Source organism: Haematobia irritans, chromosome 2, assembly GCF_050003625.1.
Source record: "Haematobia irritans isolate KBUSLIRL chromosome 2, ASM5000362v1, whole genome shotgun sequence".
Lineage (NCBI taxonomy): Eukaryota > Metazoa > Arthropoda > Insecta > Diptera > Muscidae > Haematobia > Haematobia irritans.
Genome location: NC_134398.1, coordinates 109,556,870 through 109,617,817, shown reverse-complemented (window position 1 = coordinate 109,617,817; position 60,948 = coordinate 109,556,870). Strand labels below are relative to the sequence as shown.

The window sequence follows — 60,948 nt, the reverse complement described above, 5'->3', positions numbered from 1 at the left end:
CGCAACGTTACGGTGAATGGCGATCGCTATCGTTCGATGCTAACAAACTTTTTGTTGCCAAAAATGGAAGAACTGAACTTGGTTGACATGTGGTTTCAACAAGATGGCGCTACATGCCACACAGCTCGCGATTCTATGGCCATTTTGAGGGAAAACTTCGGAGAACAATTCATCTCAAGAAATGGACCGGTAAGTTGGCCACCAAGATCATGCGATTTGACGCCTTTAGACTATTTTTTGTGGGGCTACGTCAAGTCTAAAGTCTACAGAAATAAGCCAGCAACTATTTCAGCTTTGGAAGACAAAATTTCCGAAGAAATTCGGGCTATTCCAGCCGAAATGCTCGAAAAAGTTGCCCAAAATTGGACTTTCCGAATGGACCACCTAAGACGCAGCCGCGGTCAACATTTAAATGAAATTATCTTCAAAAAGTAAATGTCATGGACCAATCTAACGTTTCAAATAAAGAACCGATGAGATTTTGCAAATTTTAGGCGTTTTAAAAAAAAAAAAAAGTTATCAAGCTCTTAACAAATCACCCTTTATTATTATTACAATATTTTATTGTAGCATATTACAATTATATATAACCCTAACTCACTAGAATTCGCACAAAATGTACCTGATATATTCTCCTTAGCAAGCCATTTACACTTGCATCCGAAACTTTGTTTTTTATCCAATTAGAAACTTTCAACATATAAAAGCTTCACCTTAGCATCCGCTTTATACTTATCAAACATAAATACCACTGTAATATCATTATGCATTACTAAAAGATATTTTATACACTGTTAGTCATTTTTGTAACAGTCTACTTGTTATCTCGTTTTAAGTGTTTTTGTTATTTATTTATTATCGGTAATCGCTCTTGCATTACCATCAATCGATATAGGCCGCGAGCAAGCCTTTTCTTACATTTGTTTTGCTACGTATTATCGTTTTCTTTGCTACGTATTTCTTTATAGTATCTAATGTACTTAACCATCGTGTATTAGAATAAGACAACAAGTATTCTAAGTACTAAAAATATACATTCGCTCCTTACTCATTGTATCACAAACTCAATAAAAAATACTTACTTCATTTTCGTCAAAACAAAATTTATAATAATACACTACGCTACAAAATACACTACAATACTAATTAAAAAATAATAATCTTATCAACAAATAAAAACAAAACAACAAAACTTTAAATATCTTAAACATTATTTGTAAACACTTTTGCATAGACATTCGATTTCCTTGTTGTTGGTGTCATAAAACAGCATTAAAAATAACTAATACGCGGACAATTTGAAATTAGGACTGTGCTGGACCGCGTGTTAAAATAGATTTCCAGCAGAAGGAATTCACAAAGTATCCATATTACCTCCTTTTTATAGCCGAGTCCGAACGGCGTTCCACATTCCAGTGAAACCACTTAGAGAAGCTTTGAAACCCTCAGAAATGTTACCAGCATTACTGAGGTGGGATAATCCACCGCTGAAAAACTTTTTGGTGTTCGGTCGTAGCAGGAATCGAACCCACGACCTTGTGTATGCATGGCGGGCATGCTAACCATTGCACCACGGTGGCAGTTTTCTTTTTGCACTGGATACCCTAAGCAGTCACGGACTAAAAGAAAACAGAGTACTCGTTTATCCAGGACATCTCCAAAAAATATGCAACACTGTCATCAGCTGTTTAAAAACAATCACAGAAAACCAGTGAAATCTTAAATGTTTAATGTATGAAATGCTCAAATAGTTATAAATGTGTACTGCTGCGATTATTCATGACACTGTATCACTTTGAATTTCATGATATTCGATAAATTAGTCACAATAAACTGCTATTGTGAATCTAAAAAGCGTCACTTTATCAAAATGCAATCTGGTAACACCGACTCGACTTGCACTGATGGGATGTTCTGGATAGAACACCAGTGCAACGATGTTCTGGATAGCCCATACAAATGCTGCATCCAATGTTAAAAGAAAACAGCCCTAATGATAATAGGATGTAAACTAGTGTTGGGAAAGTAACGAGTATTTGATTACAAGTACTCGTTACTGACTAATTTCTATGACTATTTTCTTTTAGCGGTAAGTAAGTTGGCGGTTTGGAAGTAAAATTCTTGACTTCTTGGAAAATATTAATTGAAGTTTTCGAAAATCGTTTTATCAGTTAAAAAGACACGAAAAGGATATATGGCTTCATCTTTGAAAAAAGTGAAAAATTTATCTGAATTCTTAAAAATGTTTGCATTTGAAAAAAAATTGCATTTGGTGTAGGTGGGAGCTTTAATTTAAAAAATCACATGGATCACGTCTCATGCGAATAGTATGAATAATAATGTCGTTGATTTCAGCTGGTTCAATCCAATTGAATTCAGAGAAGGGCCCAAGCTTATTCAAAAACCCATGGAAGATTTCAACATTGGGTCTCACGATAAAAATGATCGCTAAATATTTGCATCCACTGTCAACGGTGGAAAATTGTGGATTTAAAAAGTTTGAAAATTGCAAGCATCAGTAATACACAATGCCATCTAGATATACCCTGACGAAAAAATACCGAATATTGAATACGAAGTTGGCTCTAAAAATTTGAATGATTGGTGAAAATCTTTTTCTATTATTACCTTTCTCTACTTACTGGATTGCACTTTTACTCTTTTGCCAGTTTTTACTGGATAATTATTGCTAGAAAAGTACGGGAACAGACCTATTGTTGGTGAAATCAGTTTTGACAAATGTCAACGTCGATATGTCAAATGCCAACGCCATCAAAGCATTTTCCAATTTTGTTTTGATTACGGAGACTATATTTGGTAAGTATTGTATTTGGCATTTAAGAAATTTGCCATTCCTTTTATAGTCCTTTTGTTTTAGATTGGAAAATTACTATTATATATTCATATATGGGAGCAACCGCCGTGTAATGGTTCATGCCCGCTTTGAATACAAACGGTTATGGATTCAATCCCAGTTTCGACCGAACACCATAAAGTTTTGCAACGGTGGTTTGGTGCATTACCCCCTTTGTAATGCTGGTGGCATTTTCTAAGTATTTCAAAGCTACTCTAAAATTTTCATCGCAATGGGAAATGATGTTCAATCTCGGCTACAAAAAGACAAAAGAGAAGTTCAACACTGCGGTACCATAATGGACTAAATCATAGACCTTATAATACATAGATGATCCACTATTCTCTTAAAAAAAATGTGTCAGTTCCAAAACTTAATTTTCTGACATTTCGTTTTGATTTTTTCGTAAAGAGTCAGTCCCAAATATAGACCTTATAATACATAGATGAGCCATCTCTTTCGTTTTCCTTTTTGTAGTTTGCCAATTTTACACAAAATTAGAACGTTTATGATGTAACAGAGGATTTATAAATAAATTAATATATTAAAACTTCATATTTGAACAAAAAATTGTGACCAAAACCGCGAAAATACGAAATTTAATTTTGAGCAGCATTGCTCTTTACGAACAACATAAAAGCAAATGCGCGAAAATTAATGTTGCAGTTGCTCCCAATATTTACTACTCCGATATGGCGAATACGATGTAAAAAACAAATTTCGATCAATAAAACTCGATATCGACTGTTGGGTTGTTTTAGTAGAATGGACACTACCTGTTTTTTTTTATCAAGTGAATAAATGTCTAAGCGAATCTGTATGTAGCTTACTCAATTTGACTCATGCGCATATTTCAATATTTAAATTGTGCTTCAAAATGGACCAAGTACATACAATTACTCACTTCGAAAAAGAAGTTTGTTGGCACACAATTATTTCTTAAGAGTTCGTTTAAAAAGATCATGTATTAATAGATTTTGACTTAATATTAATTAAAAATATTCTGCAAGCATCATGCCAATTGGTAGTATTTTGAAAAAGGCATCAAACTTTATTCTTGGCGAGGAGAAGAGAGAAAAAAATGATATTTTGTATGAGGATAATGAAATACTTTTTTGTAAGAATAATGTATGTATACATCCGCCAATCTTTGCCCGACATGAATGTGATATTTTACATCACCCTGGATATCTGACGGTTACAACGAAAACATTTACAGATCAGCATAACAGCGCTAAACGTCCTACATTACTGTTATCTTGGATTCCCAATTCTTCACTCTGCAAATATCCACATAATGATAGTACATTATTACCCTGCTATCATAAGGGGTCGTTCGTTACACAAGGGAATGATTGTTATGCCTTACAACAAACCGGTCAAAACAATTCAATGAGGGATGACGATGTGGCCAGTTGTTCTGATATGCAAGAGCTTAGAAATGAATTACAGCCTCTTCTGGGTGGAAACAAAGCTTCGCTTGAAGATTTAGAAGCTCTAATAAAAAAAAACCCGATTACATCCGTCAATATAACAATATCTAACCCTCAAATTGAAAATGTTAATATACCGCAAACATATAACTGTATAGCTCTTACGGATGGTGAGCCTCACAATCAAGAATCGGAAGAGTCTGTTTCGGATGATAATCCTAACTGGATGACCCCAGAGTTGTTAGCTTTCAAACACAATTTATCATTCCCGGATAGTGCTTGTAGTACCCCTACTATGCGCCGCAAAAGTATACATAAATGTCGACGATTTTCTGTTGATCTAAGTCAGATGCGTTCATTGCGACTATTCTTCAATGACAATAACTGTACGTCAGGACAGTTAGTAATAGCTTCAAGGGAATCTCAATATAAAATATTACATTTTCATTACGGAGGATTGGACCATTTAGCACAGGTAAATCTATATATATTTTTTTTCAAAGTCTACCCTGCATTAATTTCTAAATCTACATTTTCGATACCATCTGAAATCGTTCAAATTTGTAAATTTTTTTTTTAAACTTTTGAAAATATGACATATTCATTATTAAACGAATGAAATTTTCTCGATGGGACACTTAAAAATTGGGAAATATAAAACAAAGGTATCTGGAAATTTATCCATGTTTGCTTCGAAGTGTGGGGAAATATCCCTATCGTCAAATGAGCAGCTGACTACCAAAAACACTAACTTTAAGTTCGCTTGTATAGACCAAGTTTAAGATAACTACTATGCAATGCAGAAATTACATTAACAAAAGTGTATACAACACTTCGCTAACGGCAACCGATGCCTTCCGATTGCAGACAGCGTCGTTTTTTTGTAAACTCATTTGGCATTTCATTAATAAACAATACAGCGTGCTATCGCTTCGATGAAAAATTGTTTCTTAAAATAGAGAATTACTAAAAAATTATAACTATTTTAACATGGCGATGTCATAGGAAGTAGTCAATTGTCCAACTCTGCACTACTTTCAATTAGCTTTAAGTTAGTTACCAATATGTTAATTTAAAGTTAGTTAGTTTTCAGTCAAAGAAAAGTTAGTTAATTAAAAGTTGTCCCTAAATTCAATATTTTTTATCTTACTACAATAAAAGATAGTTCAAAAATTTATATCTTCATAAAACAAAAATTGTTTCATTAACAATTTAATAAGAGACTTCAAAATATAACAATACAGTTTTCTGGAATACCGGACCCTTTCTTTTTTAAAAGGCCTTCTCAAATGTCGTTTGCTAACACCCTTCGTGTTCTTTTGGAAGAAATATTCAAACAGCCAAACACAATAATAATTTTGTTATTAAAACACTTTATACTTTTTTAGTAATTCTCGATTTTAAGAAACCATTTTCAACGAAGCGATAGCACGCGGTATTGTTTACTAATGAAATGCCAAATGAGTTTACAAAAAACGACGCTGTCTGCAATCGGAAGCCATCGGTTGCCGTTAGCGAAGTGTTGTATACACTTTTGTTAATGTAATTTCTGCATTGCATAGTAGTTAGCTTAAACTTTGCCTGTACAAGCGAAGTTAGTGTTTTTGGTAGTCAGTTTGACGGAAGGCATATAAATTCAATCCAAATGTCACCCACTACTACTTGAGAAATAGCTAAGCTTTCATTTAGTTTCAAGTTAACTGCAGGTACGACTGGGATGTTACAGTTCGCAAGAACCCAGTAAACACAAACGTTTAAAAAAATACTAAAATTCAATCATTCTTCAAATATTTTTTCAAATGATTAGAGTAGTATTCAAGTTGAGAAATTGATGAGAAAATCGCGTTCTCAAGAAAAGACATTACCCTCAACAGTAAAATTCAACGCATCAGAATTAATTTCTCAATTGTAATCCTCAAATTGAAATGCATCGCTACTCAATAATTTCTCAAACAGTTTTCCATGTGAGACAAATTAAAAACTAACATTGTTGCGAATATTTTCTAACCACAATTTGTATGAAATTCAATCCCAGTTCTAACTGAAAGTCAATGCTAATTTTCTAGGGATTTAGTATAATTTATTAATTTTTATCGGTAAAATAATATTAAAAATAACATTAATTAAAATAATAATATAATTAAATAATAATTAAAATAATAATATAATACCTATCAAAACATAATTATCTTATTAAACGTATTAATAAATAAAACTATCAATACAACTTTAAAGATCTTAAACATTTTTACATGTATAATTCGATTTCCTCCATAATGTTGGTGTCACAAACCTATTATTTGAAATAATTACTATCGAGGAACTTTCTGGTATGCGTGTTAGAATAGATTCCAGCAAGAGGAATTTACACATGATCATTTTTTTTATCGGCCAAGATCTTCCAAGAATATAGCATCCAATGATTTTAGTTTTCTGCAAAACAATCGAGTTTGGTGATTTCCATTACGTTTTCATTTCACTTTTTATTTTGGCTTATTAATTACAGTTAACTTTTTGGATTAATTTCAGTCTATTGTCAAAAATATTTCATATTTTTGTATGTCTTCCAAATGACCACGTACTTCGTGGCACAAAATGTATTGAAAACCACAAAATTAGATTTCCTCAAGAACGTTGGTGTCACAAAATTGTTAAAAAACTCATTAAAGTTCGGGCAATTTGCAAGGGAAGTGCTGGCCAGAGAGTTAGAATATCGATGTGATGCGAATTATCATCCAGTAGTTGTTGATATGGGAAAGCATAAATACCAATTTTAATTGGTTGCACTTTGATTTATGTAAACTTTCTCTTTTCCATAAGCCACTACAATTTTTCATCGGTCAGCCTCTTAATGTTTCCAAGAATGCATTTGGCGGTTTGGAAGTAATTCGCAAACAATTTGAAAATGTATTGAAGATGATCTGTTTCAAGTCAAGTTGAATTTATGTTGCAAATGATATTTGCCCTCAAACTGAAAAGGTGTTGCAGTTGAAAAACGCTCATCCTGTGTTTATTGCGAATACTTTGAATAATTCTTACCATCAATAATGCGGACCATTTGTTTCGACACTTTTCTATCATTTTAAATCATATTGAATATTTCAAAAGTTTTTGTCTAAAATAATTGTATTTTGAATTTTATCTATCATAATTGCCAATTAAACATTGGAGTAGCTAGCACGTCCTCCTAATGCTTAGTACTAAAATTGTTTCTGCTAAAAACGAATTGAGCTGCAAAACTATCGATAGCATCGATAGTTTAATTTTAAGCGTACTACAATTATATTTATTTTCCGATAGCGATACTATCGAAGAAACCCAGATAAAAAAGTCTGCTAAAAACAACAGTCGATGTCTGCTGTTATATTTTTGTACTTCAGGGCCAAGTGAACTACAATTTATAAAATTTTTAGGTTATAAATTTTTCCCCAAAGCATATTAAAGAACCAAAAGTAGTTTTTGGTATATTTTTGCACTGTAATATACCTACAATCTCCTAAATACGATCAGCAAACATTTTGTTTGCTGTTATGCCTCAATTCGATAAATATTCAGATTTTTGGTCAAATACTATAGATATACATAAAATTGTTTTAATTATGTTAGGATAGCTCCTAAGTTGACATTTTTATTTGTTTTAGCCAAAATAAAACATGTTTTAGTGTAATCGAGCTTAAAAAATAGCAGGAAATGTTTGCTATTTCAGCAAACAGTGACTGCTGTCCCTTTTTCAGCAGACTTTTCTGCTGTCCCTACTAACAAATTTCTTTGGGTGTAGGTAAAAATAAACAAAAAGTCTAATTTATTTTAATGTCTGTCTAATTCCTTTAAAACAGTTATTTCCAAAAACATACGGCTTCGGATAAATGGATTTCCTTTTCTTTTATTCTGTAGCATTTTTTCTTACAATAGCTACCAGTACACTCAAGACTAAAACCTATGAATCAAATCCAAAACGTAAAAATATTCTTGATCGTGTTCTAATTGCAATGATTTTCTTCGGGATGTCGGTGAAAAATCTTGAGATTTACGTTTTTGCATATCAGCAACCACGGAGTATAAAATGATGTTAAGCAAAGCTGGGTCAACAATTTCAAAATGAAGAACTTCTTTGTCAACAACTTTTCAGTAACTCTCAATGGACCTTAATAATTAATACTTCAAGTAGTGTTTTTCGTTTTTTTTTATTCGTTTTAAATTATATAAATTCACTAAAATATGAGTTCCAAACACACAAGAGAAAATAGCAAACTTTTGTTTAATGAAAATATTTAAAATTAATTATTGCACAAAATCCGACAGTATCGATTGTTTGATTTAATACTATCGAATCGTGGACTATCGATAGTTTTGCAGTTCTAAAAACGAATATCTTCATCTATCTCCGTAACCCTGCCAACAGTTTTTTAATTTGACGGCACTTCTGAGAATCCCCACCACGTCGAAAACAATCGTATACGACGTCCAAAACTCGTCGGAAAAGCGCCGTCACTATTGAGAAGTTTTATCACGCCAAGTTAATACAAAAAAGTTCGCATGAGTGCAATTATTAGGTGCCTTTTTAGATAAATTTAGAACGACGCCAATAAGAGCCCCTTCAAACAATCAGAAAAAGTGCATTTTAAGATAGTTGTAAAAGAATCGTTGTGGTCAAGTAAAACACGATTGTTTAGATGTTTATTAATTTGATTAAACATTTATAAATTCTTATAAATATAACATTTATACCACTATCACAACACATTTAACATAATTTTTTGCATTAATAATAGAATGATGTTGTGTTACATGTTACAGCGTCTATCATCCAGTGTTTTTATTCTCGATGGAGGCAGCGTGTCTCGAAAACTATCTGAAAAACAATCACTTTATTCCATTTGGAAAGTCAAGAATTGTTCACCAATAAACCTTTCACAATTTTAAGCAGAGTAACAATGGTTTCAGCAATTCATTTCCCTTTTTATTTAAATAAATTACAATAAGCTAGTTGCGCTTGGCGTTTCACAAAATATAAAATGTCTCTTCTAAGAATAGTTATGGCAAAATACTTTCATGTACATATTGTACTTTTTGATATGCTTCCCTCCATCATAGTTGGCGATTGTTGTAGTGTCATTTACGAGTCTGTGGAAGCGATGAGGATGAAATGGAACTTTGAAATGCAGGCAGGGAAATAGGGTCTCAAACCCACCCTGCCAACATTTTTGAACGGCACTTCTACTCATTTGACGGTAGGGCATATAAATTCAATCCAAATGTCACCCACTTCTACTTGAGAAATAGCTAAGCTTTCATTTAGTTTGAAGTTAACTGCATGTACGACTGGGATGTTACAGTTCGCAAGAACCCAATAAACACAAACGTTTGAAGAAATACTAAAATTCAATCCTTTTTCAAATATTTGGATTTGAGTAATATTCAAGTTGAGAAATTGATGAGAAAATCGCGTACTCAAGAAAAAAAACCGACATTACCATCAACAGCAAAATTCAACACATCAGCAATAATTTCTCAATTGTAATCCTCAAATTGAAATGTATCGCTACTCAATAATTTCTCAAACAGTTTTCAATGTGAGACAAATTAAAAATTAACATTTTTGCGAATAGTTTCTAACCACAATTTGTATGAAATTCAATCCCAGTTCTAACTGAAAGTCAGTGCTAAATTTCTAGGGATTTAATTAATTTATTTAATAATTTATTAATTTTTATCGGTAAAAACATATAATAATATTAAAAATAACAATATTATATAAAAATAATAATAGGGCTGTTTTCTTTTTGCACTGATTACAACTTTTGTATGGGAATCGTTGCACTGGTGTTCTATCCAGAACATCTATCGGTGCAAGTCGCACCAGAGTCACCATGATATGCGAGATTTGTAGTTGTCAAAATATGAGTTGGCAACTAATGTAATACTCGCAAAGGAACACATCGCAAGTGAATGTCAAATACAGAAAAGAAGAAGAAACGAACATGGATAAATGGTAAAAAGTAAATAAACAAATACTAATTTGTTTGGATTTTGCGTTAAGTTGGGTATTAAGTTCAAGTTTAGCCGCTAAATTCGTCGTTTTTTCACGATTACTTTCCTTTAATAATCCATTTTAAGGAATACAAACTTTGTGAAAATTTGTTTTGGGTTATTCTATGTATAATTTTATGCCTTTTTTGCTGATTTAGTTTTCACTTTAAAGGTGAGTATTAAGTTCGAGTTTAGCCGCTAAAATCGCCATTTTTTCACGATTACTTTTCTCTAATAATACTTTTTAAGGAATACAAACTTTTTGAAAACTTGCTTTGGGCTATTCCCCATCAAGTTATAATAAAATCTGCAACAAATATGTATAATTTTAGGCCTTTTTTTACTGTTTTAGTTTTCACTTTAGTGAAAAAAGTCGAACTTAATACCCACCTTAAGGCCGGTATGCACCTCTAGCGAAATTTTCGGTAGCAAAAATTTATTTAAGTCTACAACAAAAAAACAGGGCTGTGTACACAAATTTTAAACCAGCTAATCGCTTTTAAAAATTGTTAATATATGTTCCAAATATTCCTCAAATAAATTGTTTATTATTTACAGACCTTTTAAAACTTTTACGCACACAATGATTGTAATAAATTAAATGTTTACTGCGAAAATATGCTTTTGACAACCCTGTTATTTTCATTAGAGGTGCGTACCAGCTTACGAAATTGAACGCTACCGAAAATTTCGTTAGCATAAATAGCAATACATTTCTTATGGGAATGAAATTTTTCGCTAGAGGTGCATACCGGCCTTTAGCGGCTAAACTCGAACTTAGTACTCACCTTTACTCTCGTGGAATGTGTAATAGTCGAACGAGACGTTCCGGCCCCTGGGTCGATCTAGCAGTGTCTGTGAACAAAATTTGTAATCAAAGGCGAGGTCGCAATTTTAATCCAATCCATCCAAAAAGTTTCATCAATCATGGTGGGGGCAATATTATGGTCTGGGGGTCATTTTCTGGACAAATTATTGACTAGAGTCCTCAAAAACATTTGCCTCATATAGTTTGCAATCGATTCCTGCTTCGACCGAACACCAAAAAGTTTTTCAGCGGTGGATTATCCCACCTCAATAATGCTGGTGACATTTCTGAGGGTTTCAAAGCTTCTCTAAGTGGTTTCACTGCAATGTGGAACGCCGTTCGGACTCGGAGGAGGTCCCTTGTCATTGAGCTTAACATGGAATCGGGAAGCACTCAGTGATAAGAGAAAAGTTCACCAATGTGGTGTCACAATGGACTGAATAGTCTAAGTGAGCCTGATACATCGGGCTGCCATCTAACCTAACCTAACCATGCCAAAATTGGTCGATATCGGTCCATAACTATATATAGCCCCCATATAAACCGATCTCCAGATTTGACCTCCGGAAGCTCTTGGAGGAGCAAAATTCATCCGATTCGTTTGAAATTTGGTACATCGCGTTAGTATATAGCCGCTAACAGTCATTCAAAAATTGGTCCATATCGGTCTTTAGTTATATATAGCCGATGGCCAATCACACAACAATTGGTCCATATCGCCAAAAATAATCTATCAAAACTTTATTTCCATAGAAAATTTCGTCAAAATTTTATTTCTATAGAAAATTTTGTCAAAATTTTATTTCTATAGAAAATTTTGTCAAAATTTTATTTCTATAGAAAATTTTGTCAAAATTTTATTTCTATAGAAAATTTTGTCAAAATTGTAGTTCTATAGAAAATTTTGTCAAAATTAAATTTCTATAGAAAATTTTGTCAAAATTTTATTTCCATAGAAAGTTTTGTCGAAATTTTATTGCTTTAAAAAATTTTCTCAAAATTTTATATCTATAGAAATTTTTCTCAAAATTTTATTATTTTGTAAAAAAAAAAAAAATGTTTATGGAAAATTTTGTCAAAATTTTATTTCTATAGAAAATTTTTATCAAAAAAGAAATAAAGTTTGTCAAAATTTTATCTCTATAGAAAATTTGTCAAACTAAAGTATATACGTATTAAATCGGATTTTTTGTTTAATATATACCCCATATGGACTAACTTACAATTTAGAAGATGAGGTTAACCCATGTAATTATATTGTGGATGACAGTCTTTACTGAAGTTTTTATGCAATCCATGGTGGGGGGTACATAAGATTCGGCCTGGCCGAACTTACGGCCGTATATACTTGTTAATTTTCTTCGGATGAAATATATTTAACTCTTTTTAAACTTTTTTGCCATGTTTCTTCCATTATATTAGCATTTTATTTATTATACATATTTCTTTATATCGATATTTGTACTTAATAAATACATACATACATACACACAAAAAAAAATTTTTCTGATTCAATCACCAAATTAATTGATCCAATTAATTTTTTAATTGAAATGTCTTCAATCACGAAAATGATAGTATCAATCACAGTTTTAATTGGGCATAGAAAAAAATTCTTGAATAAAAAATTAATTGATTTTTTCAGAAAATTTCAATTAATTTTTTAATTGATTCAATTAAAAATTTAATTGATGTTGATTGCAAAACTCAATTAATGTATTATTTAAAAAATGTAACTATTTTTAATTACTTTCTGAATTGGCTTAGAGTTTTTATTTGGATTAACAAATGATTGTTTGAAATACATTTTTAATTAAAAATTTAAAAAAAATAAGCACTTTTTTTAACCCTTTCACTACTGATGTCCGCTTTGAAAAAAGTGTTTTTCCACTTAGTTTTGATTTATTTCTCAATGTTATTTTAAAGTAATCTAAATAACCTATAAATATTTTCCATATTGGTGAGGTCCAAAATACATTTTTGTAAACTTCTTTAGAAATAAACGAAAAATACGAAAATTTGAGACAATTTTTCTAATGTATGTTTCTAGTAAATGGACATTCATACGAAAACTATAGCTGACACTTTTTCGGGTTCTTTTTTGTATTTTTGCTCACACTTTGAAGGACATTATAGGCCAAATAGCGCTTATTTTCGTAAGGCCACTTGGTCACAATTCAAGAATCAAATTTTCAAAACAAGCTCATATAGCTCTAGAAGTATTTGAAATAGGTTTTCACAATGGCAATTTTTGTTCTACATGCTGTTAGTACAAGTAAAAACAGAAGAAAAATTAAAGTTTTTAACATTAGGTTTATTTCGGTAGTGAAAGGGTTAACTGAATTAGTCTTCCGAATTTGAATAAAAAGTGAATTGTATCAATTAATTTTTTAATTAAAAATTTAAAAATTTTCAATCATTGACTTAATTAACTTAATGTTTCTATCATGATTAAAAAGTTAATTGTATCAATTAATTTATTAATTGAAAAAATTTTCAACTTCAATTAACTTTTTAATTGGAAATATTTTGGTGATATTTTTTTCTGTGTATGTTCTCGCATTGCTATAATTATACCACCATTTAAATGAAGCTCCGTTAGCTAAAGAACTTTAAAATCGTACAAGGACATACCTGTCATGCTGCCTATATATAACATACGCAGAGAATGAAGCCGACCCATTTTTGTCGGCGGCGGCGGACACTAAATTTTTGCCTCCGGCGGCGGCGGCTTGACGGCTGAGCCGATATAAATTTGTTCACTCGGCGGCGGACAATTATCCATTATAAAATCAATTTGAAGTTAATCGAATGGTAATGAGATTAGTTGTACAACCTATCTTACAAACAAATTTACTTTTCGTTCAAATTTTCTGAGCTAAATTTTTGCTAAATTATTATAGCAGATTAAATATGATTGGTTGTGTTCAAAATTTTGGAAAAAATACGACAATTTAATAAACATTTTTCTGATTTAAATCGATATTTTTGATTACTTGGCGGCTAAATTTGAGTCGAGATGAGTCGACATATTCGGCGGCGGCGTCGACTGGCAAAAAATGGTCGGCGGCGACTGAAATCGGCGGCGCGACTCGGCGGCTTCATTCTCTGAACATACGCCAGTTAACAACTTAACTGCCGAAATTTTTTCAGTTTAATGGCCAGTTTCTCATCCTCCGATTAATTTTAAGCGGAGGATAGACCTCCGGTTAGTAAAATTTTTGTATGGGATCAGTTGTTTTTTCGACACGATAAATAATAACAAGACATTGAGAAACTGGCCCTTAGTATCCTAGAGGGTTCACTGATTTTGAGAGTGTTTGGCGAAAATAGTATTTTTAATGGTTACTTTTCATTAATAATTGGCTTAGCACCTTCTATACATCAACATCGGTATAAACAACAATCGATCGTTTTTTGAATAATTCCTTGCCCACATCTAGATGTTTTTGCAATTGAATACCATGTGTGTCATCATTCTCCAAAGCAACAAATATGCGACCAGATCAGATAGTTTGGAATGTTGAAGACCACACAAACATCCGAATAGATAGTTTGGAATGTTGAAGAACATCCAAACATGGAACATCCGAAATTATTTTAGCTTTGACGGCGGCAGTCACTGCATTACGTGGAAGTTGGATTCATTTTTGTAATCTGTTTTTTTTTTCAACTTCACTGTTGAGTTGTTCAACGAGTCTGTCAACATCTTTTTGTTTTGCCGCGCAGACAGTTTATCCATTTCAATTGATGGTCCTTCACTAATGTCTCTCTATTTCTCATGCTTGTTGTATTAGCTCCAAATTCATTTGCACTAACTACACTAATTGAGCGATTTCCCATACATCCACCCATGGAACAAACTCGTTTGGCCGTCTCCATATGTCATCGTTGTAGCTCTTTGCCTTTGTTTTGTCACACCACTTGATATAATTTCTTCTCGTGAGTTCACCTCAACAAAGATTTTAATGTGAGCTAAAATTACACTCCTATAACTCAAGGCGACAATTTCTTCTCTTCAAGGGCAACTACAGCTTCTCGATTGGTTGATAAACTTAACGCACTGAATCTATGTACACGTATCATTAGTTGTGGAAAGGTAGCCAGCAAACCTTCAATGAGTTATTATTTTGAGAAATAAGAACTCTTTCGTTTTTGGTTTAAATTAATTTTCTACCGCGTATTTTTACATGTATAATTCGTTTTTACATGTATAATTCGAGTTCCTCCATAATGTTGGTGTCACATACCTATTAGTTAATAGGCTGGCAATTTGAAATAATTACTATCGAGGAACTTGCTGGTCTGCGTGTTAGAATAGATTCCAGAAAGAGGAATTTACACAATAACAAACTGATTACGGGATGTAAATTGATGTAATGCACATTTTCATCCAGATGTTCTTGATATGGGAATTGTTGCACTTTGTTTTAATTGGTTGCACTTTGAAAGTTTTCTGGAAACTTTTCTTTGTTGAATCCTTGGTCATTTTTTATCGGCCAAGATCTTCCAAGAATATAGCATCCAATGATTTTAGTTTTCTGCAAAACAATCGAGTTTGGTGATTTCCATTACGTTTTCATTTCATTTTTTATTTTGGCTTACCAATTATAGTTAACTTTTTTTCTAAAAACGAATATCTTCATCTATCTCCGTAACCCTGCCAACAGTTTTTTAATTTGACGGCACTTCTGAGAATCCCCACCACGTCAAAAACAATCGTATACGACGTCCAAAACTCGTCGGAAAAGCGCCGTCACTATTGAGAAGTTTTATCACGCCAAGTTAATACAAAAAAGTTTGCATGAGTGCAATTATTAGGTGCCTTTTTAGATAAATTTAGAACGACCCTTCAAACAATCAGAAAAAGTGCATTTTAAGATAGTTGTAAAAGAATCGTTGTGGTCAAGTAAAACACGATTGTTTAGATGTTTATTAATTTGATTAAACATTTATAAATTCTTATAAATATAACATTTATACCACTATCACAACACATTTAACATAATTTTTTGCATTAATAATAGAATGATGTTGTGTTACATGTTACAGCGTCTATCATCCAGTGTTTTTATTCTCGATGGAGGCAGCGTGTCTCGAAAACTATCTGAAAAACAATCACTTTATTCCATTTGGAAAGTCAAGAATTGTTCACCAATAAACCTTTCACAATTTTAAGCAGAGTAACAATGGTTTCAGCAATTCATTTCCCTTTTTATTTAAATAAATTACAATAAGCTAGTTGCGCTTGGCGTTTCACAAAATATAAAATGTCTCTTCTAAGAATAGTTATGGCAAAATACTTTCATGTACATATTGTACTTTTTGATATGCTTCCCTCCATCATAGTTGGCGATTGTTGTAGTGTCATTTACGAGTCTGTGGAAGCGATGAGGATGAAATGGAACTTTGAAATGCAGGCAGGGAAATAGGGTCTCAAACCCACCCTGCCAACATTTTTGAACGGCACTTCTACTCATTTGACGGTAGGGCATATAAATTCAATCCAAATGTCACCCACTTCTACTTGAGAAATAGCTAAGCTTTCATTTAGTTTGAAGTTAACTGCATGTACGACTGGGATGTTACAGTTCGCAAGAACCCAATAAACACAAACGTTTGAAGAAATACTAAAATTCAATCCTTTTTCAAATATTTGGATTTGAGTAATATTCAAGTTGAGAAATTGATGAGAAAATCGCGTACTCAAGAAAAAAAACCGACATTACCATCAACAGCAAAATTCAACACATCAGCAATAATTTCTCAATTGTAATCCTCAAATTGAAATGTATCGCTACTCAATAATTTCTCAAACAGTTTTCAATGTGAGACAAATTAAAAATTAACATTTTTGCGAATAGTTTCTAACCACAATTTGTATGAAATTCAATCCCAGTTCTAACTGAAAGTCAGTGCTAAATTTCTAGGGATTTAATTAATTTATTTAATAATTTATTAATTTTTATCGGTAAAAACATATAATAATATTAAAAATAACAATATTATATAAAAATAATAATAGGGCTGTTTTCTTTTTGCACTGATTACAACTTTTGTATGGGAATCGTTGCACTGGTGTTCTATCCAGAACATCTATCGGTGCAAGTCGCACCAGAGTCACCATGATATGCGAGATTTGTAGTTGTCAAAATATGAGTTGGCAACTAATGTAATACTCGCAAAGGAACACATCGCAAGTGAATGTCAAATACAGAAAAGAAGAAGAAACGAACATGGATAAATGGTAAAAAGTAAATAAACAAATACTAATTTGTTTGGATTTTGCGTTAAGTTGGGTATTAAGTTCAAGTTTAGCCGCTAAATTCGTCGTTTTTTCACGATTACTTTCCTTTAATAATCCATTTTAAGGAATACAAACTTTGTGAAAATTTGTTTTGGGTTATTCTATGTATAATTTTATGCCTTTTTTGCTGATTTAGTTTTCACTTTAGCGGCTAAACTCGAACTTAGTACTCACCTTTACTCTCGTGGAATGTGTAATAGTCGAACGAGACGTTCCGGCCCCTGGGTCGATCTAGCAGTGTCTGTGAACAAAATTTGTAATCAAAGGCGAGGTCGCAATTTTAATCCAATCCATCCAAAAAGTTTCATCAATCATGGTGGGGGCAATATTATGGTCTGGGGGTCATTTTCTGGACAAATTATTGACTAGAGTCCTCAAAAACATTTGCCTCATATAATTTGCAATCGATTCCTGCTTCGACCGAACACCAAAAAGTTTTTCAGCGGTGGATTATCCCACCTCAATAATGCTGGTGACATTTCTGAGGGTTTCAAAGCTTCTCTAAGTGGTTTCACTGCAATGTGGAACGCCGTTCGGACTCGGAGGAGGTCCCTTGTCATTGAGCTTAACATGGAATCGGGAAGCACTCAGTGATAAGAGAGAAGTTCACCAATGTGGTGTCACAATGGACTGAATAGTCTATGTGAGCCTGATACATCGGGCTGCCATCTAACCTAACCTAACCATGCCAAAATTGGTCGATATCGGTCCATAACTATATATAGCCCCCATATAAACCGATCTCCAGATTTGACCTCCGGAAGCTCTTGGAGGAGCAAAATTCATCCGATTCGTTTGAAATTTGGTACATCGCGTTAGTATATAGCCGCTAACAGTCATTCAAAAATTGGTCCATATCGGTCTTTAGTTATATATAGCCGATGGCCAATCACACAACAATTGGTCCATATCGCCAAAAATAATCTATCAAAACTTTATTTCCATAGAAAATTTCGTCAAAATTTTATTTCTATAGAAAATTTTGTCAAAATTTTATTTCTATAGAAAATTTTGTCAAAATTGTAGTTCTATAGAAAATTTTGTCAAAATTTAATTTCTATAGAAAATTTTGTCAAAATTTTATTTCCATAGAAAGTTTTGTCGAAATTTTATTGCTTTAAAAAATTTTCTCAAAATTTTATATCTATAGAAATTTTTCTCAAAATTTTATTATTTTGTAAAAAAAAAAAATGTTTATGGAAAATTTTGTCAAAATTTTATTTCTATAGAAAATTTTTATCAAAAAAGAAATAAAGTTTGTCAAAATTTTATCTCTATAGAAAATTTGTCAAACTAAAGTATATACGTATTAAATCGGATTTTTTGTTTAATATATACCCCATATGGACTAACTTACAATTTAGAAGATGAAGTTAACCCATGTAATTATATTGTGGATGACAGTCTTTACTGAAGTTTTTATGCAATCCATGGTGGGGGGTACATAAGATTCGGCCTGGCCGAACTTACGGCCGTATATACTTGTTAATTTTCTTCGGATGAAATATATTTAACTCTTTTTAAACTTTTTTGCCATGTTTCTTCCATTATATTAGCATTTTATTTATTATACATATTTCTTTATATCGATATTTGTACTTAATAAATACATACATACATATGTTCTCGCATTGCTATAATTATACCACCATTTAAATGAAGCTCCGTTAGCTAAAGAACTTTAAAATCGTACAAGGACATACCTGTCATGCTGCCTATATATAACATACGCAGAGAATGAAGCCGACCCATTTTTGTCGGCGGCGGCGGACACTAAATTTTTGCCTCCGGCGGCGGCGGCTTGACGGCTGGCCGATATAAATTTGTTCAGTCGGCGGCGGACAATTATCCATTATAAAATCAATTTGAAGTTAATCGAATGGTAATGAGATTAGTTGTACAACCTATCTTACAAACAAATTTACTTTTCGTTCAAATTTTCTGAGCTAAATTTTTGCTAAATTATTATAGCAGATTAAATATGATTGGTTGTGTTCAAAATTTTGGAAAAAATACGACAATTTAATAAACATTTTTCTAATTTAAATCGATATTTTTGATTACTTGGCGGCTAAATTTGAGTCGAGATGAGTCGACATATTCGGCGGCGGCGTCGACTGGCAAAAAATGGTCGGCGGCGACTGAAATCGGCGGCGCGACTCGGCGGCTTCATTCTCTGAACATACGCCAGTTAACAACTTAACTGCCGAAATTTTTTCAGTTTAATGGCCAGTTTCTCATCCTCCGATTAATTTTAAGCGGAGGATAGACCTCCGGTTAGTAAAATTTTTGTATGGGATCAGTTGTTTTTTCGACACGATAAATAATAACAAGACATTGAGAAACTGGCCCTTAGTATCCTAGAGGGTTCACTGATTTTGAGAGTGTTTGGCGAAAATAGTATTTTTAATGGTTACTTTTCATTAATAATTGGCTTAGCACCTTCTATACATCAACATCGGTATAAACAACAATCGATCGTTTTTTGAATAATTCCTTGCCCACATCTAGATGTTTTTGCAATTGAATACCATGTGTGTCATCATTCTCCAAAGCAACAAATATGCGACCAGATCAGATAGTTTGGAATGTTGAAGACCACACAAAAGACAAATGAGTATTCCATTGGAACATCCGAAATTATTTTAGCTTTGACGGCGGCAGTCACTGCATTACGTGGAAGTTGGATTCATTTTTGTAATCTGTTTTTTTTTTCAACTTCACTGTTGAGTTGTTCAACGAGTCTGTCAACATCTTTTTGTTTTGCCGCGCAGACAGTTTATCCATTTCAATTGATGGTCCTTCACTAATGTCTCTCTATTTCTCATGCTTGTTGTATTAGCTCCAAATTCATTTGCACTAACTACACTAATTGAGCGATTTCCCATACATCCACCCATGGAACAAACTCGTTTGGCCGTCTCCATATGTCATCGTTGTAGCTCTTTGCCTTTGTTTTGTCACACCACTTGATATAATTTCTTCTCGTGAGTTCACCTCAACAAAGATTTTAATGTGAGCTAAAATTACACTCCTATAACTCAAGGCGACAATTTCTTCTCTTCAAGGGCAACTACAGCTTCTCGATTGGTTGATAAACTTAACGCACTGAATCTATGTACACGTATCATTAGTTGTGGAAAGGTAGCCAGCAAACCTTCAATGAGTTATTATTTTGAGAAATAAGAACTCTTTCGTTTTTGGTTTAAATTAATTTTCTACCGCGTATTTTTACATGTATAATTCGTTTTTACATGTATAATTCGAGTTCCTCCATAATGTTGGTGTCACATACCTATTAGTTAATAGGCTGGCAATTTGAAATAATTACTATCGAGGAACTTGCTGGTCTGCGTGTTAGAATAGATTCCAGAAAGAGGAATTTACACAATAACAAACTGATTACGGGATGTAAATTGATGTAATGCACATTTTCATCCAGATGTTCTTGATATGGGAATTGTTGCACTTTGTTTTAATTGGTTGCACTTTGAAAGTTTTCTGGAAACTTTTCTTTGTTGAATCCTTGGTCATTTTTTATCGGCCAAGATCTTCCAAGAATATAGCATCCAATGATTTTAGTTTTCTGCAAAACAATCGAGTTTGGTGATTTCCATTACGTTTTCATTTCATTTTTTATTTTGGCTTACCAATTATAGTTAACTTTTTTTCTAAAAACGAATATCTTCATCTATCTCCGTAACCCTGCCAACAGTTTTTTAATTTGACGGCACTTCTGAGAATCCCCACCACGTCAAAAACAATCGTATACGACGTCCAAAACTCGTCGGAAAAGCGCCGTCACTATTGAGAAGTTTTATCACGCCAAGTTAATACAAAAAAGTTTGCATGAGTGCAATTATTAGGTGCCTTTTTAGATAAATTTAGAACGACCCTTCAAACAATCAGAAAAAGTGCATTTTAAGATAGTTGTAAAAGAATCGTTGTGGTCAAGTAAAACACGATTGTTTAGATGTTTATTAATTTGATTAAACATTTATAAATTCTTATAAATATAACATTTATACCACTATCACAACACATTTAACATAATTTTTTGCATTAATAATAGAATGATGTTGTGTTACATGTTACAGCGTCTATCATCCAGTGTTTTTATTCTCGATGGAGGCAGCGTGTCTCGAAAACTATCTGAAAAACAATCACTTTATTCCATTTGGAAAGTCAAGAATTGTTCACCAATAAACCTTTCACAATTTTAAGCAGAGTAACAATGGTTTCAGCAATTCATTTCCCTTTTTATTTAAATAAATTACAATAAGCTAGTTGCGCTTGGCGTTTCACAAAATATAAAATGTCTCTTCTAAGAATAGTTATGGCAAAATACTTTCATGTACATATTGTACTTTTTGATATGCTTCCCTCCATCATAGTTGGCGATTGTTGTAGTGTCATTTACGAGTCTGTGGAAGCGATGAGGATGAAATGGAACTTTGAAATGCAGGCAGGGAAATAGGGTCTCAAACCCACCCTGCCAACATTTTTGAACGGCACTTCTACTCATTTGACGGTAGGGCATATAAATTCAATCCAAATGTCACCCACTTCTACTTGAGAAATAGCTAAGCTTTCATTTAGTTTGAAGTTAACTGCATGTACGACTGGGATGTTACAGTTCGCAAGAACCCAATAAACACAAACGTTTGAAGAAATACTAAAATTCAATCCTTTTTCAAATATTTGGATTTGAGTAATATTCAAGTTGAGAAATTGATGAGAAAATCGCGTACTCAAGAAAAAAAACCGACATTACCATCAACAGCAAAATTCAACACATCAGCAATAATTTCTCAATTGTAATCCTCAAATTGAAATGTATCGCTACTCAATAATTTCTCAAACAGTTTTCAATGTGAGACAAATTAAAAATTAACATTTTTGCGAATAGTTTCTAACCACAATTTGTATGAAATTCAATCCCAGTTCTAACTGAAAGTCAGTGCTAAATTTCTAGGGATTTAATTAATTTATTTAATAATTTATTAATTTTTATCGGTAAAAACATATAATAATATTAAAAATAACAATATTATATAAAAATAATAATAGGGCTGTTTTCTTTTTGCACTGATTACAACTTTTGTATGGGAATCGTTGCACTGGTGTTCTATCCAGAACATCTATCGGTGCAAGTCGCACCAGAGTCACCATGATATGCGAGATTTGTAGTTGTCAAAATATGAGTTGGCAACTAATGTAATACTCGCAAAGGAACACATCGCAAGTGAATGTCAAATACAGAAAAGAAGAAGAAACGAACATGGATAAATGGTAAAAAGTAAATAAACAAATACTAATTTGTTTGGATTTTGCGTTAAGTTGGGTATTAAGTTCAAGTTTAGTCGCTAAATTCGTCGTTTTTTCACGATTACTTTCCTTTAATAATCCATTTTAAGGAATACAAACTTTGTGAAAATTTGTTTTGGGTTATTCTATGTATAATTTTATGCCTTTTTTGCTGATTTAGTTTTCACTTTAGCGGCTAAACTCGAACTTAGTACTCACCTTTACTCTCGTGGAATGTGTAATAGTCGAACGAGACGTTCCGGCCCCTGGGTCGATCTAGCAGTGTCTGTGAACAAAATTTGTAATCAAAGGCGAGGTCGCAATTTTAATCCAATCCATCCAAAAAGTTTCATCAATCATGGTGGGGGCAATATTATGGTCTGGGGGTCATTTTCTGGACAAATTATTGACTAGAGTCCTCAAAAACATTTGCCTCATATAATTTGCAATCGATTCCTGCTTCGACCGAACACCAAAAAGTTTTTCAGCGGTGGATTATCCCACCTCAATAATGCTGGTGACATTTCTGAGGGTTTCAAAGCTTCTCTAAGTGGTTTCACTGCAATGTGGAACGCCGTTCGGACTCGGAGGAGGTCCCTTGTCATTGAGCTTAACATGAAATCGGGAAGCACTCAGTGATAAGAGAGAAGTTCACCAATGTGGTGTCACAATGGACTGAATAGTCTAAGTGAGCCTGATACATCGGGCTGCCATCTAACCTAACCTAACCATGCCAAAATTGGTCGATATCGGTCCATAACTATATATAGCCCCCATATAAACCGATCTCCAGATTTGACCTCCGGAAGCTCTTGGAGGAGCAAAATTCATCCGATTCGTTTGAAATTTGGTACATCGCGTTAGTATATAGCCGCTAACAGTCATTCAAAAATTGGTCCATATCGGTCTTTAGTTATATATAGCCGATGGCCAATCACACAACAATTGGTCCATATCGCCAAAAATAATCTATCAAAACTTTATTTCCATAGAAAATTTCGTCAAAATTTTATTTCTATAGAAAATTTTGTCAAAATTTTATTTCTATAGAAAATTTTGTCAAAATTGTAGTTCTATAGAAAATTTTGTCAAAATTAAATTTCTATAGAAAATTTTGTCAAAATTTTATTTCCATAGAAAGTTTTGTCGAAATTTTATTGCTTTAAAAAATTTTCTCAAAATTTTATATCTATAGAAATTTTTCTCAAAATTTTATTATTTTGTAAAAAAAAAAAATGTTTATGGAAAATTTTGTCAAAATTTTATTTCTATAGAAAATTTTTATCAAAAAAGAAATAAAGTTTGTCAAAATTTTATCTCTATAGAAAATTTGTCAAACTAAAGTATATACGTATTAAATCGGATTTTTTGTTTAATATATACCCCATATGGACTAACTTACAATTTAGAAGATGAAGTTAACCCATGTAATTATATTGTGGATGACAGTCTTTACTGAAGTTTTTATGCAATCCATGGTGGGGGGTACATAAGATTCGGCCTGGCCGAACTTACGGCCGTATATACTTGTTAATTTTCTTCGGATGAAATATATTTAACTCTTTTTAAACTTGTTTGCCATGTTTCTTCCATTATATTAGCATTTTATTTATTATACATATTTCTTTATATCGATATTTGTACTTAATAAATACATACATACATATGTTCTCGCATTGCTATAATTATACCACCATTTAAATGAAGCTCCGTTAGCTAAAGAACTTTAAAATCGTACAAGGACATACCTGTCATGCTGCCTATATATAACATACGCAGAGAATGAAGCCGACCCATTTTTGTCGGCGGCGGCGGACACTAAATTTTTGCCTCCGGCGGCGGCGGCTTGACGGCTGAGCCGATATAAATTTGTTCACTCGGCGGCGGACAATTATCCATTATAAAATCAATTTGAAGTTAATCGAATGGTAATGAGATTAGTTGTACAACCTATCTTACAAACAAATTTACTTTTCGTTCAAATTTTCTGAGCTAAATTTTTGCTAAATTATTATAGCAGATTAAATATGATTGGTTGTGTTCAAAATTTTGGAAAAAATACGACAATTTAATAAACATTTTTCTGATTTAAATCGATATTTTTGATTACTTGGCGGCTAAATTTGAGTCGAGATGAGTCGACATATTCGGCGGCGGCGTCGACTGGCAAAAAATGGTCGGCGGCGACTGAAATCGGCGGCGCGACTCGGCGGCTTCATTCTCTGAACATACGCCAGTTAACAACTTAACTGCCGAAATTTTTTCAGTTTAATGGCCAGTTTCTCATCCTCCGATTAATTTTAAGCGGAGGATAGACCTCCGGTTAGTAAAATTTTTGTATGGGATCAGTTGTTTTTTCGACACGATAAATAATAACAAGACATTGAGAAACTGGCCCTTAGTATCCTAGAGGGTTCACTGATTTTGAGAGTGTTTGGCGAAAATAGTATTTTTAATGGTTACTTTTCATTAATAATTGGCTTAGCACCTTCTATACATCAACATCGGTATAAACAACAATCGATCGTTTTTTGAATAATTCCTTGCCCACATCTAGATGTTTTTGCAATTGAATACCATGTGTGTCATCATTCTCCAAAGCAACAAATATGCGACCAGATCAGATAGTTTGGAATGTTGAAGACCACACAAAAGACAAATGAGTATTCCATTGGAACATCCGAAATTATTTTAGCTTTGACGGCGGCAGTCACTGCATTACGTGGAAGTTGGATTCATTTTTGTAATCTGTTTTTTTTTTCAACTTCACTGTTGAGTTGTTCAACGAGTCTGTCAACATCTTTTTGTTTTGCCGCGCAGACAGTTTATCCATTTCAATTGATGGTCCTTCACTAATGTCTCTCTATTTCTCATGCTTGTTGTATTAGCTCCAAATTCATTTGCACTAACTACACTAATTGAGCGATTTCCCATACATCCACCCATGGAACAAACTCGTTTGGCCGTCTCCATATGTCATCGTTGTAGCTCTTTGGCTTTGTTTTGTCACACCACTTGATATAATTTCTTCTCGTGAGTTCACCTCAACAAAGATTTTAATGTGAGCTAAAATTACACTCCTATAACTCAAGGCGACAATTTCTTCTCTTCAAGGGCAACTACAGCTTCTCGATTGGTTGATAAACTTAACGCACTGAATCTATGTACACGTATCATTAGTTGTGGAAAGGTAGCCAGCAAACCTTCAATGAGTTATTATTTTGAGAAATAAGAACTCTTTCGTTTTTGGTTTAAATTAATTTTCTACCGCGTATTTTTACATGTGTAATTCGTTTTTACATGTATAATTCGAGTTCCTCCATAATGTTGGTGTCACATACCTATTAGTGACAATTTGAAATAATTACTATCGAGGAACTTGCTGGTCTGCGTGTTAGAATAGATTCCAGAAAGAGGAATTTACACAATAATAAACTGATTACGGGATGTAAATTGATGTAATGCACATTTTCATCCAGATGTTCTTGATATGGGAATTGTTGCACTTTGTTTTAATTGGTTGCACTTTGAAAGTTTTCTGGAAACTTTTCTTTGTTGAATCCTTGGTCATTTTTTATCGGCCAAGATCTTCCAAGAATATAGCATCCAATGATTTTAGTTTTCTGCAAAACAATCGAGTTTGGTGATTTCCATTACGTTTTCATTTCATTTTTTATTTTGGCTTACCAATTATAGTTAACTTTTTTTCTAAAAACGAATATCTTCATCTATCTCCGTAACCCTGCCAACAGTTTTTTAATTTGACGGCACTTCTGAGAATCCCCACCACGTCAAAAACAATCGTATACGACGTCCAAAACTCGTCGGAAAAGCGCCGTCACTATTGAGAAGTTTTATCACGCCAAGTTAATACAAAAAAGTTCGCATGAGTGCAATTATTAGGTGCCTTTTTAGATAAATTTAGAACGACGCCAATAAGAGCCCCTTCAAACAATCAGAAAAAGTGCATTTTAAGATAGTTGTAAAAGAATCGTTGTGGTCAAGTAAAACACGATTGTTTAGATGTTTATTAATTTGATTAAACATTTATAAATTCTTATAAATATAACATTTATACCACTATCACAACACATTTAACATAATTTTTTGCATTAATAATAGAATGATGTTGTGTTACATGTTACAGCGTCTATCATCCAGTGTTTTTATTCTCGATGGAGGCAGCGTGTCTCGAAAACTATCTGAAAAACAATCACTTTATTCCATTTGGAAAGTCAAGAATTGTTCACCAATAAACCTTTCACAATTTTAAGCAGAGTAACAATGGTTTCAGCAATTCATTTCCCTTTTTATTTAAATAAATTACAATAAGCTAGTTGCGCTTGGCGTTTCACAAAATATAAAATGTCTCTTCTAAGAATAGTTATGGCAAAATACTTTCATGTACATATTGTACTTTTTGATATGCTTCCCTCCATCATAGTTGGCGATTGTTGTAGTGTCATTTACGAGTCTGTGGAAGCGATGAGGATGAAATGGAACTTTGAAATGCAGGCAGGGAAATAGGGTCTCAAACCCACCCTGCCAACATTTTTGAACGGCACTTCTACTCATTTGACGGTAGGGCATATAAATTCAATCCAAATGTCACCCACTTCTACTTGAGAAATAGCTAAGCTTTCATTTAGTTTGAAGTTAACTGCATGTACGACTGGGATGTTACAGTTCGCAAGAACCCAATAAACACAAACGTTTGAAGAAATACTAAAATTCAATCCTTTTTCAAATATTTGGATTTGAGTAATATTCAAGTTGAGAAATTGATGAGAAAATCGCGTACTCAAGAAAAAAAACCGACATTACCATCAACAGCAAAATTCAACACATTAGCAATAATTTCTCAATTGTAATCCTCAAATTGAAATGTATCGCTACTCAATAATTTCTCAAACAGTTTTCAATGTGAGACAAATTAAAAATTAACATTTTTGCGAATAGTTTCTAACCACAATTTGTATGAAATTCAATCCCAGTTCTAACTGAAGGTTAGGTTAGGTTAAAGTGGCAGCCCGATTAAATTTCAGGCTCACTTAGACTATTCAGTCCATTGTGATACCACATTTAACTAAAAGTACCTATTACATATGGGCACTTCTAGTCTTAACCACTGAACCTTCTCTATTATTTACTTTTGTGGAACCAACCAGATTGCTCCAAAAACATTAACAAACTGCTTAAGTTAACGTTTTCCAGGTCAGCCAGTAATCTAAAGCTATATGCTCCTAAAATTCGCTTACGCCTTACACAAAAAGCAGGACACTCACACAAGAGGTGTTTAATTGATTCCTTTTCCTCCACGTCATGACAGCTTATACAATAGTCATTATACTTCGCACCTATAGTTTTTGCAAATTCGCCTATCAGGCAGCGACCCGTTATAGCAGATATTAGGAGTGCTATCTGACGCCTGGAGAACACTAGCATATCTAGTGTGCGGTTTAAGTTTAAATGGGGCCATATTTGCTTGGTGTCGTTACAACCCTTGCAATTTTCCCATCGAATATTGGCCATCATAACAGCCTTCTCACGCAGTAAGAGCTTGCAGGTGGCCAGAGGCATACCAACAGATTCTAGTTCCCCTGGAATATGTAAGGTAGTTCCTAGCCTTGCTAACACATCTGCTTCACAGTTCCCCGGTATGTTCCTATGACCAGGCACCCATATTAGGTGAATATTGTACTGCTCAGCCATCTCGTTGAGAGATTTGCGGCAGTCTATGGCCGTTTTTGAGTTAAGGAACACAGAGTCCAAGGATTTTATTGCAGGTTGACTGTCTGAGTATATATTAATGCCAATATTTGTTGGAACATTACTTCTCAGCCAATTCACCACCTCTCTTATTGCCAATATTTCAGCCTGAAAAACACTACAGTGATTAGGTAATCTTTTCGCTATTCGAATTTCCAGATCTTTAGAATATACTCCGAACCCCACTTGTCCATTCAATTTGGAGCCATCAGTATAGAAATCTATATATCTTTTATTCCCCGGGGTCTGTGTACACCACGCCTCACTGTTGGGAATTAGAGTTTCAAACTTTTTGTCGAAAAGTGGTTTTGCCAGGGTGTAATCCACTACGTTAGGCACATCTGGCATTACTTTGATGACCGAACTATGACCGTACATTTTTTCTGACCACAGCGATAGCTCGCGCAACCGCACAGCCGTTGTTGCAGCTGACTGTTTGGCCAAAATGTCTAAAGGCAATAGATGTAGCATGACATTAAGGGAGTCTGTTCCTGTCTTACTAAATGCGCCTGAGATACATAAGCTCGCCATACGCTGAACTTTATCTAAACAAGTCGGTTTCTGAAGTGCCGGCCACCAGACTACAACACCATATAGCATTATAGGTCTAACCACTGCCATGTATAGCCAATGCACAATTTTTGGTCTTAGTCCCCACTTTTTCCCTATTGCCTTTTTGCACGAGTACAAAGCTACCGTGGCTTTTCTCGCCCTCTCTTCAATATTAAGCCTAAAATTCAGCTTCCTGTCCAAAATAACGCCAAGGTATTTTGCACACTCACCAAAGGGAATTTCAGTACCCCCTAAGGAAATGGGCCTAACCGTGGGAGTTTTGCGATCTTTGCAGTACATGACTATTTCTGTCTTTGCTGGATTTACACCAAGACCATTATCTTTCGCCCATTTCTCAGTCATCCGGAGAGCTCTCTGTATAATATCTCTGATTGTGGATGGGAATTTTCCCCTGACTGCTAGCGCCACATCATCTGCGTATGCCACCACTTTTATCCTTTCTTTTTCTAGAGAAACCAGAAGGTTGTTTATAGCAACATTCCAAAGAAGAGGTGATAGAACTCCTCCTTGGGGAGTGCCTCTGTTCACATACCTTTGTATGTTTGCTTGCCCTAGTGTGGCTGAAATACGTCTCTTTATTAGAAGTTCGTCTAACAGCCTAAGTATACCTGGATCAACATTGAGAGTTGTCAGTCCATTTAATATCGAGCTCGGATGGACATTATTGAACGCCCCTTCGATGTCTAGAAACGCCACGATTGTGTATTCTTTGACAGATAGTGAGCTTTCAATAAAGCTGACCAGTTCATGCAATGCGGTCTCAGTAGACCTGCCCTTCGAGTATGCATGCTGTCGTTTCGAGAGCAAACTTGAATCCACGCTAGTTCTAAGATACATTTCTATCATCCTCTCCAGGGTCTTAAGTAGGAATGAGGATAAGCTGATTGGTCGGAAATCCTTCGCACTCGAGTGAGAGGCTTTTCCTGCTTTAGGTATGAAGACGACTTTTGTTTCCCTCCACTTTTCTGGAATATATGCTAAGTTTATACATTGTTTATATATCACCGTCAACCAGGGGATAATTCTTTCAGCCACTGCCTGTAACTCCGCCGGAGTAATTCCATCAGGTCCGGGGGATTTGAATGGTCCAAAGCTATTTAAAGCCCATTTTATTCTAGATTCCGACACAATTTCCTCGATAGGAAGTGATCGCCGAGCCTCTGTTACACCGCCGGAACATGGTTCAACCGTCTGATTTCCAGGAAAGTGTGTGTCCAAAAGTACCTCCAACGTCTCCTCACTGGACGTTGTCCAATTTCCAATTTCCGATGTTTTAATGAAACCTGGAGCGGTGTTAGTGGATGCTAGTACCTTCCGTAGTCTGGAAGCCTCGGAAGTATTCTCAATACTGCTACAGTAATCATCCCAAGAGTTTTGTTGAGACCTTCTCAGTTCTCGTTTATATTCTCTCAGATTCATCTTGTAAGTGTCCCAATCCTCCGGAGCTCTTGTGGACTTTGCTTTGTTAAAGAGCTTCCTGCAGGATTTCCTCATATTACTTAACTCCGTAGTCCACCATGGCGGCCGATTTTTTCCCCTTGGCTTTCCCCTAGGGCAAGCAGTTTTCAGTGAAATGTTGAAGGCCTTCGTAATCCGCTCCACTGCGTGTTCGATATCTTGCACAGTGCTCATATTTGTCTCCGGCATTTCCGGTATCATCAAATTGAACGATTCCCTATACCTATTCCAATCAGCTTTCCTAACATTTGGCGGAAATATGGTCTTTGAAGTACGAACAGCCAATCTGAAACTGATGTAGCGATGATCTGAGAAGCTATGTTCCCTCAAAACTTGCCACTCAGATATCTTATCATTCAGTTCCGGAGAGGTCAACGTTATGTCCAAAACCTCTTGTCTGTTCCTGGTGACGAAGGTTGGTGCATCTCCCTTATTGCAAACTACCAGGTTAGTACGCAAAATAAACTCTATTAGCGACTCTCCCCTTGCATTAGTATCACTACTTCCCCAAATACTATGATGTGCATTTGCATCGCATCCCATAATGAGTTTTGTCTTTGTTTTTAGTGACTCCTCAACTAAGGTCTTAACGGCACAGGGTGGCATATCCCTATCATGTCCCATGTAGACCGAAGATACCCAATATTTGCATGTGGATATCTCTAGACTGGCTACGACAGTGTCTGCATTGCTCAATGAAGGAAGCAGAAACAAGTTTAGTTCGTTTTTAGCAATTATACATGCTCGATTTATATCGTTACCGGTATTATGCAAAAGTTTGAAACCCGGAGTGCTTAATTCACAGATCTTGTTTTTATATATGTATGGTTCTTGAATAAGAACCATACAGTGCTAAATTTCTAGGGATTTAATTAATTTATTTAATAATTTATTAATTTTTATCGGTAAAAACATATAATAATATTAAAAATAACAATATTATATAAAAATAATAATAGGGCTGTTTTCTTTTTGCACTGATTACAACTTTTGTATGGGAATCGTTGCACTGGTGTTCTATCCAGAACATCTATCGGTGCAAGTCGCACCAGAGTCACCATGATATGCGAGATTTGTAGTTGTCAAAATATGAGTTGGCAACTAATGTAATACTCGCAAAGGAACACATCGCAAGTGAATGTCAAATACAGAAAAGAAGAAGAAACGAACATGGATAAATGGTAAAAAGTAAATAAACAAATACTAATTTGTTTGGATTTTGCGTTAAGTTGGGTATTAAGTTCAAGTTTAGTCGCTAAATTCGTCGTTTTTTCACGATTACTTTCCTTTAATAATCCATTTTAAGGAATACAAACTTTGTGAAAATTTGTTTTGGGTTATTCTATGTATAATTTTATGCCTTTTTTGCTGATTTAGTTTTCACTTTAGCGGCTAAACTCGAACTTAGTACTCACCTTTACTCTCGTGGAATGTGTAATAGTCGAACGAGACGTTCCGGCCCCTGGGTCGATCTAGCAGTGTCTGTGAACAAAATTTGTAATCAAAGGCGAGGTCGCAATTTTAATCCAATCCATCCAAAAAGTTTCATCAATCATGGTGGGGGCAATATTATGGTCTGGGGGTCATTTTCTGGACAAATTATTGACTAGAGTCCTCAAAAACATTTGCCTCATATAATTTGCAATCGATTCCTGCTTCGACCGAACACCAAAAAGTTTTTCAGCGGTGGATTATCCCACCTCAATAATGCTGGTGACATTTCTGAGGGTTTCAAAGCTTCTCTAAGTGGTTTCACTGCAATGTGGAACGCCGTTCGGACTCGGAGGAGGTCCCTTGTCATTGAGCTTAACATGAAATCGGGAAGCACTCAGTGATAAGAGAGAAGTTCACCAATGTGGTGTCACAATGGACTGAATAGTCTAAGTGAGCCTGATACATCGGGCTGCCATCTAACCTAACCTAACCATGCCAAAATTGGTCGATATCGGTCCATAACTATATATAGCCCCCATATAAACCGATCTCCAGATTTGACCTCCGGAAGCTCTTGGAGGAGCAAAATTCATCCGATTCGTTTGAAATTTGGTACATCGCGTTAGTATATAGCCGCTAACAGTCATTCAAAAATTGGTCCATATCGGTCTTTAGTTATATATAGCCGATGGCCAATCACACAACAATTGGTCCATATCGCCAAAAATAATCTATCAAAACTTTATTTCCATAGAAAATTTCGTCAAAATTTTATTTCTATAGAAAATTTTGTCAAAATTTTATTTCTATAGAAAATTTTGTCAAAATTGTAGTTCTATAGAAAATTTTGTCAAAATTAAATTTCTATAGAAAATTTTGTCAAAATTTTATTTCCATAGAAAGTTTTGTCGAAATTTTATTGCTTTAAAAAATTTTCTCAAAATTTTATATCTATAGAAATTTTTCTCAAAATTTTATTATTTTGTAAAAAAAAAAAAATGTTTATGGAAAATTTTGTCAAAATTTTATTTCTATAGAAAATTTTTATCAAAAAAGAAATAAAGTTTGTCAAAATTTTATCTCTATAGAAAATTTGTCAAACTAAAGTATATACGTATTAAATCGGATTTTTTGTTTAATATATACCCCATATGGACTAACTTACAATTTAGAAGATGAAGTTAACCCATGTAATTATATTGTGGATGACAGTCTTTACTGAAGTTTTTATGCAATCCATGGTGGGGGGTACATAAGATTCGGCCTGGCCGAACTTACGGCCGTATATACTTGTTAATTTTCTTCGGATGAAATATATTTAACTCTTTTTAAACTTTTTTGCCATGTTTCTTCCATTATATTAGCATTTTATTTATTATACATATTTCTTTATATCGATATTTGTACTTAATAAATACATACATACATATGTTCTCGCATTGCTATAATTATACCACCATTTAAATGAAGCTCCGTTAGCTAAAGAACTTTAAAATCGTACAAGGACATACCTGTCATGCTGCCTATATATAACATACGCAGAGAATGAAGCCAACCCATTTTTGTCGGCGGCGGCGGACACTAAATTTTTGCCTCCGGCGGCGGCGGCTTGACGGCTGAGCCGATATAAATTTGTTCAGTCGGCGGCGGACAATTATCCATTATAAAATCAATTTGAAGTTAATCGAATGGTAATGAGATTAGTTGTACAACCTATCTTACAAACTAATTTACTTTTCGTTCAAATTTTCTGAGCTAAATTTTTGCTAAATTATTATAGCAGATTAAATATGATTGGTTGTGTTCAAAATTTTGGAAAAAATACGACAATTTAATAAACATTTTTCTGATTTAAATCGATATTTTTGATTACTTGGCGGCTAAATTTGAGTCGAGATGAGTCGACATATTCGGCGGCGGCGTCGACTGGCAAAAAATGGTCGGCGGCGACTGAAATCGGCGGCGCGACTCGGCGGCTTCATTCTCTGAACATACGCCAGTTAACAACTTAACTGCCGAAATTTTTTCAGTTTAATGGCCAGTTTCTCATCCTCCGATTAATTTTAAGCGGAGGATAGACCTCCGGTTAGTAAAATTTTTGTATGGGATCAGTTGTTTTTTCGACACGATAAATAATAACAAGACATTGAGAAACTGGCCCTTAGTATCCTAGAGGGTTCACTGATTTTGAGAGTGTTTGGCGAAAATAGTATTTTTAATGGTTACTTTTCATTAATAATTGGCTTAGCACCTTCTATACATCAACATCGGTATAAACAACAATCGATCGTTTTTTGAATAATTCCTTGCCCACATCTAGATGTTTTTGCAATTGAATACCATGTGTGTCATCATTCTCCAAAGCAACAAATATGCGACCAGATCAGATAGTTTGGAATGTTGAAGACCACACAAAAGGCAAATGAGTATTCCATTGGAACATCCGAAATTATTTTAGCTTTGACGGCGGCAGTCACTGCATTACGTGGAAGTTGGATTCATTTTTGTAATCTGTTTTTTTTTTTCAACTTCACTGTTGAGTTGTTCAACGAGTCTGTCAACATCTTTTTGTTTTGCCGCGCAGACAGTTTATCCATTTCAATTGATGGTCCTTCACTAATGTCTCTCTATTTCTCATGCTTGTTGTATTAGCTCCAAATTCATTTGCACTAACTACACTAATTGAGCGATTTCCCATACATCCACTCATGGAACAAACTCGTTTGGCCGTCTCCATATGTCATCGTTGTAGCTCTTTGGCTTTGTTTTGTCACACCACTTGATATAATTTCTTCTCGTGAGTTCACCTCAACAAAGATTTTAATGTGAGCTAAAATTACACTCCTATAACTCAAGGCGACAATTTCTTCTCTTCAAGGGCAACTACAGCTTCTCGATTGGTTGATAAACTTAACGCACTGAATCTATGTACACGTATCATTAGTTGTGGAAAGGTAGCCAGCAAACCTTCAATGAGTTATTATTTTGAGAAATAAGAACTCTTTCGTTTTTGGTTTAAATTAATTTTTTACATGTATAATTCGTTTTTACATGTATAATTCGATTTCCTCCATAATGTTGGTGTCACATACCTATTAGTTAATAGGCTGGCAATTTGAAATAATTACTATCGAGGAACTTGCTGGTCTGCGTGTTAGAATAGATTCCAGAAAGAGGAATTTACACAATAACAAACTGATTACGGGATGTAAATTGATGTAATGCACATTTTCATCCAGATGTTCTTGATATGGGAATTGTTGCACTTTGTTTTAATTGGTTGCACTTTGAAAGTTTTCTGGAAACTTTTCTTTGTTGAATCCTTGGTCATTTTTTATCGGCCAAGATCTTCCAAGAATATAGCATCCAATGATTTTAGTTTTCTGCAAAACAATTGAGTTTGGTGATTTCCATTACGTTTTCATTTCATTTTTTATTTTGGCTTACCAATTATAGTTAACTTTTTGGGTTAATTTCAGTCTATTGTAAAAAATATTTCATATTTTTGTATTTCTTCCAACTGACCACGTACTTCGTGGCACAAAATGTATTGAAAACCACAAAATTCGATTTCCTCAAGAACGTTGGTGTCACAAAATTGTTACAAAACTCATTAAAATTCGGGCAATTTGTGCTGACCAGAGAGTTAGAATAAATTTCCAGCTATGTAAATTAAAATATCGATGTGATGCGAATTATCATCCAGTAGTTGTTGATATGGGAAAGCATAAATACCAATTTTAATTGGTTGCACTTTGATTTATGTAAACTTTCTCTTTTCGATAAGCCACTATCATTTTTCATCGGTTAGCCTCTTAATGTTTCCAAGAATGCAGCATCCATAGCACTAAAAATTTTAATTGTCTGCAAAGAGATTTGACTTTAGTGACTTCCTTAAAGTTTTCATATCGTGTTTTCTTATTACTTACCAATTATTATAAAATATTTTGAGAAATTTCAGTTGGTTATCAGTTGATTCCACATTTTATATTTCTTTCACGAACTTCGTTGCACAAAGTACCCAACAAACACAAGGATGAACATTTTTCTTAGGTAACGCCATATCAATTTGATAGTGAATCCCATCTTCAACATGGCCTTGCACATTGCTTGCCTTCAACAGATTTTCCAATGGGTTTGAAGCATTAAAATTAAATTTAGTTTGAAAATTTGTTGCTACTATGTTGAGAAATTGTTGCTAACGTGTTGAATTCTACTGTTAAGGGTAATGTCTGTTTTTTGTTGAGAACGCGATTTTCTCAACAATTTCTAAAATTGAATTCTAAGCTAATTCTTTGCAAAAATGTTTGAAAGCGTATTGAATATAAGCATTTCTCCAATGCTTGTGTTTATTGGGTAGTATTGAAAACCATGTGGTTTTTTCGTTGCATTTCAAGGTAGTGTTTTGTCAAAGTTTTCTCCAATTATCTTCAACACATTTTCAAAGTTTTCGTCCACATTTTGGCGGATTGGAAGTAATTCAAGTCAAGTTGAATTTATGTTGCAAATGATATTTGCCCTCAAACTGAAAAGGTGTTGCCGTTGAAAAACGCTCATCCAGTGTTTATTGCGCATACGTTAAATAATTCTTACCATCAACAATGCGGACCATTTGTTTCGACACTTTTCTATCATTTTAAATCATATTGAATATTTCAAAAGTTTCTGTCTAAAATAATTGTATTTTGAATTGTATCTATCATAATTGCCACTTAAACATTGGAGTAGCTAGCACGTCCTCCTAATGCTTAGTACTAAATTTGTTTCTGCTAAAAACGAATTGAGCTGCAAAACTATCGATAGTTTAATTTTAAGCGTACTACAATTATATTTATTTTGCGATAGCAATACTATCGAAGAAACCCAGGTGGATATAAAAAAACCGGCAATGCTACATACCAAAGTAGGTAAAAATAAACCAAAAGTCTAATTTATTTTAATGTCTGTCTAATTCCTTTAAAACAGTTTTTTCCCAAAACATACTGCTTCGGATAAATGGATTTCCTTTTCTTTTATTCTGATACATTTTTTTTCTTACAATAGCTACCGGTACACTCAAGACTAAAACCTATGAATCAAATCCAAAACGTAAAAATATTTTTGATCGTGTTCTAATTGCAATGATTTTTTTCGGGATGTCGGTGAAAAATCTTGAGTTTACGTTTTTGCATATCAGCAACCACGGAGTATGGGAGCCACCGTGGTGCAATGGTTAGCATGCCCGCCTTGCATACACAAGGTCGTGGGTTTTTCAGCGGTGGATTATCCCACCTCAGTAATGCTTGTGACATTTCTGAGGATTTCAAAGCTTCTCTAAGTGGTTTCACTGCAATGTGGAACGCCGTTCGGACTCGGCTATAAAAAGGAGGTCCCTTGTCATTGAGCTTAACATGGAATCGGGCAGCACTCAGTGATAAGAGAGAAGTTCACCAATGTGGTATCACAATGGACTGAATAGTCTAAGTGAGCCTGATACATCGGGCTGCCACCTAACCTAACCTAACCACGGAGTATAAAATGATGTTAAGCAAAGCTGGGTCAACCATTTCAAAATGAAGAACTTCTTTGTCAACAAGTTTTCAGTAACTCTAAATGGACCTTAATAATTAACACTTCAAGTAGTGTTTTCGTTGTTTTTTATTCGTTTTAAATGATATAAATTCACTAAAATATGAGTTCCAAACACACAAGAGAAAAGAGCAAACTTTTGTTTAATGAAAATATTTAAAATTAATTATTGCATATTGCACAAAATCCGACAGTATCGATACAATCGACTGTTTGATTTAATACTATCGAATGGTGCGACTATCGATAGTTTTAAAATCGAATATAATAATAGTTCTAAAAACGAATATCTTCATCTATCTCCGTAACCCTGCCAACATTTTTTTAATTTGACGGCACTTCTGAGAATCCCTACCACGTCGAAAACAATCGTATACGACGTCCAAAACTCGTCGGAAAAGCGCCGCATGAGTGCAATTATTACGTGCGTTTTTAGATAAATTTAGAACGACGCCAATAAGAGCCCCTTCAAACAATCAGAAAAAGTGCATTTTAAGATAGTTGTAAAAGAATCGTTGTGGTCAATAAAACACGATTGTTTATATGTTTATTAATTTGATTAAACATTTATAAATTCTTATAAATATAACATTTATACCACTATCACAACACATTTAACATAATTTTTTGCATTAATAATAGAATGATGTTGAGCTACATGTTGGAGCGTCTATCAGCCAGTGTTTTTATTCTCGATGGAGGCAGCGTGTCTCGAAAAATATCTGAAAACAATCACTTTATTCCATTTGGAAAGTCAAGAATTGTTCACCAATAAACCTTTCACAATTTTAAGCAGAGTAACAATGGTTTCAGCAATTCATTTCCCTTTTTATTTAAATAAATTACAATAAGCTAGTTGCGCTTGGCGTTTCACAAAATATAAAATGTCTCTTCTAAGAATAGTTATGGCAAAATACTTTCATGTACATATTGTACTTTTTGATATGCTTCCCCCCATCATAGTTGGCGATTGTTGTAGTGTCATTTACGAGTCTGTGGTAGCGATGAGGATGAAATGGAACTTTGAAATGCTGGCAGGGAAATAGGGTCTCAAACCCACCCTGCCAACATTTTTGAACGCACTTCTACTCATTTGACGGTAGGGCATATAAATTCAATCCAAATGTCACCCACTACTACTTGAGAAATAGCTAAGCTTTCCTTTAGTTTGAAGTTAACTGCATGTACGACTGGGATGTTACAGTTCGCAAGAACCTAATAGACACAAACGTTTAAAAAAATACTAAAATTCAATCCTTTTTCAAATATTTTTTCAAAGGATTTGAGTAATATTCAAGTTGAGAAATTGATGAGAAAACCCGTTCTCAAGAAAAAACAGACATTACCCTCAACAGTAAAATTCAACACATCAGCATTAATTTCTCAATTGTAATCCTCAAATTGTAATGCATCGCTACTCAATAATTTCTCAAACAGTTTTCATTGTGAGACAAATTAAAAATTAACATTGTTGCGAATAGTTTCTAACCACAATTTGTATGAAATTCAATCCCAGTTCTAACTGAAAGTCAATGCTAAATTTCTAGGGATTTGGTATAATTTATTAATTTTTATCGGTAAAAACATATAATAATATTAAAAATAACATTAATATTTGTTATATATGGATAATGGCAACTCTGAAAGGAAAATGAACACACATGGCAACTCTATATATTATTCATTCATTGTGAAATTCATTTTATACTGAATTGTTCGTTTCATCGTTAAAATATTAAATTACTAAATAAAGAGAGTATCCCACTCTATTGAATACTTAACAGTGGTGTCAGAAGTGGGATCCAACACTATGGAAGAGGGACAATTGAATTCAATTGTTGGATCTTTGGCAGAGGCCATTCGCTCTGCAGTGGCACAAGCTGCACAGAATGCTGCGGCACAACCGGGAGGATCCCAAACACAGGGGATGAGACCGCCTCCGTTTTCGATGGGTGAATACAAGGTTTCGGATGGCACATCGGTGTCGGATTACTTTGCAAGATTCGATTGGGCACTGCAACTGAGTAGAATAGCAAGTACCGAGCAGCATATATATGCCCGTGTGCACATGAGTGGTGAATAGAATTCCGCATTGAGAATTTTAGTCAGCCCGAGGACCTGACTTATGAGGAGATCAAGAGGGTGTTATCAGACCATTTCGACGGCAAAAGAAATATGTACGCGGAGAGTTTTAAATTTCGCCAGGTCCGCCAAGAGAGTGGCGAATCATTGTCCTCAATTGCTTTGCAACTGAAACAAGCTGCTGCCTTTTGCGACTATGGATCTTCTTTAGACCGAATGTTAATCGAACAAATGTTTGTGGGGTTGGAGGCGAAGTCCATATGTGATGATGTGATTGCCAGTAAGCCGAAGAGTTTTTCAGAGGCTTATGAGATAGCCTATGCAAAGGAATTGATTCAACGATCAGCTGATGTTGTTAATGCAAATGACAACGTATCGACGGAACCAACGTGTAAATTGGGGTATATGCCGGTGAAAAAGAAGAACGAATCAAAGGCAAGAGCTGATTCGAAGCAAAATAGAGTCGAGTGTAACGGATGTGTTGGTCAACATTTCAGAAGAGATTGCAAGTTTAAAAATGCGAGATGTTTTTCATGTGGTAAGACTGGCCACATAGGAAGAATGTGCAAATCATCTACGAACCAAATGGAAGAATCTACAGCGGTAAGTGACAACGGGTCGATTGAGCAAATAAACCAGATGGGTGTAGTAAGAACTGCAAGGGCAGCCGCTAAGAAGATAATTACGGTGAACGTGAATGGTAAGAACCTCGACATGGAATTGGACACCGGGGCCCCCTGTAGTGTTGTAAGCAGAACACGGTTCATAGATCTCTACAATAAGTTGCCACTCAAGAGAACAACCAGACAATTTTCCAGTTGCAATGGGCAGAAGTTGAATTGTGTGGGAAGAGTAATAGTCGACGTGAGATTTGGGACCACTAGTCGTAGATTGAATTTGCACATTGTGGATGATGCTATAGAAACTTTATGTGGGCGTGAATGGATAGCTCATTTTGCCAAGGAAATATATTTCGCCAGTTTGTTCGATGGATGCATAAATAGAAGCGAGTGTGATAATACAGATGCAATTCACGATGTTAACGCCATCTCAATACACGCACCAGAAGTGACAGTCGAAAAAAAGATGAAATTGCAGCAATTGATATCCAGGTATGAAGACGTGTTCGTCAAAGTAGCGGGAACTTTTAAGGGGCCAGCTATTAAGGTGCATCTAAAGCCAGGTGCAAAACCCATCTTTGCACGGCCGAGGGAAATCCCGTCTGCTTTAAAAGATGCCTACGCGAAGGAGATCGACGCTAAAATTGCTTCGGGGCTGTACAAAAAGGTTGACTTTTCCGAATGGGCGTCAACGACACATGTGATCACAAAAAAGAATGGGGGCATTCGCATCACAGGAAATTACAAGCCGACGGTCAACCCGCAAATAGTGATTGATGAACATCCGATTCCGAAGGCGGAAGATATATTTAATAAAATGAAAGGCGCCAGAATTTTCGCGCATTTAGATGTCACAGATGCGTATAGCCATTTGTTAGTGGACGAGGAGTTCGCTCATGTGTTAACATTGAATACGCCGACTCATGGGTTGATACGGCCGACAAGAGCAGTATATGGAGCGGCCAACATACCCGCCATATGGCAACGCACAATGGGGACGGCTTTGAACGGTATTACCAATATTTTGAATTTTTATGATGACATTCTCATTTACGCAGAAAACGTTGATGACCTGTTTCGAATACTAGAGACGACATTGGAAAGAATGAAGGAGCTTGGATTTAAGTTAAACAAATCCAAATGCGTTTTTGTGGCATCATCGATAGAATTTCTTGGACACAAGATTGATGCGAATGGCATACACAAGGCTAGTAAGCACGTCGATGCGATACGAAATGCACCTAAACCACAATCGGTTGAAGATATTCAGTTATTCTTGGGAAAAGCCTCCTTTTATTCGAATTTCATCCCGGAATTGTCAACGTTGGAAAGACCACTGCGTGATATACTGAAAGCAGCAAAATTTAGCTGGTCAAAAGAGGCAGAGGTTTCCTACCAGAAAATAAAAGGTATGTTAATATCACCACAAATGTTGATTCCCTACGACCCAAGTCTGCCACTGATTTTGGCAACAGACGCAAGCAATACGGGGTTGGGAGCAGTATTGTCCCACCGAATGCCCGATAAGCAAGAAAGGCCAATAGCATATGCGAGCCGCTCTATGACCGTTACTGAACAGAGGTACCCCCAGATAGATAAGGAGGCGTTGGCCATAGTCTGGGCCGTTCAACGATTTTTCAAGTACTTATACGCTCGCCATTGGCTCCTTATCACCGATCTCAAGCCGTTAGTGCAAATCCTGCAACCTGATAAATCACTTCCAGTGCTTTGCATTTCACGTATGGCGAACTACGCAGATTTCCTAGTTAATTTTGATTATGAGGTGAAATATAGATCTTCAAAGGAAAACGCAAATGCAGATTTTCTATCGCGAGCAGCCGTAAAGAACCAAGTTTCAGCAGGAAATGACAACATTCAGAAGCAAGAAAACGATGAGATGGATACGTTCGACGAGTTTGTTATCAGGCAAGTCAACCAATTAGTACTGACGGCGAAGAATGTGGCCATTGAGACGAACATCTGGGCAAGATACTACAATTGCTAGAAAGCGGTAAGTATTTGGCAAATTATGGCTATAAGGCACCAGAGTCAAACTACAAATGTTCATCGGGATGTTTAACTTTTGAGCACCGTATTGTCATCCCTCCCAAGTATCGACAGCAAATTTTGGATGAACTGCACGGTTCGCATTTGGGGGTGGTAAAAATGAAGGGCCTAGCCCGTTCTTTTGTATATTGGCCAGGAGTGGACAAAGATATCGAATTAGCGGCAAAAAGTGCGAGATCTGTGCCGAGAATGAAAATAAGCCAGCCAAGCTCAAGGAGCACCATTGGGAATACCCCAAAGCGCCATGGGAGCGCATTCATATTTACTATGCCGGGCCGATTGAGGATGCGTATTCAAAGTGGCTAGGAGATAAGGTCACGAAGTCTATGACTGCAGCGGCGACGATTATGCTTTTGGACGAGGTGTTTGCGGCGTATGGCGTTCCGTTGATGGTGGTATCCGATAACAGTACCAACTTTGCTTCTGCGGAGTTTAACAAATTTTTGACGCGAGTTGGCGTGAAATACCACAAATACACGGCGCCTTATCATCCAGCCACGAACGGCCAGGCCGAACGCAACGTGCAAACAGTGAGACACGCACTCAAGGCGATGTGTGTAATGAAGGAGACATTAAGAGAGAACTTAAACGAATTCTTACGGCAGTATAGAAATGCACCTCACTATACCACTGGTCAATCACCAGCCCAACTATTCTTAGGCCGACAACTTCGAACCCGGCTGGACTTATTGAGACCAGAGGACATCAGCACGAAAGTGAGCTCGGCGCAATATGTAAAATCCACAACTGCCTTTAGACAATTTGGGATAAATGAACAAGTATATTTCCTTTCGGAAAACCCGCGACAAAGCAAATGGATAGGAGGCAAGATCAAGAAGAAGTTAGGCGACTTGCACTATGAAATATCTTGTGAATAGGATGAGATTAATATAAAATAATACGGCGACAAATAAGGAATAAGAATCATTTATGTAACTACATGGGACGATTTTCGTTATAAAGATTTCTACACTAATGTCTCCAAATTGTATGAACAAGTGGGTTTCGGAGTATATTCTAAAAACATGGAACTTTGAATAGCAAAAATGTTTCCTAATCACTGTAGTAGTTTTCAGGCTGAAATATCAGCAATAAGAGAGGTGGCGACTTGGCTGAGAAGTAATGTTCCAACAAATGTTGGCATTAATATATACTCGGACCGTCAACCTGCAATAAAATCCTTGGATTCTGTGTTCCTTAACTCGAAAGCGGCCATCAACTGCTGCAAATCTCTCAACGAGATAGCTGAGCAGTACTAAAGGGTGATTCTTTTGAGGTTAGGATTTTCATGCATTAGTATTTGACAGATCACGTGGGATTTCAGACATGGTGTCAAAGAGAAAGATGCTCAGTATGCTTTGACATTTCATCATGAATAGCCGAACGATCTGCCACAACGTCGAATTTTCAGTGAATGGGCCCTAGAAAAGTTGGCAGAAAATCCGCTTTTTTATCGACAAATTTTGTTCAGCGATGAGGCTCATTTCTGGTTGAATGGCTACGTAAATAAGCAAAATTGCCGCATTTGGAGTGAAGAGCAACCAGAAGCCGTTCAAGAACTGCCCATGCATCCCGAAAAATGCACTGTTTGGTGTGGTTTGTACGCTGGTGGAATCATTGGACCGTATTTTTTCAAAGATGCTGTTGGACGCAACGTTACGGTGAATGGCGATCGCTATCGTTCGATGCTAACAAACTTTTTGTTGCCAAAAATGGAAGAACTGAACTTGGTTGACATGTGGTTTCAACAAGATGGCGCTACATGCCACACAGCTCGCGATTCTATGGCCATTTTGAGGGAAAACTTCGGAGAACAATTCATCTCAAGAAATGGACCGGTAAGTTGGCCACCAAGATCATGCGATTTGACGCCTTTAGACTATTTTTTGTGGGGCTACGTCAAGTCTAAAGTCTACAGAAATGAGCCAGCAACTATTCCAGCTTTGGAAGACAACATTTCCGAAGAAATTCGGGCTATTCCGGCCGAAATGCTCGAAAAAGTTGCCCAAAATTGGACTTTCCGAATGGACCACCTAAGACGCAGCCGCGGTCAACATTTAAATGAAATTATCTTCAAAAAGTAAATGTCATGGACCAATCTAACGTTTCAAATAAAGAACCGATGAGATTTTGCAAATTTTATGCGTTTTTTTTTTTTTTAAAGTTATCAAGCTCTTAACAAATCACCCTTTATATTCACCTAATACAGGTACCTGGCCATAGGAACATACCGGGGAACTGGGGGATGAGTTAGAAAGGCTAGGAACTACCTTATATTCCAGGTGAACTAGAAACTGTTGTATGCCTCTGGCTACCTGCAAGCTCTTACTGCGTGAGAAGGCTGTTATGATGGCAAATGTTCGATAAGAGGATTGGAAGGGTTGTAATTTTAGATTACTGGCGGACCTTGAAATCGTTAACTTAAGGGTCTGCTAATGGTTTTGGAACAATCGGTTGGTGCACCAGAAGAAAATAATTGAGAAGGTTCAGCGGTAATAGGTACTTTTATTTATTGTGCTATCACAATGTTTGATAGACTTCTACAAAATCTATAGAATTAAAGTTTAAGTCGGCTAATGCTCTAGGGTGGAACACAATGTTTCACAGTGTGGCGCAGGATAATAATGGGAAACATTTAAATCTTAAACAATTTTTAGTCAACTTCGCAAAAGTATATTTATGATTTATCTGTCGATAGATACGTATTAGAAGTATAGAAAAATCTAAGTAATTTTTATAAGTTTTGGACATAGAAGTGGCGATTTTAGAAGGAAAATGTTGATATTTTGGCCATTTTTGCCGAAATCAGAAAAACATATATATGGGAGATACATCTAAATCTGAATCGATTTCAACCAAATTTGCCATGCATAGCTACAAAGTTAATTCTACTGCCTGTGCAAATTTTCACTTAAATCGCTTAACAAATTTGACCTCTGTGGTCATATGAGTGTAAATCGGACGAAAGATATATATGGGACCTAATATATAATGGGACAAAATCTTATTTCAACCAAACATTGGCATGTATATCTACTTCCTGTACAAAATTTAAAGCAAATCAGAGTAAAAATCTGACTTCTGGGGCAACGTAAGTGTATATCGGGCGAAAGATATATGTATATGGGACCTATCTCAAAATCTGAACCGATTTCATCCAAAATCGGCACACTTTACGACACTATCAATTGCACTCCTTGTGCAAAATATAAAGCAAATCGGTCTGAAATTCTGGCTTCTGGGGCCATATTGGTAGATATCGGACAAAAGATATATATGGGAGCTATATCTATCACTGAACCAAAATCAATAGGGTTCTATTCTGACCCAAAATGTGCCAAATTTGAAGTCGATTGGACTAAAATTGTGACCTAGACTTTGATTTCAAAAAAGTGTTTACAGACAGACGGACATGGTTAGATCGACTCATGGGCCGGTCTTGAGCAATAATGCCAATGTCACCATATGTCTATCTCGTCTTCTTCTGGTTGTTGCAAACATATGCACTAACTTATAATACCCTGTTCCACAGTGTGGCGCACGGTATCAAAATAAAAGGGTAGTGGCACGCACCAGGATGGGATGCATCCAACTACCGAATCCTCATCTCATGGTCACAGACCTGTACATATTTTAAAAATTCTTTCATATTTACAAAAATGAGGGCTTTACATTTAAACTATAGTATCCCTTCCTGTTTTAGTATAGCTACTTGTTCCTTAAAAGAGCAATAATGTGGCCATGTGTCCCGCGTGGCGTAAAAAGCTAATGAAAATTTCTTTTTTTTCTTCTTCCGTTTTGATGAAATATATCCACTTCGGGCATAGGTGTTCTTCAAATATGTTTATGACTTCTCAGGCTACACTGGGCCAGATAAGAATCGATCTTTTCCTACACCCTTTTTGGTATTCACCTTCGGCAATGAAGCGTAGCACCAAAAAAAAGCGATGATATCCAGAAGAAATAATAAAAAACTTAATAGAAGTACGTCAAGACGAGTTAAAAAATAGGACTATGAGCTAAATACTAAAATATTTGATTTTAATATATTATGCATTAAGTGCATAAAAATTATATTAATTTAATTAATGCAGTTGTATGGGTATATAATTTATCTGAATGTACAGTTTTGTTTGACAGGAAATAAAGTATAAACGTAATAAAGTTTGTAGCAATTGGACTCAATAAACACTTTTTTATCTTGTAAATAATGAACAAGTTGGAAACATTTACTTGGTTTTGCTCCCCACTGTATATATCTTTTATACTCAACTGTCTCTGAGCTGTATTCCTCAAACGATCAGTTCTGTGGCAAACCTAATTTTCACGATGTTGGATGTGAATAATTCTGTCTCTTTGTCGATATTCCAGTTCGTGTCTGGTCGCATGTGCTATATACTATATTTTGTCGTCGTTGTGCATGAGCCTGAGTATCTCGTGCTACGGTATCTCATTCCCGTTCGTTTGTACGATTACCTTCCTACTCGCAAGGGGAAGGTAAATCCGTACGGAACGATTTGTGTTATTCATGGTTAGTTTTATACATTTACGGTAAATTAAATGTTGCAGATGAATACGCATGCATGGATGCAAAATAATAGGACGAAGAAAAGGCGGTCCGGAAAACTTAACTATGGCTCTTGTTGGTGGAGCCAAGACACTAAGATACAATCTGAGGTCTAAACAAGTATGCAAGCAATTCTTTCTGAAAACACTTAATATATCTGATGGAGCTATTTCGGTTTTCATTAACAAAACTCAATGTCGTGAAGTTATAGATAAACGAGGGCGCCATGGGCATCATAAAAAAAAATGGATGAAGAACCAAGGAGAATAATTAAGGACCATATTGAATCGTTTCCGGCTGTGGAGAGCCACTATACTCGATCGAAATCAAAACCCTTGCTTCTAATTTAAACATTTCAAAAATGTTTCAACTCTTTAATGCAAAGCATGAGACGAATTCCATTAAGGAAAATGTATACAGGCGTATTTTCTGCAATGAATATAACTATAGCTTTCATAAGCCGAAGAAGGATACATGTTCCACGTGCGAACGATATCGTAACTCTGACAACAAGGAGATTATGCAGGAAGCATTTGATGAACATATTCAGAATAAGAAGAGAGCTAGAGAGGAAAAGGAGGCCGATAAAGAAGAGGCAAAAAGTAATAGTAAATTGAGGGTATATACTTTTGACTTATAATCTATTTTAACAAGCTCATGCAGCAATGTAATCTCATTGTATTATTCAAGGAAGTTTGCCAGTTTTAACAATACATTTTTCGATCTTGCCTCGAAGGAGGGCTACTGTTTCTTGTGGGATGAAACGCAGGGACATAGAGGTTCGGACGAGATTGGGACCACAATTATAAAAATGTTGAGCTTATTGACGAAAATGTAGCGGATGTAATTTTGTATTGTGATTGTTGTGGTGGGCAGAATAGGTGTCGCTATATTGCAGCGCTTCTATTTTACGCAATTCGTAACTTTAATCTAAATACTGTCACGATTAAGTATTTAGAAAGCGGCCACATACAAATGGAGGCCGATTGTATGCACTCAACAATTGAACGTGCCAAGCGAAATATATCTATCTACTCTCCCGAGGAATGGTCAACAATTTTGCGAAGAAAACAACCATACATTGTGGAAAGAATGTTCTGGAGCGACATTTATAATATCAAGGAATGGTTCAGCAGATTAGGGCACACTTTCAAAAAGAATAACAGAAATGACTCAGTGAATTGGTTGAAAAATAAGCAAATTAAAGTGGAGAAAGTCAAACCTCATTTGCTGCTCTACAAAGAAAAATGGGACTCCGATTGGCAAACAATTGACTTAATGGAAGGAAAAAGAAAAAAATCAACTAATAATAACTGTTATACTCGAAAATTGTGCTCTAAATTTAAGCAACAGCTTACCATATCCTCTTTACAACGATCTCAAGGGGCTGTGCACCAAAAATATAATTCCCAAAGAATTTCATTCCTTTTATCTTAGTCTTCAGCCTGGAGGAAATCGAAATTGCTTGGATGAGCCTGATGCAGAGTAATATATTCCCGAAGGTGAATATTAATTAATATTGCCTTTCATTCGTGTATTTTTTTTTTAATTTTAATTGAATTGCTCTGTAGTCAACGTGTTATTGAATTTCCAAAAATGACTGAATTATAAATAAAATGGATTATTTAGTACAAATACTTTGTTTTATTGCATGAACATTCGTCCGGCAAATTAAAATACTTCATGATAAATGGCGCAAAAAATTTAAATAAAATAGTGTATACCATACAAAATAAAATAGTGTATACTGATTTTCATATAGATTCTAAAATAAATAAAGTAGCCTATGTGATATCATGGTATTTTGAATGTTATTTAATTGCAATTATAGATTAGTAGAATATCATCTACCAATGGTCTGATTATTCCACCACATAGTTAAGTTACAAGAAGTTGAAAACACCGATAATTTTCTGAAATATGACGGTTTTCCGAAAAGTATATTTTTACAAAACCTTCAAACTTTTTCTCGATTTTCTCGAAACGACCAAAAAATTATACACTATTGTTTCATTGAGGGGACGATATATCCTTTCATTGTTGATTATAATCTGTTTTAATTTTGTTGTTTTTTTTTTTTAATATTTTAGGTACTACATCAATGGCACTGCTTTCTTCATAATATAACTAGTGCGTCCGGACAAGATAAACAACAACACCTACCATATCGACAGTTCATGGTATGTAGGCCTGAAGTTAAAAAGTCGGAAATGCACCCAGATGAAGGAGCTGTCCAAAGGATTACAACAAATTATTTTTATGCTACAATAATTAATGAAAGAGGCCAAATAGATGACGACTTAATGTTACGTAAATGTGTATTTTTCGGAGGCCTCGAAAAAGGGCTAAGAAAAACTGTTTGGCCTTTTCTACTGAGATGTTACTCATTTTCTTCAACTTTTGAAGATCGAGCCGTGCTGATGGATATCAGGCGACAAGAGTATGATGATATTGCGAGAAGACGTACATATTCTATGTCACCAGAAGAACAACTCCATTTTTGGAAATCGGTACAGTGCGTAGTTGAGAAAGATATAGTGAGAACTGATCGCTTAAATCCCTTTTTTTGTGGGGAAAATAGTTCAAATACTGATATAATGAAAAATATATTATTAAACTATGCGGTCTATAATCCTGGAATTTCGTATTTTCAAGGCATGAGTGACTTATTGGCACCATTACTGTGTGAAATACAAAACGAATCAGAAACATTTTGGTGTTTTGCTGGACTTATGCAACGCTCCTTATTTGTTTGCACACCAACAGATAGTGACATCGAACGGAATCTAAAATATTTACGAGAACTCTTACGAATTATGTTACCTAGATTTTTTTCTCACCTCCAGCAACATTGTGACGCTATCGAATTGTTATTCTGTCATCGATGGCTACTTTTATGTTTTAAAAGAGAGTTTACAGAAGCCGTTGTAATACGCATGTGGGAAGCCTGTTGGTCTAATTATTTAACAGATTATTTTCATCTCTTCCTATGCTTAGCAATCATTGCTGTATATGCAGATGACGTAATAGCTCAAAATCTGAAATCGGACGAAATGCTATTGCATTTCAGTTCTTTAGCTATGTATATGGATGGCCAACTAATACTAAGAAAAGCTAGAGGATTGCTTCATCAATACAGACAACTTCCTAAAATTCCATGTACCTTAGCAGGACTTTGTAAGCGCTGTGGGCCCGGGATGTGGGATTCTGAACATCGACCAGCCATAGAGTGTGTTGGACATACGGAAGATGAGAAATGCTCTTTGGCCTTAGACTAGATGATCACCAGTAAACAATATTATTTACGTATGCTCTATGTTAACGTTGCTGTTATAAAAATATTTAATAAAGACTTATAGTATTGCTTTAAGTAAAGTTTCATTGAAGGCCCCAATATATGTGACAGTTTGTTTTTATTTATTTCTTACCCATAGATACATATATCCTTTCAAACTACACTGTACAAATATATATACACAATACTTGTACTATGAATGAAACTATTCAAAGAGAATTTAGATGCATTATAAATTTTCGCTTTAAAGATTGCTTCGTACAAGGGATCTAGTTATTGTAGGGTCAAAAAATTCCCTACTCCACATTTTCATAAATCCGAGATAACTACGGGGATTCTCAGAAGTGCCGTGAAATTCAAAAAATGTTGGCAGGGTAAGAACAAGATCTGCGAATTAAGCACTCCGCGTTTCAAACTGTTGCACAATATCCTTAAAGATATAAATCGAGAAAAAAGGGTCGCCAAAAAAGTAATGAAAATGTTCTCTTTGGATCCGGAAGTGGTGCAAAATTGACGCAGAAGCTATGAATTTAACATTGGCTTGTAATAGGACGGAAGTCCTCCATTTCAACAGCCGTTGCACTGAATTTGCATCACTTCCTTAGGTGTGATCCGAATTCAATGTTTTGGATGTAAATTAAAAAATTCTGCGATATTTTGTCAAATAATTTTTATAGTTTTTTATAATTTTTAATGGATTCTAACACTTGCCGGAAACACAATTTTTTCAGACTGGATTTAGCATTTTTTTCGACAAAATTTAAATGATTTGTACAATTTTATGAATTCTTATTCTGTTTTTAACCTATTTGAAACAAAACAGTTAAAATTACCCATTAAAAGTATGAAAAAAACAAGTTATAAAAAATTGAATTAAAAGAACTTCCTGGATAGTTAAAATAAGGAACATCATGGGGAGTGCATCTTCTGGAAGTGTTTTTAAAGTTGTGCCTTTGGAAGAACTTCCAAATTTTTTTGCTGGGATGTGTAATTTCGTTTTTAGTGAAAAAAAGTTTTAATATATTCCGGAGTTTCTTCGCAACTGTTGGGAGTGAATACATTGTACAAATGGTCAGCGAATGTTTCAATTTTTTCAGTGTTGTTTTTTGTCCATGCATTGTCACTCTTCTGAATTGGATAAATTGTTTTATAGTTCAGATTTAGGTTCTTAGTAATTTCACTTGACTTAGTTGGGCCAAAATTGAGATTTTCCCCTTCAATTTGTTCATCATGTATTGTTTGTAGAACTTTTTTGAGTTCAGACGTTGTCTAATTTAGTCGACTTTTGTCTTCGGGAGATTAGATAGTTGCCACTGCTTTTTGGACTTTCTTTTCTCTATTATTTTTCTCTTCATTGTATTGGATACGATTGGGAAATCTTTGAAACTTGTTTTTGGCGTTGAATTCGATGCAGCATTTTAAATTTATTGGACAATATGTCCTACAGGAGGCTAATCGATATCGAATTCATAATCGTATCGAAAAAATTGTCAATCGAAATTTGATGCAATTTCTCTAGTATTGCCAACAGCAAAACAAAACAAAGTAGAACAAAATGAAATGACAAAATTAATTTAGCGGCACAAATAGAATATATAAAAAATAGAGGTGTGCGCGTGAGTGAAATTTCATTCAAGCTCACGCACATTCACGAAGCAAAATGTTTGTTCACGCACGCTCACGAACGATATGTTTGGTAGCCACTCACACTCACGCACGTTCACGAAATGTAAACCGGTACTAACTCACGCTCACGCACGAACTACTTTTAAAGACTCACGCACGATTCACGACAATTAACGTGACTCACGACATTTTCCAACCGGGAAAGAGGAAAGGTAACAAAATTAATAAATAGGATATAGTTCGACAGTTAAATAGAATTCAGTTGTCATATCAGAAAGAATTAAATCTTGATTTTTTATCGTGAGCGTGATTTTGCAGAAATTTTATTCATGCACATTCACAAACCGATTTTATTTCACACGCACGCTCACGCGCGACTTATTATTTTTAGTCACATTCACGAAAGTTTCTTCAGATTTTGTTCACGAGTCACGTGATTCACGCGTGTCACGCGCACTTCTCTAATAAAAAACATATGCTTTTGGAATTTTCAAAGTAAAAAGTGAATTGATCTTACGGGCCCATATCTCTTTTTACATTCCTCCGAATTCCCTCTAAATTATAGGATGAGATGAATATAAAATAATACGGCGACAAATAAGGAATAAGAATCATTGGTGTAACTACATGGGACGATTTTCGTTATATAGATTTCTACACTGATGTCTCCAAATTGTATGAACAAGTGGGTTTCGGAGTATATTCTAAAAACATGGAACTTCGAATAGTAAAAATATTTCCTAATCACTGTAGTAGTTTTCAGGCATGGTCACAGACCTGTACATATTTTAAAAATTCTTTCATATTTACAAAAATGAGGGCTTTACATTTAAACTATAGTATCCCTTCCTGTTTTAGTATAGCTACTTGTTCCTTAAAAGAGCAATAATGTGGCCATGTGTCCTGCGTGGCGTAAAAAGCTAATGAAAATTTCTTTTTTTCTTCTTCCGTTTTGATGAAATATATCCACTTCGGGCATAGGTGTTCTTCAAATATGTTTATGACTTCTCAGGCTACACTGGGCCACAGATAAGAATCGATCTTTTCCTACACCCTTTTTGGTATTCACCTTCGGCAATGAAGCGTAGCACCAAAAAAAAGCGATGATATCCAGAAGAAATAATAAAAAACTTAATAGAAGTACGTCAAGACGAGTTAAAAAATAGGACTATGAGCTAAATACTAAAATATTTGATTTTAATATATTATGCATTAAGTGCATAAAAATTATATTAATTTAATTAATGCAGTTGTATGGGTATATAATTTATCTGAATGTACAGTTTTGTTTGACAGGAAATAAAGTATAAACGTAATAAAGTTTGTAGCAATTGGACTCAATAAACACTTTTTTATCTTGTAAATAATGAACAAGTTGGAAACATTTACTTGGTTTTGCTCCCCACTGTATATATCTTTTATACTCAACTGTCTCTGAGCTGTATTCCTCAAACGATCAGTTCTGTGGCAAACCTAATTTTCACGATGTTGGATGTGAATAATTCTGTCTCTTTGTCGATATTCCAGTTCGTGTCTGGTCGCATGTGCTATATACTATATTTTGTCGTCGTTGTGCATGAGCCTGAGTATCTCGTGCTACGGTATCTCATTCCCGTTCGTTTGTACGATTACCTTCCTACTCGCAAGGGGAAGGTAAATCCGTACGGAACGATTTGTGTTATTCATGGTTAGTTTTATACATTTACGGTAAATTAAATGTTGCAGATGAATACGCATGCATGGATGCAAAATAATAGGACGAAGAAAAGGCGGTCCGGAAAACTTAACTATGGCTCTTGTTGGTGGAGCCAAGACACTAAGATACAATCTGAGGTCTAAACAAGTATGCAAGCAATTCTTTCTGAAAACACTTAATATATCTGATGGAGCTATTTCGGTTTTCATTAACAAAACTCAATGTCGTGAAGTTATAGATAAACGAGGGCGCCATGGGCATCATAAAAAAATGGATGAAGAACCAAGGAGAATAATTAAGGACCATATTGAATCGTTTCCGGCTGTGGAGAGCCACTATACTCGATCGAAATCAAAACCCTTGCTTCTAATTTAAACATTTCAAAAATGTTTCAACTCTTTAATGCAAAGCATGAGACGAATTCCATTAAGGAAAATGTATACAGGCGTATTTTCTGCAATGAATATAACTATAGCTTTCATAAGCCGAAGAAGGATACATGTTCCACGTGCGAACGATATCGTAACTCTGACAACAAGGAGATTATGCAGGAAGCATTTGATGAACATATTCAGAATAAGAAGAGAGCTAGAGAGGAAAAGGAGGCCGATAAAGAAGAGGCAAAAAGTAATAGTAAATTGAGGGTATATACTTTTGACTTATAATCTATTTTAACAAGCTCATGCAGCAATGTAATCTCATTGTATTATTCAAGGAAGTTTGCCAGTTTTAACAATACATTTTTCGATCTTGCCTCGAAGGAGGGCTACTGTTTCTTGTGGGATGAAACGCAGGGACATAGAGGTTCGGACGAGATTGGGACCACAATTATAAAAATGTTGAGCTTATTGACGAAAATGTAGCGGATGTAATTTTGTATTGTGATTGTTGTGGTGGGCAGAATAGGTGTCGCTATATTGCAGCGCTTCTATTTTACGCAATTCGTAACTTTAATCTAAATACTGTCACGATTAAGTATTTAGAAAGCGGCCACATACAAATGGAGGCCGATTGTATGCACTCAACAATTGAACGTGCCAAGCGAAATATATCTATCTACTCTCCCGAGGAATGGTCAACAATTTTGCGAAGAAAACAACCATACATTGTGGAAAGAATGTTCTGGAGCGACATTTATAATATCAAGGAATGGTTCAGCAGATTAGGGCACACTTTCAAAAAGAATAACAGAAATGACTCAGTGAATTGGTTGAAAATTAAGCAAATTAAAGTGGAGAAAGTCAAACCTCATTTGCTGCTCTACAAAGAAAAATGGGACTCCGATTGGCAAACAATTGACTTAATGGAAGGAAAAAGAAAAAAATCAACTAATAATAACTGTTATACTCGAAAATTGTGCTCTAAATTTAAGCAACAGCTTACCATATCCTCTTTACAACGATCTCAAGGGGCTGTGCACCAAAAATATAATTCCCAAAGAATTTCATTCCTTTTATCTTAGTCTTCAGCCTGGAGGAAATCGAAATTGCTTGGATGAGCCTGATGCAGAGTAATATATTCCCGAAGGTGAATATTAATTAATATTGCCTTTCATTCGTGTATTTTTTTTTAAATTTTAATTGAATTGCTCTGTAGTCAACGTGTTATTGCATTTCCAAAAATGACTGAATTATAAATAAAATGGATTATTTAGTACAAATACTTTGTTTTATTGCATGAACATTCGTCCGGCAAATTAAAATACTTCATGATAAATGGCGCAAAAAATTTAAATAAAATAGTGTATACCATACAAAATAAAATAGTGTATACTGATTTTCATATAGATTCTAAAATAAATAAAGTAGCCTATGTGATATCATGGTATTTTGAATGTTATTTAATTGCAATTATAGATTAGTAGAATATCATCTACCAATGGTCTGATTATTCCACCACATAGTTAAGTTACAAGAAGTTGAAAACACCGATAATTTTCTGAAATATGACGGTTTTCCGAAAAGTATATTTTTACAAAACCTTCAAACTTTTTCTCGATTTTCTCGAAACGACCAAAAAAATCATACACTATTGTTTCATTGAGGGGACGATATATCCTTTCATTGTTGATTATAATCTGTTTTAATTTTGTTGTTTTTTTTTAATATTTTAGGTACTACATCAATGGCACTGCTTTCTTCATAATATAACTAGTGCGTCCGGACAAGATAAACAACAACACCTACCATATCGACAGTTCATGGTATGTAGGCCTGAAGTTAAAAAGTCGGAAATGCACCCAGATGAAGGAGCTGTCCAAAGGATTACAACAAATTATTTTTATGCTACAATAATTAATGAAAGAGGCCAAATAGATGACGACTTAATGTTACGTAAATGTGTATTTTTCGGAGGCCTCGAAAAAGGGCTAAGAAAAACTGTTTGGCCTTTTCTACTGAGATGTTACTCATTTTCTTCAACTTTTGAAGATCGAGCCGTGCTGATGGATATCAGGCGACAAGAGTATGATGATATTGCGAGAAGACGTACATATTCTATGTCACCAGAAGAACAACTCCATTTTTGGAAATCGGTACAGTGCGTAGTTGAGAAAGATATAGTGAGAACTGATCGCTTAAATCCCTTTTTTGTGGGGAAAATAGTTCAAATACTGATATAATGAAAAATATATTATTAAACTATGCGGTCTATAATCCTGGAATTTCGTATTTTCAAGGCATGAGTGACTTATTGGCACCATTACTGTGTGAAATACAAAACGAATCAGAAACATTTTGGTGTTTTGCTGGACTTATGCAACGCTCCTTATTTGTTTGCACACCAACAGATAGTGACATCGAACGGAATCTAAAATATTTACGAGAACTCTTACGAATTATGTTACCTAGATTTTTTTCTCACCTCCAGCAACATTGTGACGCTATCGAATTGTTATTCTGTCATCGATGGCTACTTTTATGTTTTAAAAGAGAGTTTACAGAAGCCGTTGTAATACGCATGTGGGAAGCCTGTTGGTCTAATTATTTAACAGATTATTTTCATCTCTTCCTATGCTTAGCAATCATTGCTGTATATGCAGATGACGTAATAGCTCAAAATCTGAAATCGGACGAAATGCTATTGCATTTCAGTTCTTTAGCTATGTATATGGATGGCCAACTAATACTAAGAAAAGCTAGAGGATTGCTTCATCAATACAGACAACTTCCTAAAATTCCATGTACCTTAGCAGGACTTTGTAAGCGCTGTGGGCCCGGGATGTGGGATTCTGAACATCGACCAGCCATAGAGTGTGTTGGACATACGGAAGATGAGAAATGCTCTTTGGCCTTAGACTAGATGATCACCAGTAAACAATATTATAAAAATATATAAAAAATATAAAATATAAAATATAAAAAATATAAAAATATAAAAAATATAAAAATATTTAATAAAGACTTATAGTATTGCTTTAAGTAAAGTTTCATTGAAGGCCCCAATATATGTGACAGTTTGTTTTTATTTATTTCTTACCCATAGATACATATATCCTTTCAAACTACACTGTACAAATATATATACACAATACTTGTACTATGAATGAAACTATTCAAAGAGAATTTAGATGCATTATAAATTTTCGCTTTAAAGATTGCTTCGTACAAGGGATCTAGTTATTGTAGGGTCAAAAAATTCCCTACTCCACATTTTCATAAATCCGAGATAACTACGGGGATTCTCAGAAGTGCCGTGAAATTCAAAAAATGTTGGCAGGGTAAGAACAAGATCTGCGAATTAAGCACTCCGCGTTTCAAACTGTTGCACAATATCCTTAAAGATATAAATCGAGAAAAAAGGGTCGCCAAAAAAGTAATGAAAATGTCCTCTTTGGATCCGGAAGTGGTGCAAAATTGACGCAGAAGCTATGAATTTAACATGGGCTTGTAATAGGACGGAAGTCCTCCATTTCAACAGCCGTTGCACTGAATTTGCATCACTTCCTTAGGTGTGATCCGAATTCAATGTTTTGGATGTAAATTAAAAAATTCTGCGATATTTTGTCAAATAATTTTTATAGTTTTTTATAATTTTTAATGGATTCTAACACTTGCCGGAAACACAATTTTTATACCCTGCTCCACACTGTGGAACAGGGTATTATAAGTTAGTGCATATGTTTTTTCAGACTGGATTTAGCATTTTTTTCGACAAAATTTAAATGATTTGTACAATTTTATGAATTCTTATTCTGTTTTTAACCTATTTGAAACAAAACAGTTAAAATTACCCATTAAAAGTATGAAAAAAAACAAGTTATAAAAAATTGAATTAAAAGAACTTCCTGGATAGTTAAAATAAGGAACATCATGGGGAGTGCATCTTCTGGAAGTGTTTTTAAAGTTGTGCCTTTGGAAGAACTTCCAAATTTTTTTGCTGGGATGTGTAATTTCGTTTTTAGTGAAAAAAAAGTTTTAATATATTCCGGAGTTTCTTCGCAACTGTTGGGAGTGAATACATTGTACAAATGGTCAGCGAATGTTTCAATTTTTTCAGTGTTGTTTTTTGTCCATGCATTGTCACTCTTCTGAATTGGATAAATTGTTTTATAGTTCAGATTTAGGTTCTTAGTAATTTCACTTGACTTAGTTGGGCCAAAATTGAGATTTTCCCCTTCAATTTGTTCATCATGTATTGTTTGTAGAACTTTTTTGAGTTCAGACGTTGTCTAATTTAGTCGACTTTTGTCTTCGGGAGATTAGATAGTTGCCACTGCTTTTTGGACTTTCTTTTCTCTATTATTTTTCTCTTCATTGTATTGGATACGATTGGGAAATCTTTGAAACTTGTTTTTGGCGTTGAATTCGATGCAGCATTTTAATTTTATTGGACAATATGTCCTACAGGAGGCTAATCGATATCGAATTCATAATCGTATCGAAAAAATTGTCAATCGAAATTTGATGCAATTTCTCTAGTATTGCCAACAGCAAAACAAAACAAAGTAGAACAAAATGAAATGACAAAATTAATTTAGCGGCACAAATAGAATATATAAAAAATAGAGGTGTGCGCGTGAGTGAAATTTCATTCAAGCTCACGCACATTCACGAAGCAAAATGTTTGTTCACGCACGCTCACGAACGATATGTTTGGTAGCCACTCACACTCACGCACGTTCACGAAATGTAAACCGGTACTAACTCACGCTCACGCACGAACTACTTTTAAAGACTCACGCACGATTCACGACAATTAACGTGACTCACGACATTTTCCAACCGGGAAAGAGGAAAGGTAACAAAATTAATAAATAGGATATAGTTCGACAGTTAAATAGAATTCAGTTGTCATATCAGAAAGAATTAAATCTTGATTTTTTATCGTGAGCGTGATTTTGCAGAAATTTTATTCATGCACATTCACAAACCGATTTTATTTCACACGCACGCTCACGCGCGACTTATTATTTTTAGTCACATTCACGAAAGTTTCTTCAGATTTTGTTCACGAGTCACGTGATTCACGCGTGTCACGCGCACTTCTCTAATAAAAAACATATGCTTTTGGAATTTTCAAAGTAAAAAGTGAATTGATCTTACGGGCCCATATCTCTTTTTACATTCCTCCGAATTCCCTCTAAATTATAGGATGAGATGAATATAAAATAATACGGCGACAAATAAGGAATAAGAATCATTGGTGTAACTACATGGGACGATTTTCGTTATATAGATTTCTACACTGATGTCTCCAAATTGTATGAACAAGTGGGTTTCGGAGTATATTCTAAAAACATGGAACTTCGAATAGTAAAAATATTTCCTAATCACTGTAGTAGTTTTCAGGCATGGTCACAGACCTGTACATATTTTAAAAATTCTTTCATATTTACAAAAATGAGGGCTTTACATTTAAACTATAGTATCCCTTCCTGTTTTAGTATAGCTACTTGTTCCTTAAAAGAGCAATAATGTGGCCATGTGTCCTGCGTGGCGTAAAAAGCTAATGAAAATTTCTTTTTTTCTTCTTCCGTTTTGATGAAATATATCCACTTCGGGCATAGGTGTTCTTCAAATATGTTTATGACTTCTCAGGCTACATTGGGCCACAGATAAGAATCGATCTTTTCCTACACCCTTTTTGGTATTCACCTTCGGCAATGAAGCGTAGCACCAAAAAAAAGCGATGATATCCAGAAGAAATAATAAAAAACTTAATAGAAGTACGTCAAGACGAGTTAAAAAATAGGACTATGAGCTAAATACTAAAATATTTGATTTTAATATATTATGCATTAAGTGCATAAAAATTATATTAATTTAATTAATGCAGTTGTATGGGTATATAATTTATCTGAATGTACAGTTTTGTTTGACAGGAAATAAAGTATAAACGTAATAAAGTTTGTAGCAATTGGACTCAATAAACACTTTTTTATCTTGTAAATAATGAACAAGTTGGAAACATTTACTTGGTTTTGCTCCCCACTGTATATATCTTTTATACTCAACTGTCTCTGAGCTGTATTCCTCAAACGATCAGTTCTGTGGCAAACCTAATTTTCACGATGTTGGATGTGAATAATTCTGTCTCTTTGTCGATATTCCAGTTCGTGTCTGGTCGCATGTGCTATATACTATATTTTGTCGTCGTTGTGCATGAGCCTGAGTATCTCGTGCTACGGTATCTCATTCCCGTTCGTTTGTACGATTACCTTCCTACTCGCAAGGGGAAGGTAAATCCGTACGGAACGATTTGTGTTATTCATGGTTAGTTTTATACATTTACGGTAAATTAAATGTTGCAGATGAATACGCATGCATGGATGCAAAATAATAGGACGAAGAAAAGGCGGTCCGGAAAACTTAACTATGGCTCTTGTTGGTGGAGCCAAGACACTAAGATACAATCTGAGGTCTAAACAAGTATGCAAGCAATTCTTTCTGAAAACACTTAATATATCTGATGGAGCTATTTCGGTTTTCATTAACAAAACTCAATGTCGTGAAGTTATAGATAAACGAGGGCGCCATGGGCATCATAAAAAAATGGATGAAGAACCAAGGAGAATAATTAAGGACCATATTGAATCGTTTCCGGCTGTGGAGAGCCACTATACTCGATCGAAATCAAAACCCTTGCTTCTAATTTAAACATTTCAAAAATGTTTCAACTCTTTAATGCAAAGCATGAGACGAATTCCATTAAGGAAAATGTATACAGGCGTATTTTCTGCAATGAATATAACTATAGCTTTCATAAGCCGAAGAAGGATACATGTTCCACGTGCGAACGATATCGTAACTCTGACAACAAGGAGATTATGCAGGAAGCATTTGATGAACATATTCAGAATAAGAAGAGAGCTAGAGAGGAAAAGGAGGCCGATAAAGAAGAGGCAAAAAGTAATAGTAAATTGAGGGTATATACTTTTGACTTATAATCTATTTTAACAAGCTCATGCAGCAATGTAATCTCATTGTATTATTCAAGGAAGTTTGCCAGTTTTA

At 34.9% G+C, this 60,948-nt stretch overlaps 2 protein-coding genes, 1 long non-coding RNA gene and 3 pseudogenes across 5 annotated transcripts; 5 read left to right on the top strand and 1 right to left on the bottom strand.

Moving 5' to 3' along the window:
• The first annotated feature begins 2,747 nt into the window (after positions 1–2,747).
• Positions 2,748–50,273, top strand: LOC142226024 (TBC1 domain family member 16-like). Of its 3 annotated transcripts, XM_075295883.1 has the most exons (4): positions 2,756–2,817; positions 2,865–3,982; positions 4,074–4,762; positions 48,968–50,273. In XM_075295883.1, the coding sequence occupies exons 3-4, from the start codon at positions 4,247–4,249 to the stop codon at positions 50,153–50,155; spliced, it is 1,704 nt and encodes a 567-aa protein (XP_075151998.1). In that variant the 5' UTR covers positions 2,756–2,817; positions 2,865–3,982; positions 4,074–4,246; the 3' UTR covers positions 50,156–50,273. The 3 variants fall into 3 exon arrangements, with proteins under 3 accessions (XP_075151997.1, XP_075151998.1, XP_075151996.1); XM_075295882.1 differs by having other exon boundaries at positions 2,748–2,817; positions 2,879–4,762; XM_075295881.1 differs by having other exon boundaries at positions 2,865–4,762.
• LOC142226027 (uncharacterized) lies at positions 33,783–36,034 on the bottom strand. Its single transcript, XR_012719576.1, has 3 exons — positions 35,903–36,034; positions 35,421–35,837; positions 33,783–35,356 (listed from the first exon to the last, which is right to left on the bottom strand). It is a non-coding gene; the product is annotated as an uncharacterized LOC142226027 (long non-coding RNA).
• On the top strand, positions 46,760–48,369 carry LOC142226025 (uncharacterized; annotated as a pseudogene).
• Positions 50,274–53,403: 3,130 nt separating the features above from the next.
• On the top strand, positions 53,404–54,991 carry LOC142223732 (uncharacterized; annotated as a pseudogene).
• A 614-nt stretch (positions 54,992–55,605) lies between these two features.
• LOC142226022 (TBC1 domain family member 16-like) lies at positions 55,606–56,813 on the top strand. The gene is given in 2 exon segments (XM_075295879.1): positions 55,606–56,082; positions 56,085–56,813. Coding segments are annotated over 2 exon segments (1,098 nt in total). The 5' UTR covers positions 55,606–55,694; the 3' UTR covers positions 56,795–56,813.
• Positions 56,814–60,125: 3,312 nt separating this feature from the next.
• LOC142223731 (uncharacterized) overlaps positions 60,126–60,948 on the top strand; it is a 1,588-nt pseudogene continuing 765 nt past the window's right edge.

Coding starts and splice junctions, on each gene's coding strand:
- LOC142226024 (XM_075295882.1), top strand. CDS start 3,869: ATGCCAATTGGTAGTATTTTGAAAAAGGCATCAAACTTTATTCTTGGC. Junction 4,763..48,967: donor GATTGGACCATTTAGCACAG/GTAAATCTATAT, acceptor TTAATATTTTAG/GTACTACATCAATGGCACTG.